Source organism: Ovis canadensis, chromosome 8 (genome assembly GCF_042477335.2).
Source record: "Ovis canadensis isolate MfBH-ARS-UI-01 breed Bighorn chromosome 8, ARS-UI_OviCan_v2, whole genome shotgun sequence".
Taxonomy (NCBI): domain Eukaryota; kingdom Metazoa; phylum Chordata; class Mammalia; order Artiodactyla; family Bovidae; genus Ovis; species Ovis canadensis.
Genome location: NC_091252.1, coordinates 3,733,513 through 3,803,377, shown reverse-complemented (window position 1 = coordinate 3,803,377; position 69,865 = coordinate 3,733,513).

The window sequence follows — 69,865 nt, the reverse complement described above, 5'->3', positions numbered from 1 at the left end:
GGGGATTCCTCTCCCGTCGATGCCGGGGCCTAAGACCTTGTGTGGAGTCGGGGCCGGAACCTGAGGATTCCTCTCCAGTGCTGACATGGATCTTGGGGTACTTCTGGAGTCTCCCCAGGGGAGTCAGTCCTCGTCTCGAATGCGGGCATGCACTTGCGCTTTCCTCCAGAGCGGTAGAAGCAGTGTCACGCAGTCCGCCGCGTGGATCAAAGGATCTATGGTTTTCCCTCGAGTCTTTCCCACGAGGCTTTCCCACGAGGCTTTCCCACAGGGCTGTCCCACGTGCACACGTGGTGGGAGTGGATGCTCGGCTTGAACGTCAAGGCAGTGCAGGGAAAACAGGTTCCTCTGGAATGGACTGACACATCTGAGGGACTCTTGGAATGGTGGCACGACCCTGGAGTTCCTCTCGCCTTTCCTGTGGAGAGCGCCTCCTCTTGAGATGTGACGGGAACGCCGGGAATTCTTTCCCTACGAAACAGTGAAAGGATCCCTCATCTCGAGCTAGGAGGCGGAAACGGGGCTCCCCTGGATGTCTGTGGGACCCCACGTGCTTCCTCTCGAGTGGAGACGGGTATGTCGGGGAACTTCTTGAGTTGCAGCAAGGGTGTGAAGGACCCTTTGGAAGTTCCAGCGGTTAGACGTGATTAGCCTCGAGAAGCCTCAGCGGAAATGGGCCTCATCTCGCCTGGAGGGCAAAACCTCCTGGATTTTCTCGAGTTGCGGCAGGTGCTCTCGACTTACGACGGGGACCTCAGGGACCCGCTCTGGTGGCCTCAGGAAAGGCCAGTCCCCATGCGAGTTCCTCGGGGGCCTCTGGGGATTCCTCTCCCGTCGATGCCGGGGCCTAAGACCTTGTGTGGAGTCGGGGCCGGAACCTGAGGATTCCTCTCCAGTGCTGACATGGATCTTGGGGTACTTCTGAAGTCTCCCCAGGGGAGTCAGTCCTCGTCTCGAATGCGGGCATGCACTTGCGCTTTCCTCCAGAGCGGTAGCAGCAGTGTCACGCAGTCCGCCGCGTGGATCAAAGGATCTATGGTTTTCCCTCGAGTCTTTCCCACGAGGCTTTCCCACGAGGCTTTCCCACAGGGCTGTCCCACGTGCACACGTGGTGGGAGTGGATGCTCGGCTTGAACGTCAAGGCAGTGCAGGGAAAACAGGTTCCTCTGGAATGGACTGACACATCTGGGGGACTCTTGGAATGGTGGCACGACCCTGGAGTTCCTCTCGCCTTTACTGTGGAGAGCGCCTCCTCTTGAGATGTGACGGGAACGCCGGGAATTCTTTCTCTACGAAACAGGGAAAGGATCCCTCATCTCGAGCTAGGAGGCGGAAACGGGGCTCCCCTGGATGTGTGTGGGACCCCACGTGCTTCCTCTCGAGTGGAGACGGGTATGTCGGGGAACTTCTTGAGTTGCAGCAAGGGTGTGAAGGACCCTTTGGAAGTTCCAGCGGTTAGATGTGATTAGCCTCGAGAAGCCTCAGCGGAAATGGGCCTCATCTCGCCTGGAGGGCAAAACCTCCTGGATTTTCTCGAGTTGCGGCAGGTGCTCTCGACTTACGATGGGGACCTCAGGGACCCGCTCTGGTGGCCTCAGGAAAGGCCAGTCCCCATGCGAGTTCCTCGGGGGCGTCTCGGGATTCCTCTCCCGTCGATGCCGGGGCCTAAGACCTTGTGTGGAGTCGGGGCCGGAACCTGAGGATTCCTCTCCAGTGCTGACATGGATCTTGGGGTACTTCTGGAGTCTCCCCAGGGGAGTCAGTCCTCGTCTCGAATGCGGGCATGCACTTGCGCTTTTCTCCAGAGCGGTAGCAGCAGTGTCACGCAGTCCGCCGCGTGGATCAAAGGATCTATGGTTTTCCCTCGAGTCTTTCCCACGAGGCTTTCCCACGAGGCTTTCCCACAGGGCTGTCCCACGTGCACACGTGGTGGGAGTGGATCCTCGGCTTGAACGTCAAGGCAGTGCAGGGAAAACATGTTCCTCTGGAATGGACTGACACATCTGGGGGACTCTTGGAATGGTGGCACGACCCTGGAGTTCCTCTCGCCTTTCCTGTGGAGAGCGCCTCCTCTTGAGATGCGACGGGAACGCCGGGAATTCTTTCCGTACGAAACAGGGAAAGGATCCCTCATCTCGATCTAGGAGGCGGAAACGGGGGCTCCCCTGGATGTGTGCGGGACCCCACGTGCTTCCTCTCGAGTGGAGACGGGTATGTCGGGGAACTTCTTGAGTTGCAGCAAGGGTGTGAAGGTCCCTTTGGAAGTTCCAGTGGTTAGACGTGATTAGCCTCGAGAAGCCTCAGCGGAAATGGGCCTCATCTCGCCTGGAGGGCAAAACCTCCTGGATTTTCTCGAGTTGCGGCAGGTGCTCTCGACTTACGACGGGGACCTCTGGGACCCGCTCTGGTGGCCTCAGGAAAGGCCAGTCCCCATGCGAGTTCCTCGGGGGCCTCTGGGGATTCCTCTCCCGTCGATGCCGGGGCCTAAGACCTTGTGTGGAGTCGGGGCCGGAACCTGAGGATTCCTCTCCAGTGCTGACATGGATCTTGGGGTACTTCTGGAGTCTCCCCAGGGGAGTCAGTCCTCGTCTCGAATGCGGGCATGCACTTGCGCTTTCCTCCAGAGCGGTAGCAGCAGTGTCACGCAGTCCGCCGCGTGGATCAAAGGATCTATGGTTTTCCCTCGAGTCTTTCCCACGAGGCTTTCCCACGAGGCTTTCCCACAGGGCTGTCCCACGTGCACACGTGGTGGGAGTGGATGCTCGGCTTGAACGCCAAGGCAGTGCAGGGAAAACAGGTTCCTCTGGAATGGACTGACACATCTGGGGGACTCTTGGAATGGTGGCACGACCCTGGAGTTCCTCTCGCCTTTCCTGTGGAGAGCGCCTCCTCTTGAGATGCGACGGGAACGCCGGGAATTCTTTCCCTACGAAACAGGGAAAGGATCCCTCATCTCGAGCTAGGAGGCGGAAACGGGGCTCCCCTTGATGTGTGCGGGACCCCACGTGCTTCCTCTCGAGTGGAGACGGGTATGTCGGGGAACTTCTTGAGTTGCAGCAAGGGTGTGAAGGACCCTTTGGAAGTTCCAGTGGTTAGACGTGATTAGCCTCGAGAAGCCTCAGCGGAAATGGGCCTCATCTCGCCTGGAGGGCAAAACCTCCTGGATTTTCTCGAGTTGCGGCAGGTGCTCTCGACTTACGACGGGGACCTCAGGGACCCGCTCTGGTGGCCTCAGGAAAGGCCAGTCCCCATGCGAGTTCCTCGGGGGCCTCTGGGGATTCCTCTCCCGTCGATGCCGGGGCCTAAGACCTTGTGTGGAGTCGGGGCCGGAACCTGAGGATTCCTCTCCAGTGCTGACATGGATCTTGGGGTACTTCTGGAGTCTCCCCAGGGGAGTCAGTCCTCGTCTCGAATGCGGGCATGCACTTGCGCTTTCCTCCAGAGCGGTAGCAGCAGTGTCACGCAGTCCGCCGCGTGGATCAAAGGATCTATGGTTTTCCCTCGAGTCTTTCCCACGAGGCTTTCCCACGAGGCTTTCCCACAGGGCTGTCCCACGTGCACACGTGGTGGGAGTGGATGCTCGGCTTGAACGTCAAGGCAGTGCAGGGAAAACAGGTTCCTCTGGAATGGACTGACACATCTGGGGGACTCTTGGAATGGTGGCACGACCCTGGAGTTCCTCTCGCCTTTCCTGTGGAGAGCGCCTCCTCTTGAGATGTGACGGGAACGCCGGGAATTCTTTCCCTACGAAACAGTGAAAGGATCCCTCATCTCGAGCTAGGAGGCGGAAACGGGGCTCCCCTGGATGTGTGCGGGACCCCCCGTGCTTCCTCTCGAGTGGAGACGGGTATGTCGGGGAACTTCTTGAGTTGCAGCAAGGGTGTGAAGGACCCTTTGGAAGTTCCAGCGGTTAGACGTGATTAGCCTCGAGAAGCCTCAGCGGAAATGGACCTCATCTCGCCTGGAGGGCAAAACCTCCTGGATTTTCTCGAGTTGCGGCAGGTGCTCTCGACTTACGACGGGGACCTCAGGGACCCGCTCTGGTGGCCTCAGGAAAGGCCAGTCCCCATGCGAGTTCCTCGGGGGCCTCTGGGGATTCCTCTCCCGTCGATGCCGGGGCCTAAGACCTTGTGTGGAGTCGGGGCCGGAACCTGAGGATTCCTCTCCAGTGCTGACATGGATCTTGGGGTACTTCTGGAGTCTCCCCAGGGGAGTCAGTCCTCGTCTCGAATGCGGGCATGCACTTGCGCTTTCCTCCAGAGCGGTAGCAGCAGTGTCACGCAGTCCGCCGCGTGGATCAAAGGATCTATGGTTTTCCCTCGAGTCTTTCCCACGAGGCTTTCCCACGAGGCTTTCCCACAGGGCTGTCCCACGTGCACACGTGGTGGGAGTGGATGCTCGGCTTGAACGTCAAGGCAGTGCAGGGAAAACAGGTTCCTCTGGAATGGACTGACACATCTGGGGGACTCTTGGAATGGTGGCACGACCCTGGAGTTCCTCTCGCCTTTCCTGTGGAGAGCGCCTCCTCTTGAGATGTGACGGGAACGCCGGGAATTCTTTCCCTACGAAACAGGGAAAGGATCCCTCATCTCGATCTAGGAGGCGGAAACGGGGCTCCCCTGGATGTGTGTGGGACCCCACGTGCTTCCTCTCGAGTGGAGACGGGTATGTGGGGGAACTTCTTGAGTTGCAGCAAGGGTGTGAAGGACCCTTTGGAAGTTCCAGCGGTTAGATGTGATTAGCCTCGAGAAGCCTCAGCGGAAATGGGCCTCATCTCGCCTGGAGGGCAAAACCTCCTGGATTTTCTCGAGTTGCGGCAGGTGCTCTCGACTTACGATGGGGACCTCAGGGACCCGCTCTGGTGGCCTCAGGAAAGGCCAGTCCCCATGCGAGTTCCTCGGGGGCGTCTCGGGATTCCTCTCCCGTCGATGCCGGGGCCTAAGACCTTGTGTGGAGTCGGGGCCGGAACCTGAGGATTCCTCTCCAGTGCTGACATGGATCTTGGGGTACTTCTGGAGTCTCCCCAGGGGAGTCAGTCCTCGTCTCGAATGCGGGCATGCACTTGCGCTTTCCTCCAGAGCGGTAGCAGCAGTGTCACGCAGTCCGCCGCGTGGATCAAAGGATCTATGGTTTTCCCTCGAGTCTTTCCCACGAGGCTTTCCCACGAGGCTTTCCCACAGGGCTGTCCCACGTGCACACGTGGTGGGAGTGGATGCTCGGCTTGAACGTCAAGGCAGTGCAGGGAAAACAGGTTCCTCTGGAATGGACTGACACATCTGGGGGACTCTTGGAATGGTGGCACGACCCTGGAGTTCCTCTCGCCTTTCCTGTGGAGAGCGCCTCCTCTTGAGATGTGACGGGAACGCCGGGAATTCTTTCCCTACGAAACAGGGAAAGGATCCCTCATCTCGATCTAGGAGGCGGAAACGGGGCTCCCCTGGATGTGTGTGGGACCCCACGTGCTTCCTCTCGAGTGGAGACGGGTATGTCGGGGAACTTCTTGAGTTGCAGCAAGGGTGTGAAGGACCCTTTGGAAGTTCCAGCGGTTAGATGTGATTAGCCTCGAGAAGCCTCAGCGGAAATGGGCCTCATCTCGCCTGGAGGGCAAAACCTCCTGGATTTTCTCGAGTTGCGGCAGGTGCTCTCGACTTACGATGGGGACCTCAGGGACCCGCTCTGGTGGCCTCAGGAAAGGCCAGTCCCCATGCGAGTTCCACGGGGGCGTCTCGGGATTCCTCTCCCGTCGATGCCAGGGCCTAAGACCTTGTGTGGAGTCGGGGCCGGAACCTGAGGATTCCTCTCCAGTGCTGACATGGATCTTGGGGTACTTCTGGAGTCTCCCCAGGGGAGTCAGTCCTCGTCTCGAATGCGGGCATGCACTTGCGCTTTTCTCCAGAGCGGTAGCAGCAGTGTCACGCAGTCCGCCGCGTGGATCAAAGGATCTATGGTTTTCCCTCGAGTCTTTCCCACGAGGCTTTCCCACGAGGCTTTCCCACAGGGCTGTCCCACGTGCACACGTGGTGGGAGTGGATCCTCGGCTTGAACGTCAAGGCAGTGCAGGGAAAACATGTTCCTCTGGAATGGACTGACACATCTGGGGGACTCTTGGAATGGTGGCACGACCCTGGAGTTCCTCTCGCCTTTCCTGTGGAGAGCGCCTCCTCTTGAGTTGCGACGGGAACGCCGGGAATTCTTTCCCTACGAAACAGGGAAAGGATCCCTCATCTCGATCTAGGAGGCGGAAACGGGGCTCCCCTGGATGTGTGCGGGACCCCACGTGCTTCCTCTCGAGTGGAGACGGGTATGTCGGGGAACTTCTTGAGTTGCAGCAAGGGTGTGAAGGACCCTTTGGAAGTTCCAGTGGTTAGACGTGATTAGCCTCGAGAAGCCTCAGCGGAAATGGGCCTCATCTCGCCTGGAGGGCAAAACCTCCTGGATTTTCTCGAGTTGCGGCAGGTGCTCTCGACTTACGACGGGGACCTCAGGGACCCGCTCTGGTGGCCTCAGGAAAGGCCAGTCCCCATGCGAGTTCCTCGGGGGCCTCTGGGGATTCCTCTCCCGTCGATGCCGGGGCCTTAAACCTTGTGTGGAGTCGGGGCCGGAACCTGAGGATTCCTCTCCAGTGCTGACATGGATCTTGGGGTACTTCTGGAGTCTCCCCAGGGGAGTCAGTCCTCGTCTCGAATGCGGGCATGCACTTGCGCTTTCCTCCAGAGCGGTAGCAGCAGTGTCACGCAGTCCGCCGCGTGGATCAAAGATCTATGGTTTTCCCTCGAGTCTTTCCCACGAGGCTTTCCCACGAGGCTTTCCCACAGGGCTGTCCCACGTGCACACGTGGTGGGAGTGGATGCTCGGCTTGAACGTCAAGGCAGTGGAGGGAAAACAGGTTCCTCTGGAATGGACTGACACATCTGGGGGACTCTTGGAATGGTGGCACGACCCTGGAGTTCCTCTCGCCTTTCCTGTGGAGAGCGCCTCCTCTTGAGATGCGACGGGAACGCCGGGAATTCTTTCCCTACGAAACAGGGAAAGGATCCCTCATCTCGAGCTAGGAGGTGGAAACGGGGCTCCCCTGGATGTGTGTGGGACCCCACGTGCTTCCTCTCGAGTGGAGACGGGTATGTCGGGGAACTTCTTGAGTTGCAGCAAGGGTGTGAAGGACCCTTTGGAAGTTCCAGCGGTTAGATGTGATTAGCCTCGAGAAGCCTCAGCGGAAATGGGCCTCATCTCGCCTGGAGGGCAAAACCTCCTGGATTTTCTCGAGTTGCGGCAGGTGCTCTCGACTTACGATGGGGACCTCAGGGACCCGCTCTGGTGGCCTCAGGAAAGGCCAGTCCCCATGCGAGTTCCTCGGGGGCCTCTCGGGATTCCTCTCCCGTCGATGCCGGGGCCTAAGACCTTGTGTGGAGTCGGGGCCGGAACCTGAGGATTCCTCTCCAGTGCTGACATGGATCTTGGGGTACTTCTGGAGTCTCCCCAGGGGAGTCAGTCCTCGTCTCGAATGCGGGCATGCACTTGCGCTTTCCTCCATAGCGGTAGCAGCAGTGTCAGGCAGTCCGCCGCGTGGATCAAAGGATCTATGGTTTTCCCTCGAGTCTTTCCCACGAGGCTTTCCCACGAGGCTTTCCCACAGGGCTGTCCCACGTGCACACGTGGTGGGAGTGGATCCTCGGCTTGAACGTCAAGGCAGTGCAGGGAAAACATGTTCCTCTGGAATGGACTGACACATCTGGGGGACTCTTGGAATGGTGGCACGACCCTGGAGTTCCTCTTGCCTTTCCTGTGGAGAGCGCCTCCTCTTGAGATGCGACGGGAACGCCGGGAATTCTTTCCCTAAGAAACAGGGAAAGGATCCCTCATCTCGAGCTAGGAGGCGGAAACGGGGCACCCCTGGATTTGTGCGGGACCCCACGTGCTTCCTCTCGAGTGGAGACGGGTATGTCGGGGAACTTCTTGAGTTGCAGCAAGGGTGTGAAGGACCCTTTGGAAGTTCCAGTGTTTAGACGTGATTAGCCTCGAGAAGCCTCAGCGGAAATGGGCCTCATCTCGCCTGGAGGGCAAAACCTCCTGGATTTTCTCGAGTTGCGGCAGGTGCTCTCGACTTACGACGGGGACCTCAGGGACCCGCTCTGGTGGCCTCAGGAAAGGCCAGTCCCCATGCGAGTTCCTCGGGGGCCTCTGGGGATTCCTCTCCCGTCGATGCCGGGGCCTAAGACCTTGTGTGGAGTCGGGGCCGAAACCTTAGGATTCCTCTCCAGTGCTGACATGGATCTTGGGGTAATTCTGGAGTCTCCCCAGGGGAGTCAGTCCTCGTCTCGAATGCGGGCATGCACTTGCGCTTTCCTCCAGAGCGGTAGCAGCAGTGTCACGCAGTCCGCCGCGTGGATCAAAGGATCTATGTTTTTCCCTCGAGTCTTTCCCACGAGGCTTTCCCACGAGGCTTTCCCACAGGGCTGTCCCACGTGCACACGTGGTGGGAGTGGATGCTCGGCTTGAACGTCAAGGCAGTGGAGGGAAAACAGGTTCCTCTGGAATGGACTGACACATCTGGGGGACTCTTGGAATGGTGGCACGACCCTGGAGTTCCTCTCGCCTTTCCTGTGGAGAGCGCCTCCTCTTGAGATGCGACGGGAACGCCGGGAATTCTTTCCCTACGAAACAGGGAAAGGATCCCTCATCTCGAGCTAGGAGGTGGAAACGGGGCTCCCCTGGATGTGTGTGGGACCCCACGTGCTTCCTCTCGAGTGGAGACGGGTATGTCGGGGAACTTCTTGAGTTGCAGCAAGGGTGTGAAGGACCCTTTGGAAGTTCCAGCGGTTAGATGTGATTAGCCTCGAGAAGCCTCAGCGGAAATGGGCCTCATCTCGCCTGGAGGGCAAAACCTCCTGGATTTTCTCGAGTTGCGGCAGGTGCTCTCGACTTACGATGGGGACCTCAGGGACCCGCTCTGGTGGCCTCAGGAAAGTCCAGTCCCCATGCGAGTTCCTCGGGGGCCTCTCGGGATTCCTCTCCCGTCGATGCCGGGGCCTAAGACCTTGTGTGGAGTCGGGGCCGGAACCTGAGGATTCCTCTCCAGTGCTGACATGGATCTTGGGGTACTTCTGGAGTCTCCCCAGGGGAGTCAGTCCTCGTCTCGAATGCGGGCATGCACTTGCGCTTTCCTCCATAGCGGTAGCAGCAGTGTCAGGCAGTCCGCCGCGTGGATCAAAGGATCTATGGTTTTCCCTCGAGTCTTTCCCACGAGGCTTTCCCACGAGGCTTTCCCACAGGGCTGTCCCACGTGCACACGTGGTGGGAGTGGATCCTCGGCTTGAACGTCAAGGCAGTGCAGGGAAAACATGTTCCTCTGGAATGGACTGACACATCTGGGGGACTCTTGGAATGGTGGCACGACCCTGGAGTTCCTCTTGCCTTTCCTGTGGAGAGCGCCTCCTCTTGAGATGCGACGGGAACGCCGGGAATTCTTTCCCTAAGAAACAGGGAAAGGATCCCTCATCTCGAGCTAGGAGGCGGAAACGGGGCACCCCTGGATTTGTGCGGGACCCCACGTGCTTCCTCTCGAGTGGAGACGGGTATGTCGGGGAACTTCTTGAGTTGCAGCAAGGGTGTGAAGGACCCTTTGGAAGTTCCAGTGGTTAGACGTGATTAGCCTCGAGAAGCCTCAGCGGAAATGGGCCTCATCTCGCCTGGAGGGCAAAACCTCCTGGATTTTCTCGAGTTGCGGCAGGTGCTCTCGACTTACGACGGGGACCTCAGGGATCCGCTCTGGTGGCCTCAGGAAAGGCCAGTCCCCATGCGAGTTCCTCGGGGGCCTCTGGGGATTCCTCTCCCGTCGATGCCGGGGCCTAAGACCTTGTGTGGAGTCGGGGCCGAAACCTGAGGATTCCTCTCCAGTGCTGACATGGATCTTGGGGTACTTCTGGAGTCTCCCTAGGGGAGTCAGTCCTCGTCTCGAATGCGGGCATGCACTTGCGCTTTCCTCCAGAGCGGTAGCAGCAGTGTCACGCAGTCCGCCGCGTGGATCAAAGGATCTATGGTTTTCCCTCGAGTCTTTCCCACGAGGCTTTCCCACGAGGCTTTCCCACAGGGCTGTCCCACGTGCACACGTGATGGGAGTGGATGCTCGGCTTGAACGTCAAGGCAGTGCAGGGAAAACAGGTTCCTCTGGAATGGACTGACACATCTGGGGGACTCTTGGAATGGTGGCACGACCCTGGAGTTCCTCTCGCCTTTCCTGTGGAGAGCGCCTCCTCTTGAGATGCGACGGGAACGCCGGGAATTCTTTCCCTACGAAACAGGGAAAGGATCCCTCATCTCGAGCTAGGAGGCGGAAACGGGGCTCCCCTGGATGTGTGTGGGACCCCACGTGCTTCCTGTCGAGTGGAGACGGGTATGTCGGGGAACTTCTTGAGTTGCAGCAAGGGTGTGAAGGACCCTTTGGAAGTTCCAGCGGTTAGATGTGATTAGCCTCGAGAAGCCTCAGCGGAAATGGGCCTCATCTCGCCTGGAGGGCAAAACCTCCTGGATTTTCTCGAGTTGCGGCAGGTGCTCTCGACTTACGATTGGGACCTCAGGGACCCGCTCTGGTCGCCTCAGGAAAGGCCAGTCCCCATGCGAGTTCCTCGGGGGCCTCTCAGCATTCCACTCCCGTCGATGACGGGGCCTAAGACCTTGTGTGGAGTCGGGGCCGGAACCTGAGGATTCCTCTCCAGTGCTGACATGGATCTTGGGGTACTTCTGGAGTCTCCCCAGGGGAGTCAGTCCTCGTCTCGAATGCGGGCATGCACTTGCGCTTTCCTCCAGAGCGGTAGCAGCAGTGTCACGCAGTCCGCCGCGTGGATCAAAGGATCTATGTTTTTCCCTCGAGTCTTTCCCACGAGTCTTTCCCACGAGGCTTTCCCACAGGGCTGTCCCACGTGCACACGTGGTGGGAGTGGATGCTCGGCTTGAACGTCAAGGCAGTGCAGGGAAAACAGGTTCCTCTGGAATGGACTGACACATCTGGGGGACTCTTGGAATGGTGGCACGACCCTGGAGTTCCTCTCGCCTTTCCTGTGGAGAGCGCCTCCTCTTGAGATGCGACGGGAATGCCGGGAATTCTTTCCCTACGAAACAGGGAAAGGATCCCTCATCTCGAGCTAGGAGGCGGAAACGGGGCTTCCCTGGATGTGTGCGGGACTCCACGTGCTTCCTCTCGAGTGGAGACGGGTATATCGGGGAACTTCTTGAGTTGCAGCAAGGGTGTGAAGGACCCTTTGGAAGTTCCAGTGGTTAGACGTGATTAGCCTCGAGAAGCCTCAGCGGAAATGGGCCTCATCTCGCCTGGAGGGCAAAACCTCCTGGATTTTCTCGAGTTGCGGCAGGTGCTCTCGACTTGCGACGGGGACCTCAGGGACCCGCTCTGGTGGCCTCAAGAAAGGCCAGTCCCCATGCGAGTTCCTCGGGGGCCTCTCGGGATTCCTCTCCCGTCGATGCCGGGGCCTAAGACCTTGTGTGGTGTCGGGGCCGGAACCTGAGGATTCCTCTCCAGTGCTGACATGGATCTTGGGGTACTTCTGGAGTCTCCCCAGGGGAGTCAGTCCTCGTCTCGAATGCGGGCATGCACTTGCGCTTTCCTCCAGAGCGGTAGCAGCAGTGTCAGGCAGTCCGCCGCGTGGATCAAAGTATCTATGGTTTTCCCTCGAGTCTTTCCCACGAGGCTTTCCCACGAGGCTTTCCCACAGGGCTGTCCCACGTGCACACGTCGTGGGAGTGGATCCTCGGCTTGAAAGTCAAGGCAGTGCAGGGAAAACAGGTTCCTCTGGAATGGAGTGACACATCTGGGGGACTCTTGGAATGGTCGCACGACCCTGGAGTTCCTCTCGCCTTTCCTGTGGAGAGCGCCTCCTCTTGAGATGCGACGGGAACGCCGGGAATTCTTTCCCTACGAAACAGGGAAAGGATCCCTCATCTCGAGCTAGGAGGCGGAAACGGGGCTCCCCTGGATGTGTGCGGGACCCCCCGTGCTTCCTCTCGAGTGGAGACGGGTATGTCGGGGAACTTCTTGAGTTGCAGCAAGGATGTGAAGGTCCCTTTGGAAGTTCCAGTGGTTAGACGTGATTAGCCTCGAGAAGCCTCAGCGGAAATGGGCCTCATCTCGCCTGGAGGGCAAAACCTCCTGGATTTTCTCGAGTTGCGGCAGGTGCTCTCGACTTACGACGGGGACCTCAGGGACCCGCTCTGGTGGCCTCAGGAAAGGCCAGTCCCCATGCGAGTTCCTCGGGGGCCTCTGGGGATTCCTCTCCCGTCGATGCCGGGGCCTAAGACCTTGTGTGGAGTCGGGGCCGGAACCTCTGGATTCCTCTCCAGTGCTGACATTGATCTTGGGGTACTTCTGGAGTCTCCCCAGGGGAGTCAGTCCTCGTCTCGAATGCGGGCATGCACTTGCGCTTTCCTCCAGAGCGTTAGCAGCAGTGTCACGCAGTCCGCCGCGTGGATCAAAGGATCTATGTTTTTCCCTCGAGTCTTTCCCACGAGGCTTTCCCACGAGGCTTTCCCACAGGGCTGTCCCACGTGCACACGTGGTGGGAGTCGATCCTCGGCTTGAACGTCAAGGCAGTGCAGGGAAAACAGGTTCCTCTGGAATGGACTGACACATCTGGGGGACTCTTGGAATGGTGGAACGACCCTGGAGTTCCTCTCGCCTTTCCTGTGGAGAGCGCCTCCTCTTGAGATGCGACGGGAACGCCGGGAATTCTTTCCCTACGAAACAGGGAAAGGATCCCTCATCTCGAGCTAGCAGGCGGAAACGGGGCTCCCCTGGATGTGTGTGGGACCCCACGTGCTTCCTCTCGAGTGGAGACGGGTATGTCGGGGAACTTCTTGAGTTGCAGCAAGGGTGTGAAGGACCCTTTGGAAGTTCCAGCGGTTAGATGTGATTAGCCTCGAGAAGCCTCAGCGGAAATGGGCCTCATCTCGCCTGGAGGGCAAAACCTCCTGGATTTTCTCGAGTTGCGGCAGGTGCTCTCGACTTACGATGGGGACCTCAGGGACCCGCTCTGGTGGCCTCAGGAAAGGCCAGTCCTCATGCGAGTTCCTCGGGGGCGTCTCGGGATTAGTCTCCCGTCGATGCCGGGGCCTAAGACCTTGTGTGGAGTCGGGGCCGGAACCTGAGGATTCCTCTCCAGTGCTGACATGGATCTTGGGGTACTTCTGGAGTCTCCCCAGGGGAGTCAGTCCTCGTCTCGAATGCGGGCATGCACTTGCGCTTTTCTCCAGAGCGGTAGCAGCAGTGTCACGCAGTCCGCCGCGTGGATCAAAGGATCTATGTTTTTCCCTCGAGTCTTTCCCACGAGGCTTTCCCACGAGGCTTTCCCACAGGGCTGTCCCACGTGCACACGTGGTGGGAGTGGATCCTCGGCTTGAACGTCAAGGCAGTGCAGGGAAAACATGTTCCTCTGGAATGGACTGACACATCTGGGGGACTCTTGGAATGGTGGCACTACCCTGGAGTTCCTCTCGCCTTTCCTGTGGAGAGCGCCTCCTCTTGAGATGCGACGGGAACGCCGGGAATTCTTTCCCTACGAAACAGGGAAAGGATCCCTCATCTCGAGCTAGGAGGCGGAAACGGGGCTCCCCTGGATGTGTGCGGGACCCCACGTGCTTCCTCTCGAGTGGAGATGGGTATGTCGGGGAACTTCTTGAGTTGCAGCAAGGGTGTGAAGGACCCTTTGGAAGTTCCAGTGGTTAGACGTGATTAGCCTCGAGAAGCCTCAGCGGAAATGGGCCTCATCTCGCCTGGAGGGCAAAACCTCCTGGATTTTCTCGAGTTGCGGCAGGTGCTCTCGACTTACGACGGGGACCTCAGGGACCCGCTCTGGTGGCCTCAGGAAAGGCCAGTCCCCATGCGAGTTCCTCGGGGTCCTCTCGGGATTCCTCTCCCGTCGATGCCGGGGCGTAAGACCTTGTGTGGAGTCGGGGCCGGAACCTGAGGATTCCTCTCCAGTGCTGACATGGATCTTGGGGTACTTCTGGAGTCTCCCTAGGGGAGTCAGTCCTCGTCTCGAATGCGGGCATGCACTTGCGCTTTCCTCCAGAGCGGTAGCAGCAGTGTCACGCAGTCCGCCGCGTGGATCAAAGGATCTATGGTTTTCCCTCGAGTCTTTCCCACGAGGCTTTCCCACGAGGCTTTCCCACAGGGCTGTCCCACGTGCACACGTGATGGGAGTGGATGCTCGGCTTGAACGTCAAGGCAGTGCAGGGAAAACAGGTTCCTCTGGAATGGACTGACACATCTGGGGGACTCTTGGAATGGTGGCACGACCCTGGAGTTCCTCTCGCCTTTCCTGTGGAGAGCGCCTCCTCTTGAGATGCGACGGGAACGCCGGGAATTCTTTCCCTACGAAACAGGGAAAGGATCCCTCATCTCGAGCTAGGAGGCGCATACGGGGCTCCCCTGGATGTGTGTGGGACCCCACGTGCTTCCTGTCGAGTGGAGACGGGTATGTCGGGGAACTTCTTGAGTTGCAGCAAGGGTGTGAAGGACCCTTTGGAAGTTCCAGCGGTTAGATGTGATTAGCCTCGAGAAGCCTCAGCGGAAATGGGCCTCATCTCGCCTGGAGGGCAAAACCTCCTGGATTTTCTCGAGTTGCGGCAGGTGCTCTCGACTTACGATTGGGACCTCAGGGACCCGCTCTGGTCGCCTCAGGAAAGGCCAGTCCCCATGCGAGTTCCTCGGGGGCCTCTCAGCATTCCACTCCCGTCGATGACGGGGCCTAAGACCTTGTGTGGAGTCGGGGCCGGAACATGAGGATTCCTCTCCAGTGCTGACATGGATCTTGGGGTACTTCTGGAGTCTCCCCAGGGGAGTCAGTCCTCGTCTCGAATGCGGGCATGCACTTGCGCTTTCCTCCAGAGCGGTAGCAGCAGTGTCACGCAGTCCGCCGCGTGGATCAAAGGATCTATGTTTTTCCCTCGAGTCTTTCCCACGAGTCTTTCCCACGAGGCTTTCCCACAGGGCTGTCCCACGTGCACACGTGGTGGGAGTGGATGCTCGGCTTGAACGTCAAGGCAGTGCAGGGAAAACAGGTTCCTCTGGAATGGACTGACACATCTGGGGGACTCTTGGAATGGTGGCACGACCCTGGAGTTCCTCTCGCCTTTCCTGTGGAGAGCGCCTCCTCTTGAGATGCGACGGGAACGCCGGGAATTCTTTCCCTACGAAACAGGGAAAGGATCCCTCATCTCGAGCTAGGAGGCGGAAACGGGGCTTCCCTGGATGTGTGCGGGACTCCACGTGCTTCCTCTCGAGTGGAGACGGGTATATCGGGGAACTTCTTGAGTTGCAGCAAGGGTGTGAAGGACCCTTTGGAAGTTCCAGTGGTTAGACGTGATTAGCCTCGAGAAGCCTCAGCGGAAATGGGCCTCATCTCGCCTGGAGGGCAAAACCTCCTGGATTTTCTCGAGTTGCGGCAGGTGCTCTCGACTTGCGACGGGGACCTCAGGGACCCGCTCTGGTGGCCTCAAGAAAGGCCAGTCCCCATGCGAGTTCCTCGGGGGCCTCTCGGGATTCCTCTCCCGTCGATGCCGGGGCCTAAGACCTTGTGTGGTGTCGGGGCCGGAACCTGAGGATTCCTCTCCAGTGCTGACATGGATCTTGGGGTACTTCTGGAGTCTCCCCAGGGGAGTCAGTCCTCGTCTCGAATGCGGGCATGCACTTGCGCTTTCCTCCAGAGCGGTAGCAGCAGTGTCAGGCAGTCCGCCGCGTGGATCAAAGGATCTATGGTTTTCCCTCGAGTCTTTCCCACGAGGCTTTCCCACGAGGCTTTCCCACAGGGCTGTCCCACGTGCACACGTCGTGGGAGTGGATCCTCGGCTTGAAAGTCAAGGCAGTGCAGGGAAAACAGGTTCCTCTGGAATGGAGTGACACATCTGGGGGACTCTTGGAATGGTCGCACGACCCTGGAGTTCCTCTCGCCTTTCCTGTGGAGAGCGCCTCCTCTTGAGATGCGACGGGAACGCCGGGAATTCTTTCCCTACGAAACAGGGAAAGGATCCCTCATCTCGAGCTAGGAGGCGGAAACGGGGCTCCCCTGGATGTGTGCGGGACCCCCCGTGCTTCCTCTCGAGTGGAGACGGGTATGTCGGGGAACTTCTTGAGTTGCAGCAAGGATGTGAAGGTCCCTTTGGAAGTTCCAGTGGTTAGACGTGATTAGCCTCGAGAAGCCTCAGCGGAAATGGGCCTCATCTCGCCTGGAGGGCAAAACCTCCTGGATTTTCTCGAGTTGCGGCAGGTGCTCTCGACTTACGACGGGGACCTCAGGGACCCGCTCTGGTGGCCTCAGGAAAGGCCAGTCCCCATGCGAGTTCCTCGGGGGCCTCTGGGGATTCCTCTCCCGTCGATGCCGGGGCCTAAGACCTTGTGTGGAGTCGGGGCCGGAACCTCTGGATTCCTCTCCAGTGCTGACATTGATCTTGGGGTACTTCTGGAGTCTCCCCAGGGGAGTCAGTCCTCGTCTCGAATGCGGGCATGCACTTGCGCTTTCCTCCAGAGCGGTAGCAGCAGTGTCACGCAGTCCGCCGCGTGGATCAAAGGATCTATGGTTTTCCCTCGAGTCTTTCCCACGAGGCTTTCCCACGCTGCTTTCCCACAGGGCTGTCCCACGTGCACACGTGGTGGGAGTGGATGCTCGGCTTGAACGTCAAGGCAGTGCAGGGAAAACAGGTTCCTCTGGAATGGACTGACACATCTGGGGGACTCTTGGAATGGTGGAACGACCCTGGAGTTCCTCTCGCCTTTCCTGTGGAGAGCGCCTCCTCTTGAGATGCGACGGGAACGCCGGGAATTCTTTCCCTACGAAACAGGGAAAGGATCCCTCATCTCGAGCTAGGAGGCGGAAACGGGGCTCCCCTGGATGTGTGTGGGACCCCCCGTGCTTCCTCTCGAGTGGAGACGGGTATGTCGGGGAACTTCTTGAGTTGCAGCAAGGGTGTGAAGGACCCTTTGGAAGTTCCAGCGGTTAGATGTGATTAGCCTCGAGAAGCCTCAGCGGAAATGGGCCTCATCTCGCCTGGAGGGCAAAACCTCCTGGATTTTCTCGAGTTGCGGCAGGTGCTCTCGACTTACGATGGGGACCTCAGGGACCCGCTCTGGTGGCCTCAGGAAAGGCCAGTCCTCATGCTAGTTCCTCGGGGGCGTCTCGGGATGCCTCTCCCGTCGATGCCGGGGCCTAAGACCTTGTGTGGAGTCGGGGCCGGAACCTGAGGATTCCTCTCCAGTGCTGACATGGATCTTGGGGTACTTCTGGAGTCTCCCCAGGGGAGTCAGTCCTCGTCTCGAATGCGGGCATGCACTTGCGCTTTCCTCCAGAGCGGTAGCAGCAGTGTCACGCAGTCCGCCGCGTGGATCAAAGGATCTATGGTTTTCCCTCGAGTCTTTCCCACGAGGCTTTCCCACGAGGCTTTCCCACAGGGCTGTCCCACGTGCACACGTGGTGGGAGTGGATCCTCGGCTTGAACGTCAAGGCAGTGCAGGGAAAACAGGTTCCTCTGGAATGGACTGACACATCTGGGGGACTCTTGGAATGGTGGCACGACCCTGGAGTTCCTCTCGCCTTTCCTGTGGAGAGCGCCTCATCTTGAGATGCGACGGGAACGCCGGGAATTCTTTCCCTACGAAACAGGGAAAGGATCCCTCATCTCGAGCTAGGAGGCGGAAACGGGGCTCCCCTGGATGTGTGCGGGACCCCACGTGCTTCCTCTCGAGTGGAGACGGGTATGTCGGGGAACTTCTTGAGTTGCAGCAAGGGTGTGAAGGACCCTTTGGAAGTTCCAGTGGTTAGACGTGATTAGCCTCGAGAAGCCTCAGCGGAAATGGGCCTCATCTCGCCTGGAGGGCAAAACCTCCTGGATTTTCTCGAGTTGCGGCAAGTGCTCTCGACTTACGACGGGGACCTCAGGGACCCGCTCTGGTGGCCTCAGGAAAGGCCAGTCCCCATGCGAGTTCCTCGGGGGCGTCTCGGGATTCCTCTCCCGTCGATGCCGGGGCCTAAGACCTTGTGTGGAGTCGGGGCCGGAACCTGAGGATTCCTCTCCAGTGCTGACATGGATCTTGGGGTACTTCTGGAGTCTCCCCAGGGGAGTCAGTCCTCGTCTCGAATGCGGGCATGCACTTGCGCTTTCCTCCAGAGCGGTAGCAGCAGTGTCACGCAGTCCGCCGCGTGGATCAAAGGATCTATGTTTTTCCCTCGAGTCTTTCCCACGAGGCTTTCCCACGAGGCTTTCCCACAGGGCTGTCCCACGTGCACACGTGGTGGGAGTGGATCCTCGGCTTGAACGTCAAGGCAGTGCAGGGAAAACAGGTTCCTCTGGAATGGACTGACACATCTGGGGGACTCTTGGAATGGTGGCACGACCCTGGAGTTCCTCTCGCCTTTCCTGTGGAGAGCGCCTCCTCTTGAGATGCGACGGGAACGCCGGGAATTCTTTCCCTACGAAACAGGGAAAGGATCCCTCATCTCGAGCTAGGAGGCGGAAACGGGGCTCCCCTGGATGTGTGTAGGACCCCACGTGCTTCCTCTCGAGTGGAGACGGGTATGTCGGGGAACTTCTTGAGTTGCAGCAAGGGTGTGAAGGACCCTTTGGAAGTTCCAGCGGTTAGATGTGATTAGCGTCCAGAAGCCTCAGCGGAAATGGGCCTCATCTCGCCTGGAGGGCAAAACCTCCTGGATTTTCTCGAGTTGCGGCAGGTGCTCTCGACTTACGATGGGGACCTCAGGGACCCGCTCTGGTGGCCTCAGGAAAGGCCAGTCCCCATGCGAGTTCCTCGGGGGCGTCTCGGGATTCCTCTCCCGTCGATGCCGGGGCCTAAGACCTTGTGTGGAGTCGGGGCCGGAACCTGAGGATTCCTCTCCAGTGCTGACATGGATCTTGGGGTACTTCTGGAGTCTCCCCAGGGGAGTCAGTCCTCGTCTTGAATGCGGGCATGCACTTGCGCTTTCCTCCAGAGCGGTAGCAGCAGTGTCACGCAGTCCGCCGCGTGGATCAAAGGATCTATGGTTTTCCCTCGAGTCTTTCCCACGAGGCTTTCCCACGAGGCTTTCCCACAGGGCTGTCCCACGTGCACACGTGGTGGGAGTGGATCCTCGGCTTGAACGTCAAGGCAGTGCAGGGAAAACATGTTCCTCTGGAATGGACTGACACATCTGGGGGACTCTTGGAATGGTGGCACGACCCTGGAGTTCCTCTTGCCTTTCCTGTGGAGAGCGCCTCCTCTTGAGATGCGACGGGAACGCCGGGAATTCTTTCCCTAAGAAACAGGGAAAGGATCCCTCATCTCGAGCTAGGAGGCGGAAACGGGGCTCCCCTGGATTTTTGCGGGACCCCACGTGCTTCCTCTCGAGTGGAGACGGGTATGTCGGGGAACTTCTTGAGTTGCAGCAAGGGTGTGAAGGACCCTTTGGAAGTTCCAGTTTTTAGACGTGATTAGCCTCGAGAAGCCTCAGCGGAAATGGGCCTCATCTCGCCTGGAGGGCAAAACCTCCTGGATTTTCTCGAGTTGCGGCAGGTGCTCTCGACTTACGACGGGGACCTCAGGGACCCGCTCTGGTGGCCTCAGGAAAGGCCAGTCCCCATGCGAGTTCCTCGGGGGCCTCTGGGGATTCCTCTCCCGTCGATGCCGGGGCCTAAGACCTTGTGTGGAGTCGGGGCCGATACCTGAGGATTCCTCTCCAGTGCTGACATGGATCTTGGGGTACTTCTGGAGTCTCCCTAGGGGAGTCAGTCCTCGTCTCGAATGCGGGCATGCACTTGCGCTTTTCTCCAGAGCGGTAGCAGCAGTGTCACGCAGTCCGCCGCGTGGATCAAAGGATCTATGGTTTTCCCTCGAGTCTTTCCCACGAGGCTTTCCCACGAGGCTTTCCCACAGGGCTGTCCCACGTGCACACGTGATGGGAGTGGATGCTCGGCTTGAACGTCAAGGCAGTGCAGGGAAAACAGGTTCCTCTGGAATGGACTGACACATCTGGGGGACTCTTGGAATGGTGGCACGACCCTGGAGTTCCTCTCGCCTTTCCTGTGGAGAGCGCCTCCTCTTGAGATGCGACGGGAACGCCGGGAATTCTTTCCCTACGAAACAGGGAAAGGATCCCTCATCTCGAGCTAGGAGGCGGAAACGGGGCTCCCCTGGATGTGTGTGGGACCCCACGTGCTTCCTGTCGAGTGGAGACGGGTATGTCGGGGAACTTCTTGAGTTGCAGCAAGGGTGTGAAGGACTCTTTGGAAGTTCCAGCGGTTAGATGTGATTAGCCTCGAGAAGCCTCAGCGGAAATGGGCCTCATCTCGCCTGGAGGGCAAAACCTCCTGGATTTTCTCGAGTTGCGGCAGGTGCTCTCGACTTACGATTGGGTCCTCAGGGACCCGCTCTGGTGGCCTCAGGAAAGGCCAGTCCCCATGCGAGTTCCTCGGGGGCGTCTCGGGATTCCTCTCCCGTCGTTGCCGGGGCCTAAGTCCTTGTGTGGAGTCGGGGCCGGAACCTGAGGATTCCTCTCCAGTGCTGACATGGATCTTGGGGTACTTCTGGAGTCTCCCCAGGGGAGTCAGTCCTCGTCTCGAATGCGGGCATGCACTTGCGCTTTCCTCCAGAGCGGTAGCAGCAGTGTCACGCAGTCCGCCGCGTGGATCAAAGGATCTATGGTTTTCCCTCGAGTCTTTCCCACGAGGCTTTCCCACGAGGCTTTCCCACAGGGCTGTCCCACGTGCACACGTGGTGGGAGTGGATCCTCGGCTTGAACGTCAAGGCAGTGCAGGGAAAACATGTTCCTCTGGAATGGACTGACACATCTGGGGGACTCTTGGAATGGTGGCACGACCCTGGAGTTCCTCTTGCCTTTCCTGTGGAGAGCGCCTCCTCTTGAGATGCGACGGGAACGCCGGGAATTCTTTCCCTAAGAAACAGGGAAAGGATCCCTCATCTCGAGCTAGGAGGCGGAAACGGGGCACCCCTGGATTTGTGCGGGACCCCACGTGCTTCCTCTCGAGTGGAGACGGGTATGTCGGGGAACTTCTTGAGTTGCAGCAAGGGTGTGAAGGACCCTTTGGAAGTTCCAGTGGTTAGACGTGATTAGCCTCCAGAAGCCTCAGCGGAAATGGGCCTCATCTCGCCTGGAGGGCAAAACCTCCTGGATTTTCTCGAGTTGCGGCAGGTGCTCTCGACTTACGACGGGGACCTCAGGGACCCGCTCTGGTGGCCTCAGGAAAGGCCAGTCCCCATGCGAGTTCCTCGGGGGCCTCTGGGGATTCCTCTCCCGTCGATGCCGGGGCCTAAGACCTTGTGTGGAGTCGGGGCCGAAACCTGAGGATTCCTCTCCAGTGCTGACATGGATTTTGGGGTTCTTCTGGAGTCTCCCTAGGGGAGTCAGTCCTCGTCTCGAATGCGGGCATGCACTTGCGCTTTTCTCCAGAGCGGTAGCAGCAGTGTCACGCAGTCAGCCGCGTGGATCAAAGGATCTATGGTTTTCCCTCGAGTCTTTCCCACGAGGCTTTCCCACGAGGCTTTCCCACAGGGCTGTCCCACGTGCACACGTGATGGGAGTGGATGCTCGGCTTGAACGTCAAGGCAGTGCAGGGAAAACAGGTTCCTCTGGAATGGACTGACACATCTGGGGGACTCTTGGAATGGTGGCACGACCCTGGAGTTCCTCTCGCCTTTCCTGTGGAGAGCGCCTCCTCTTGAGATGCGACGGGAACGCCGGGAATTCTTTCCCTACGAAACAGGGAAAGGATCCCTCATCTCGAGCTAGGAGGCGGAAACGGGGCTCCCCTGGATGTGTGTGGGACCCCACGTGCTTCCTGTCGAGTGGAGACGGGTATGTCGGGGAACTTCTTGAGTTGCAGCAAGGGTGTGAAGGACTCTTTGGAAGTTCCAGCGGTTAGACGTGATTAGCCTCGAGAAGCCTCAGCGGAAATGGGCCTCATCTCGCCTGGAGGGCAAAACCTCCTGGATTTTCTCGAGTTGCGGCATGTGCTCTCGACTTACGATTGGGACCTCAGGGACCCGCTCTGGTGGCCTCAGGAAAGGCCAGTCCCCATGCGAGTTCCTCGGGGGCCTCTCAGCCTTCCACTCCCGTCGATGCCGGGGCCTAAGACCTTGTGTGGAGTCGGGGCCGGAACCTGAGGATTCCTCTCCAGTGCTGACATGGATCTTGGGGTAATTCTGGAGTCTCCCCAGGGGAGTCAGTCCTCGTCTCGAATGCGGGCATGCACTTGCGCTTTCCTCCAGAGCGGTAGCAGCAGTGTCACGCAGTCCGCCCCGTGGATCAAAGGATCTATGTTTTTCCCTCGAGTCTTTCCCACGAGGCTTTCCCACGAGGCTTTCCCACAGGGCTGTCCCACGTGCACACGTGGTGGGAGTGGATGCTCGGCTTGAACGTCAAGGCAGTGCAGGGAAAACAGGTTCCTCTGGAATGGACTGACACATCTGGGGGACTCTTGGAATGGTGGCACGACCCTGGAGTTCCTCTCGCCTTTCCTGTGGAGAGCGCCTCCTCTTGAGATGCGAAGGGAACGCCGGGAATTCTTTCCCTACGAAACAGGGAAAGGATCCCTCATCTCGAGCTAGGAGGCGGAAACGGGGCTTCCCTGGATGTGTGCGGGACTCCACGTGCTTCCTCTCGAGTGGAGACGGGTATGTCGGGGAACTTCTTGAGTTGCAGCAAGGGTGTGAAGGACCCTTTGGAAGTTCCAGCGGTTAGATGTGATTAGCGTCGAGAAGCCTCAGCGGAAATGGCCTCATCTCGCCTGGAGGGCAAAACCTCCTGGATTTTCTCGAGTTGCGGCAGGTGCTCTCGACTTACGATGGGGACCTCAGGGACCCGCTCTGGTGGCCTCAGGAAAGGCCAGTCCCCATGCGAGTTCCTCGGGGGCGTCTCGGGATTCCTCTCCCGTCGATGCCGGGGCCTAAGACCTTGTGTGGAGTCGGGGCCGGAACCTGAGGATTCCTCTCCAGTGCTGACATGGATCTTGGGGTACTTCTGGAGTCTCCCCAGGGGAGTCAGTCCTCGTCTCGAATGCGGGCATGCACTTGCGCTTTCCTCCAGAGCGGTAGCAGCAGTGTCACGCAGTCGGCCGCGTGGATCAAAGGATCTATGGTTTTCCCTCGAGTCTTTCCCACGAGGCTTTCCCACGAGGCTTTCCCACAGGGCTGTCCCACGTGCACACGTGGTGGGAGTGGATCCTCGGCTTGAACGTCAAGGCAGTGCAGGGAAAACATGTTCCTCTGGAATGGACTGACACATCTGGGGGACACTTGGAATGGTGGCACGACCCTGGAGTTCCTCTTGCCTTTCCTGTGGAGAGCGCCTCCTCTTGAGATGCGACGGGAACGCCGGGAATTCTTTCCCTAAGAAACAGGGAAAGGATCCCTCATCTCGAGCTAGGAGGCGGAAACGGGGCTCCCCTGGATTTTTGCGGGACCCCACGTGCTTCCTCTCGAGTGGAGACGGGTATGTCGGGGAACTTCTTGAGTTGCAGCAAGGGTGTGAAGGACCCTTTGGAAGTTCAAGTGGTTAGACGTGATTAGCCTCGAGAAGCCTCAGCGGAAATGGGCCTCATCTCGCCTGGAGGGCAAAACCTCCTGGATTTTCTCGAGTTGCGGCAGGTGCTCTCGACTTACGACGGGGACCTCAGGGACCCGCTCTGGTGGCCTCAGGAAAGGCCAGTCCCCATGCGAGTTCCTCGGGGGCCTCTGGGGATTCCTCTCCCGTCGATGCCGGGGCCTAAGACCTTGTGTGGAGTCGGGGCCGATACCTGAGGATTCCTCTCCAGTGCTGACATGGATCTTGGGGTACTTCTGGAGTCTCCCTAGGGGAGTCAGTCCTCGTCTCGAATGCGGGCATGCACTTGCGCTTTTCTCCAGAGCGGTAGCAGCAGTGTCACGCAGTCCGCCGCGTGGATCAAAGGATCTATGGTTTTCCCTCGAGTCTTTCCCACGAGGCTTTCCCACGAGGCTTTCCCACAGGGCTGTCCCACGTGCACACGTGATGGGAGTGGATGCTCGGCTTGAACGTCAAGGCAGTGCAGGGAAAACAGGTTCCTCTGGAATGGACTGACACATCTGGGGGACTCTTGGAATGGTGGCACGACCCTGGAGTTCCTCTTGCCTTTCCTGTGGAGAGCGCCTCTCTTGAGATGCGACGGGAACGCCGGGAATTCTTTCCCTAAGAAACAGGGAAAGGATCCCTCATCTCGAGCTAGGAGGCGGAAACGGGGCACCCCTGGATTTGTGCGGGACCCCACGTGCTTCCTCTCGAGTGGAGACGGGTATGTCGGGGAACTTCTTGAGTTGCAGCAAGGGTGTGAAGGACCCTTTGGAAGTTCCAGTGGTTAGACGTGATTAGCCTCGAGAAGCCTCAGCGGAAATGGGCCTCATCTCGCCTGGAGGGCAAAACCTCCTGGATTTTCTCGAGTTGCGGCAGGTGCTCTCGACTTACGACGGGGACCTCAGGGACCCGCTCTGGTGGCCTCAGGAAAGGCCAGTCCCCATGCGAGTTCCTCGGGGGCCTCTGGGGATTCCTCTCCCGTCGATGCCGGGGCCTAAGACCTTGTGTGGAGTCGGGGCCGAAACCTGAGGATTCCTCTCCAGTGCTGACATGGATTTTGGGGTTCTTCTGGAGTCTCCCTAGGGGAGTCAGTCCTCGTCTCGAATGCGGGCATGCACTTGCGCTTTTCTCCAGAGCGGTAGCAGCAGTGTCACGCAGTCAGCCGCGTGGATCAAAGGATCTATGGTTTTCCCTCGAGTCTTTCCCACGAGGCTTTCCCACGAGGCTTTCCCACAGGGCTGTCCCACGTGCACACGTGATGGGAGTGGATGCTCGGCTTGAACGTCAAGGCAGTGCAGGGAAAACAGGTTCCTCTGGAATGGACTGACACATCTGGGGGACTCTTGGAATGGTGGCACGACCCTGGAGTTCCTCTCGCCTTTCCTGTGGAGAGCGCCTCCTCTTGAGATGCGACGGGAACGCCGGGAATTCTTTCCCTACGAAACAGGGAAAGGATCCCTCATCTCGAGCTAGGAGGCGGAAACGGGGCTCCCCTGGATGTGTGTGGGACCCCACGTGCTTCCTGTCGAGTGGAGACGGGTATGTCGGGGAACTTCTTGAGTTGCAGCAAGGGTGTGAAGGACTCTTTGAAGTTCCAGCGGTTAGATGTGATTAGCCTCGAGAAGCCTCAGCGGAAATGGGCCTCATCTCGCCTGGAGGGCAAAACCTCCTGGATTTTCTCGAGTTGCGGCATGTGCTCTCGACTTACGATTGGGACCTCAGGGACCCGCTCTGGTGGCCTCAGGAAAGGCCAGTCCCCATGCGAGTTCCTCGGGGGCCTCTCAGCATTCCACTCCCGTCGATGCCGGGGCCTAAGACCTTGTGTGGAGTCGGGGCCGGAACCTGAGGATTCCTCTCCAGTGCTGACATGGATCTTGGGGTACTTCTGGAGTCTCCCCAGGGGAGTCAGTCCTCGTCTCGAATGCGGGCATGCACTTGCGCTTTCCTCCAGAGCGGTAGCAGCAGTGTCACGCAGTCCGCCGCGTGGATCAAAGGATCTATGTTTTTCCCTCGAGTCTTTCCCACGAGGCTTTCCCACGAGGCTTTCCCACAGGGCTGTCCCACGTGCACACGTGGTGGGAGTGGATGCTCGGCTTGAACGTCAAGGCAGTGCAGGGAAAACAGGTTCCTCTGGAATGGACTGACACATCTGGGGGACTCTTGGAATGGTGGCACGACCCTGGAGTTCCTCTCGCCTTTCCTGTGGAGAGCGCCTCCTCTTGAGATGCGAAGGGAACGCCGGGAATTCTTTCCCTACGAAACAGGGAAAGGATCCCTCATCTCGAGCTAGGAGGCGGAAACGGGGCTTCCCTGGATTTGTGCGGGACTCCACGTGCTTCCTCTCGAGTGGAGACGGGTATGTCGGGGAACTTCTTGAGTTGCAGCAAGGGTGTGAAGGACCCTTTGGAAGTTCCAGTGGTTAGACGTGATTAGCCTCGAGAAGCCTCAGCGGAAATGGGCCTCATCTCGCCTGGAGGGCAAAACCTCCTGGATTTTCTCGAGTTGCGGCAGGTGCTCTCGACTTACGACGGGGACCTCAGGGACCCGCTCTGGTGGCCTCAAGAAAGGCCAGTCCACATGCGAGTTCCTCGGGGGCCTCTCGGGATTCCTCTCCCGTCGATGCCGGGGCCTAAGACCTTGTGTGGAGTCGGGGCCGGAACCTGAGGATTCCTCTCCAGTGCTGACATGGATCTTGGGGTACTTCTGGAGTCTCCCCAGGGGAGTCAGTCCTCGTCTCGAATGCGGGCATGCACTTGCGCTTTCCTCCAGAGCGGTAGCAGCAGTGTCACGCAGTCCGCCGCGTGGATCAAAGGATCTATGTTTTTCCCTCGAGTCTTTCCCACGAGGCTTTCCCACGAGGCTTTCCCACAGGGCTGTCCCACGTGCACACGTGGTGGGAGTGGATGCTCGGCTTGAACGTCAAGGCAGTGCAGGGAAAACAGGTTCCTCTGGAATGGACTGACACATCTGGGGGACTCTTGGAATGGTGGCACGACCCTGGAGTTCCTCTCGCCTTTCCTGTGGAGAGCGCCTCCTCTTGAGATGCGAAGGGAACGCCGGGAATTCTTTCCCTACGAAACAGGGAAAGGATCCCTCATCTCGAGCTAGGAGGCGGAAACGGGGCTTCCCTGGATTTGTGCGGGACTCCACGTGCTTCCTCTCGAGTGGAGACGGGTATGTCGGGGAACTTCTTGAGTTGCAGCAAGGGTGTGAAGGACCCTTTGGAAGTTCCAGTGGTTAGACGTGATTAGCCTCGAGAAGCCTCAGCGGAAATGGGCCTCATCTCGCCTGGAGGGCAAAACCTCCTGGATTTTCTCGAGTTGCGGCAGGTGCTCTCGACTTACGACGGGGACCTCAGGGACCCGCTCTGGTGGCCTCAAGAAAGGCCAGTCCACATGCGAGTTCCTCGGGGGCCTCTCGGGATTCCTCTCCCGTCGATGCCGGGGCCTAAGACCTTGTGTGGAGTCGGGGCCGGAACCTGAGGATTCCTCTCCAGTGCTGACATGGATCTTGGGGTACTTCTGGAGTCTCCCCAGGGGAGTCAGTCCTCGTCTCGAATGCGGGCATGCACTTGTGCTTTCCTCCAGAGCGGTAGCAGCAGTGTCACGCAGTCCGCCGCGTGGATCAAAGGATCTATGGTTTTCCCTCGAGTCTTTCCCACGAGGCTTTCCCACGAGGCTTTCCCACAGGGCTGTCCCACGTGCACACGTGGTGGGAGTGGATCCTCGGCTTGAAAGTCAAGGCAGTACAGGGAAAACAGGTTCCTCTGGAATGGACTGACACATCTGGGGGACTCTTGGAATGGTGGCACGACCCTGGAGTTCCTCTCGCCTTTCCTGTGGAGAGCGCCTCCTCTTGAGATGCGACGGGAACGCCGGGAATTCTTTCCCTACGAAACAGGGAAAGGATCCCTCATCTCGAGCTAGGAGGCGGAAACGGGGCTCCCCTGGATGTGTGCGGGACCCCCCGTGCTTCCTCTCGAGTGGAGACGGGTATGTCGGGGAACTTCTTGAGTTGCAGCAAGGGTGTGAAGGACCCTTTGGAAGTTCCAGTGGTTAGACGTGATTAGCCTCGAGAAGCCTCAGCGGAAATGGGCCTCATCTCGCCTGGAGGGCAAAACCTCCTGGATTTTCTCGAGTTGCGGCAGGTGCTCTCGACTTACGACGGGGACCTCAGGGACCCGCTCTGGTGGCCTCAGGAAAGGCCAGTCCCCATGCGAGTTCCTCGGGGGCCTCTGGGGATTCCTCTCCCGTCGATGCCGGGGCCTAAGACCTTGTGTGGAGTCGGGGCCGGAACCTGAGGATTCCTCTCCAGTGCTGACATGGATCTTGGGGTACTTCTGGAGTCTCCCCAGGGGAGTCAGTCCTCGTCTCGAATGCGGGCATGCACTTGCGCTTTCCTCCAGAGCGGTAGCAGCAGTGTCACGCAGTCCGCCGCGTGGATCAAAGGATCTATGGTTTTCCCTCGAGTCTTTCCCACGAGGCTTTCCCACGAGGCTTTCCCACAGGGCTGTCCCACGTGCACACGTGGTGGGAGTGGATGCTCGGCTTGAACGTCGAGGCAGTGCAGGGAAAACAGGTTCCTCTGGAATGGACTGACACATCTGGGGGACTCTTGGAATGGTGGCACGACCCTGGAGTTCCTCTCGCCTTTCCTGTGGAGAGCGCCTCCTCTTGAGATGCGACGGGAACGCCGGGAATTCTTTCCCTACGAAACAGGGAAAGGATCCCTCATCTCGAGCTAGGAGGCGGAAACGGGGCTCCCCTGGATGTGTGCGGGACGCCCCGTGCTTCCTCTCGAGTGGAGACGGGTATGTCGGGGAACTTCTTGAGTTGCAGCAAGGGTGTGAAGGACCCTTTGGAAGTTCCAGTGGTTAGACGTGATTAGCCTCGAGAAGCCTCAGCGGAAATGGGCCCCATCTCGCCTGGAGGGCAAAACCTCCTGGATTTTCTCGAGTTGCGGCAGGTGCTCTCGACTTACGACGGGGACCTCAGGGACCCGCTCTGGTGGCCTCAGGAAAGGCCAGTCCCCATGCGAGTTCCTCGGGGGCCTCTGGGGATTCCTCTCCCGTCGATGCCGGGGCCTAAGACCTTGTGTGGAGTCGGGGCCGGAACCTGAGGATTCCTCTCCAGTGCTGACATGGATCTTGGGGTACTTCTGGAGTCTCCCCAGGGGAGTCAGTCCTCGTCTCGAATGCGGGCATGCACTTGCGCTTTCCTCCAGAGCGGTAGCAGCAGTGTCACGCAGTCAGCCGCGTGGATCAAAGGATCTATGGTTTTCCCTCGAGTCTTTCCCACGAGGCTTTCCCACGAGGCTTTCCCACAGGGCTGTCCCACGTGCACACGTGTTGGGAGTGGATCCTCGGCTTGAACGTCAAGGCAGTGCAGGGAAAACAGGTTCCTCTGGAATGGACTGACACATCTGGGGGACTCTTGGAATGGTGGCACGACCCTGGAGTTCCTCTCGCCTTTCCTGTGGAGAGCGCCTCCTCTTGAGATGCGACGGGAACGCCGGGAATTCTTTCCTTACGAAACAGGGAAAGGATCCCTCATCTCGAGCTAGGAGGCGGAAACGGGGCTCCCCTGGATGTGTGCGGGACCCCACGTGCTTCCTCTCGAGTGGAGACGGGTATGTCGGGGAACTTCTTGAGTTGCAGCAAGGGTGTGAAGGACCCTTTGGAAGTTCCAGTGGTTAGACGTGATTAGCCTCGAGAAGCCTCAGCGGAAATGGGCCTCATCTCGCCTGGAGGGCCAAACCTCCTGGATTTTCTCGAGTTGCGGCAGGTGCTCTCGACTTACGACGGGGACCTCAGGGACCCGCTCTGGTGGCGTCAGGAAAGGCCAGTCCCCATGCGAGTTCCTCGGGGGCCTCTCGGGATTCGTCTCCCGTCGATTCCGGGGCCTAAGACCTTGTGTGGAGTCGGGGCCGGAACCTGAGGATTCCTCTCCAGTGCTGACATGGATCTTGGGGTACTTCTGGAGTCTCCCCAGGGGAGTCAGTCCTCGTCTCGAATGCGGGCATGCACTTGCGCTTTCCTCCAGAGCGGTAGCAGCAGTGTCACGCAGTCCGCCGCGTGGATCAAAGGATCTATGGTTTTCCCTCGAGTCTTTCCCACGAGGCTTTCCCACGAGGCTTTCCCACAGGGCTGTCCCACGTGCACACGTGGTGGGAGTGGATGCTCGGCTTGAACGTCAAGGCAGTGCAGGGAAAACAGGTTCCTCTGGAATGGACTGACACATCTGGGGGACTCTTGGAATGGTGGCACGACCCTGGAGTTCCTCTCGCCTTTCCTGTGGAGAGCACCTCCTCTTGAGATGCGACGGGAACGCCGGGAATTCTTTCCCTACGAAACAGGGAAAGGATCTCTCATCTCGAGCTTGGAGGCGGAAACGGGGCTCCCCTGGATGTGTGCGGGACCCCACGTGCTTCCTCTCGAGTGGAGACGGGTATGTGGGGGAACTTCTTGAGTTGCAGCAAGGGTGTGAAGGACCCTTTGGAAGTTCCAGTGGTTAGACGTGATTAGCCTCGAGAAGCCTCAGCGGAAATGGGCCTCATCTCGCCTGGAGGGCAAAACTTCCTGGATTTTCTCGAGTTGCGGCAGGTGCTCTCGACTTACGACGAGGACCTCAGGGACCCGCTCTGGTGGCCTCAGGAAAGGCCAGTCCCCATGCGAGTTCCTCGGGGGCCTCTCGGCATTCCTCTCCCGTCGATGCCGGGGCCTAAGACCTTGTGTGGAATCGGGGCCGGTACCTGCGGATTCCTCTCCAGTGCTGACATGGATCTTGGGGTACTTCTGGAGTCTCCCCAGGGGAGTCAGTCCTCGTCTCGAATGCGGGCATGCACTTGCGCTTTCCTCCAGAGCGGTAGCAGCAGTGTCACGCAGTCCGCCGCGTGGATCAAAGGATCTATGGTTTTCCCTCGAGTCTTTCCCACGAGGCTTTCCCACGAGGCTTTCCCACAGGGCTGTCCCACGTGCACACGTGGTGGGAGTGGATGCTCGGCTTGAACGTCAAGGCAGTGCAGGGAAAACAGGTTCCTCTGGAATGGACTGACACATCTGGGGGACTCTTGGAATGGTGGCACGAACCTGGAGTTCCTCTCGCCTTTCCTGTGGAGAGCGCCTCCTCTTGAGATGCGACGGGAACGCCGGGAATTCTTTCCCTACGAAACAGGGAAAGGATCCCTCATCTCGAGCTAGGAGGCGGAAACGGGGCTCCCCTGGATGTGTGCGGGACCCCACGTGCTTCCTCTCGAGTGGAGACGGGTATGTCGGGGAACTTCTTGAGTTGCAGCAAGGGTGTGAAGGACCCTTTGGACGTTCCAGTGGTTAGACGTGATTAGCCTCGAGAAGCCTCAGCGGAAATGGGCCTCATCTCGCCTGGAGGGCAAAACCTCCTGGATTTTCTCGAGTTGCGGCAGGTGCTCTCGACTTACGACGGGGACCTCAGGGACCCGCTCTGGTGGCCTCAGGAAAGGCCAGTCCCCATGCGAGTTCCTCGGGGGCCTCTCGGGATTCCTCTCCCGTCGATGCCGGGGCCTAAGACCTTGTGTGGAGTCGGGGCCGGAACCTGAGGATTTCTCTCCAGTGCTGACATGGATCTTGGGGTACTTCTGGAGTCTCCCCAGGGGAGTCAGTCCTCGTCTCGAATGCGGGCATGCACTTGCGCTTTCCTCCAGAGCGGTAGCAGCAGTGTCACGCAGTCCGCCGCGTGGATCAAAGGATCTATGGTTTTCCCTCGAGTCTTTCCCACGAGGCTTTCCCACGAGGCTTTCCCACAGGGCTGTCCCACGTGCACACGTGATGGGAGTGGATGCTCGGCTTGAACGTCAAGGCAGTGCAGGGAAAACAGGTTCCTCTGGAATGGACTGACACATCTGGGGGACTCTTGGAATGGTGGCACGACCCTGGAGTTCCTCTCGCCTTTCCTGTGGAGAGCGCCTCCTCTTGAGATGCGACGGGAACGCCGGGAATTCTTTCCCTACGAAACAGGGAAAGGATCCCTCATCTCGAGCTAGGAGGCGGAAACGGGGCTCCCCTGGATGTGTGTGGGACCCCACGTGCTTCCTCTCGAGTGGAGACGGTATGTCGGGGAACTTCTTGAGTTGCAGCAAGGGTGTGAAGGACCCTTTGGAAGTTCCAGCGGTTAGATGTGATTAGCCTCGAGAAGCCTCAGCGGAAATGGGCCTCATCTCGCCTGGAGGGCAAAACCTCCTGGATTTTCTCGAGTTGCGGCAGGTGCTCTCGACTTACGACGGGGACCTCAGGGACCCGCTCTGGTGGCCTCAGGAAAGGCCAGTCCCCATGCGAGTTCCTCCGGGGCCTCTCGGGATTCCTCTCCCGTCGATGCCGGGGCCTAAGACCTTGTGTGGAGTCGGGGCCGGAACCTGAGGATTCCTCTCCAGTGCTGACATGGATCTTGGGTTACTTCTGGAGTCCCCCAGGGGAGTCAGTCCTCGTCTCAAATGCGGGCATGAACTTGCGCTTTCCTCCAGAGCGGTAGCAGCAGTGTCACGCAGTCCGCCGCGTGGATCAAAGGATCTATGGTTTTCCCTCGAGTCTTTCCCAGGAGGCTTTCCCACGAGGCTTTCCCACAGGGCTGTCCCACGTGCACACGTGGTGGGAGTGGATCCTCGGCTTGAACGTCAAGGCAGTGCAGGGAAAACAGGTTCCTCTGGAATGGACTGACACATCTGGGGGACTCTTGGAATGGTGGCACGACCCTGGAGTTCCTCTCGCCTTTCCTGTGGAAAGCGCCTCCTCTTGAGATGCGACGGGAACGCCGGGAATTCTTTCCCTACGAAACAGGGAAAGGATCCCTCATCTCGAGCTAGGAGGCGGAAACGGGGCTCCCCTGGATGTGTGCGGGACCCCACGTGCTTCCTCTCGAGTGGAGACGGGTATGTCGGGGAACTTCTTGAGTTGCAGCAAGGGTGTGAAGGACCCTTTGGAAGTTCCAGTGGTTAGACGTGATTAGCCTCGAGAAGCCTCAGCGGAAATGGGCCTCATCTCGCCTGGAGGGCAAAACCTCCTGGATTTTCTCGAGTTGCGGCAGGTGCTCTCGACTTACGACGAGGACCTCAGGGACCCGCTCTGGTGGCCTCAGGAAAGGCCAGTCCCCATGCGAGTTCCTCGGGGGCCTCTCGGGATTCCTCTCCCGTCGATGCCGGGGCCTAAGACCTTGTGTGGAGTCGGGGCCGGAACCTGAGGATTCCTCTCCAGTGCTGACATGGATCTTGGGGTACTTCTGGAGTCTCCCCAGGGGAGTCAGTCCTCGTCTCGAATGCGGGCATGCACTTGCGCTTTCCTCCAGAGCGGTAGCAGCAGTGTCACGCAGTCCGCCGCGTAGATAAAAGGATCTATGGTTTTCCCTGGAGTCTTTCCCACGAGGCTTTCCCACAGGGCTGTCCCACGTGCACACGTGGTGGGAGTGGATCCTCGGCTTGAACGTCAAGGCAGTGCAGGGAAAACAGGTTCCTCTGGAATGGACTGACACATCTGGGGGACTCTGGGAATGGTGTCACGACCCTGGAGTTCCTCACGCCTTTCCTGTGGAGAGCGCCTCCTCTTGAGATGCGACGGGAACGCCGGGAATTCTTTCCCTACGAAACAGGGAAAGGATCCCTCATCTCGAGCTAGGAGGCGGAAACGGGGCTCCCCTGGATGTGTGCGGGACCCACGTGCTTCCTCTCGAGTGGAGACGTGTATGTCGGGGAACTTCTTGAGTTGCAGCAAGGGTGTGAAGGACCCTTTGGAAGTTCCAGTGGTTAGACGTGATTAGCCTCGAGAAGCCTCAGCCGAAATGGGCCTCATCTCGCCTGGAGGGCAAAACCTCCTGGATTTTCTCGAGTTGCGGCAGGTGCTCTCGATTTATGACGGAGACCTCAGGGACCTGCTCTGGTGGCCTCAGGAAAGGCCAGTCCCCATGCGAGTTCCTCGGGGGCCTCTCGGGATGCCTCTCCCGTCGATGCCGGGGCCTAAGACCTTGTGTGGAGTCGGGGCCGGAACCTGAGGATTCCTCTCCAGTGCTGACATGGATCTTGGGGTACTTCTGGAGTCTCCCCAGGGGAGTCAGTCCTCGTCTCGAATGCGGGCATGCACTTGCGCTTTCCTCCAGAGCGGTAGCAGCAGTGTAACGCTTCTGCCGCGTGGATCAAAGGATCTATGGCTTTCCCTCGAGTCTTTCCCACGAGGCTTTCCCACGAGGCTTTCCCACAGGGCTGTCCCACGTGCACACGTGGTGGGAGTCGATCCTCGGCTTGAACGTCAAGGCAGTGCAGGGAAAACAGGTTCCTCTGGAATGGACTGACACATCTGGGGGACTCTTGGAATGGTGGCATGACCCTGGAGTTCCTCTCGCCTTTCCTGTGGAGAGCGCCTCCTCTTGAGATGCGACGGGAACGCCGGGAATTCTTTCCCTACGAAACAGGGAAAGGATCCCTCATCTCGAGCTAGGAGGCGGAAACGGGGCTCCCCTGGATGTGTGCGGGACACCACGTGCTTCCTCTCGAGTGCCGACGGGTATGTCGGGGAACTTCTTGAGTTGCAGCAAGGGTGTGAAGGACCCTTTGGAAGTTCCAGTCGTTAGATGTGATTGGCCTCGAGAAGCCTCAGCGGAAATGGGCCTCATCTCGCCTGGAGGGCAAAACCTCCTGGATTTTCTCAAGTTGCGGCAGGTGCTCTCGACTTACGACGGGGACCTCAGGGACCCGCTCTGGTGGCCTCAGGAAAGGCCAGTCCCCATGCGAGTTCCTCGGGGGCCTCTCGGGATTCCTCTCCCGTCGATGCCTGGGCCTAAGACCTTGTGTGGAGTCGGGGCCGGAACCTGAGGATTCCTCTCCAGTGCTGACATGGATCTTGGGGTACTTCTGGAGTCTCCCCAGGGGAGTCAGTCCTCGTCTCGAATGCGGGCATGCACTTGCGCTTTCCTCAAGAGCGGTAGCAGCAGTGTCACGCAGTCCGCCGCGTGGATCAAAGGATCTATGGTTTTCCCTCGAGTCTTTCCCACGAGGCTTTCCCACGAGGCTTTCCCACAGGGCTGTCCCACGTGCACACGTGGTGGGAGTCGATCCTCGGCTTGAACGTCAAGGCAGTGCAGGGAAAACAGGTTCCTCTGGAATGGACTGACACATCTGGGGGACTCTTGGAATGGTGGCACGACCCTGGAGTTCCTCTCGCCTTTCCTGTGGAGAGCGCCTCCTCTTGAGATGCGACGGGAACGCCGGGAATTCTTTCCCTACGAAACAGGGAAAGGATCCCTCATCTCTAGCTAGGGGGCGGAAACGGAGCTCCTCTGGATGTGTGCGGGACCCCACGTGCTTCCTCTCGAGTGGAGACGGGTATGTCGGGGAACTTCTTGAGTTGCAGCAATGGTGTGAAGGACCCTTTGGAAGTTCCAGTGGTTAGATGTGATTGGCCTCGAGAAGCCTCAGCGGAAATGGGCCTCATCTCGCCTGGAGGGCAAAACCTCCTGGATTTTCTCGAGTTGGGGCAGGTGCTCTCGACTTACGACAGGGACCTCAGGGAACCGCTCTGGTGGCCTCAGGAAATGCCAGTCCCCATGCGAGTTCCACGGGGGCCTCTCGGGATTCCTCTCCCGTCGATGCCGGGGCCTAAGACCTTGTGTGGAGTCGGGGCCGGAACCTGAGGATTCCTCTCCAGTGCTGACATGGATCTTGGGGTACTTCTGGAGTCTCCCCAGGGGAGTCAGTCCTCGTCTCGATTGCGGGCATGCACTTGCGCTTTCCTCCAGAGCGGTAGCAGCAGTGTCACGCAGTCCGCCGCGTGGATCAAAGGATCTATGGTTTTCCCTCGAGTCTTTCCCACGAGGCTTTCCCACGAGGCTTTCCCACAGGGCTATCCCACGTGCACACGTGGTGGGAGTCGATCCCCGGCTTGAACGTCAAGGCAGTGCAGGGAAAACAGGTTCCTCTGGAATGGACTGACAAATCTGGGGGACTCTTGGAATGGTGTCACGACCCTGGAGTTCCTCTCGCCTTTCCTGTGGAGAGCCCCTCCTCTTGAGATGCGACGGGAACGCCGGGAATTCTTTCCCTACGAAACAGGGAAAGGATCCCTCATCTCGAGCTAGGAGGCGGAAACGGGGCTCCCCTGGATGTGTGCGGGACCCACGTGCTTCCTCTCGAGTGGAGACGGGTATGTCGGGGAACTTCTTGAGTTGCAGCAAGGGTGTGAAGGACCCTTTGGAAGTTCCAGTGGTTAGACGTGATTAGCCACGAGAAGCCTCAGCGGAAATGGGCCTCATCTCGCCTGGAGGGCAAAACCTCCTGGATTTTCTCGAGTGCGGCAGGTGCTCTCGACTTACGACGGGGACCTCAGGGACCCGCTCTGTTGGCCTCAGGAAAGGCCAGTCCCCATGCGAGTTCCTCGGGGGCCTGTCAGGATTCCACTCCCGTCGATGCCAGGGCCTAAGACCTTGTGTGGAGTCGGGGCCGGAACCTGAGGATTCCTCTCCAGTGCTGACATGGATCTTGGGGTACTTCTGGAGTCTTCCCAGGGGAGTCAGTCCTTGTCTCGAATGCGGGCATGCACTTGCGCTTTCCTCCAGAGCGGTAGCAGCAGTGTCACGCAGTCCGCCGCATGGATCAAAGGATCTATGGTTTTCCCTCGAGTCTTTCCCACGAGGCTTTCCCACGAGGCTTTCCCACAGGGCTGTCCCACGTGCACACGTGGTGGGAGTCGATCCTCGGCTTGAACGTCAAGGCAGTGCAGGGAAAACAGGTTCCTCTGGAATGGACTGACAAATCTGGGGGACTCTTGGAATGGTGTCACGACCCTGGAGTTCCTCTCCCTTTCCTGTGGAGAGCGCCTCCTCTTGAGATGCGACGGGAACGCCGGGAATTCTTTCCCTACGAAACAGGGAAAGGATCCCTCATCTCGAGCTAGGAGGCGGAAACGGGGCTCCCCTGGATTTGTGCGGGACCCACATGCTTCCTCACGAGTGGAGACGGGTATGTCGGGGAAATTCTTGAGTTGCAGCAAGAGTGTCAAGGACCCTTTGGAAGTTCCAGTGGTTAGACGTGATTAGCCACGAGAAGCCTCAGCGGAAATGGGCCTCATCTCGCCTGGAGGGCAAAACCTCCTGGATTTTCTCGAGTTGCGGCAGGTGCTCTCTACTTACGACGGGGACCTCAGGGACCCGCTCTGGTGGCCTCAGGAAAGGCCAGTCCCCATGCGAGTTCCTCGGGGGCCTCTCAGGATTCCACTCCCGTCGATGCCGGGGCCTAAGACCTTGTGTGGAGTCGGGGCCGGAACCTGAGGATTCCTCTCCAGTGCTGACATGGAACTTGGGGTACTTCTGGAGTCTCCCCAGGGGAGTCAGTCCTCGTCTCGAATGCGGGCATGCACTTGCGCTTTCCTCCAGAGCGGTAGCAGCAGTGTCACGCAGTCCGCCGCGTGGATCAAAGGATCTATGGTTTTCCCTCGAGTCTTTCCCATGAGGCTTTCCCACGAGGCTTTCCCACAGGGCTGTCCGACGTGCACACGTGGTGGGAGTCGATCCTCGGCCTGAACGTCAAGGCAGTGCAGGGAAAACAGGTTCCTCTGGAATGAAATGACACATCTGGGGGACTCTTGGAATGGTGGCACGACCCTGGAGTTCCTCTCGCCTTTCCTGTGGAGAGCGCCTCCTCTTGAGATGCGACGGGAACGCCGGGAATTCTTTCCCTACGAAACAGGGAAAGGATCCCTCATCTCGAGCTAGGAGGCGGAAACGGGGCTCCCCTGGATGTGTGCGGGACACCACGTGCTTCCTCTCGAGTGGAGACGGGTATGTCGGGGAACTTCTTGAGTTGTAGCAAGGGTGTGAAGGACCCTTTGGAAGTTCCAGTGGTTAGATGTGATTGGCCTCGAGAAGCCTCAGCGGAAATGGGCCTCATCTCGCCTGGAGGGCAAAACCTCCTGGATTTTCTCGAGTTGCGGCAGGTGCTCTCGACTTACGACGGGGACCTCAGGGACCCGCTCTGGTGGCCTCAGGAAAGGCCAGTCCCCATGCGAGTTCCTCGGGGGCCTCTCGGGATTCCTCTCCCGTCGATGCCGGGGCCTAAGACCTTGTGTGGAGTCGGGGCCGGAACCTGAGGATTCCTCTCCAGTGCTGACATGGATCTTGGGGTACTTCTGGAGTCTCCCCAGGGGAGTCAGTCCTTGTCTCGAATGCGGGCATGCGCTTGTGCTTTCCTCCAGAGCGGTAGCAGCAGTGTCACGCAGTCCGCCGCGTGGATCAAAGGATCTATGGTTTTCCCTCGAGTCTTTCCCACGAGGCTTTCCCACGAGGCTTTCCCACAGGGCTGTCCCACGTGCACACGGGGTGGGAGTCGATCCTCGGCTTGAACGTCAAGGCAGTGCAGGGAAAACAGGTTCCTCTGGAATGGACTGACAAATCTGGGGGACTCTTGGAATGGTGTCACGACCCTGGAGTTCCTCTCCCTTTCCTGTGGAGAGCGCCTCCTCTTGAGATGCGACGGGAACGCCGGGAATTCTTTCCCTACGAAACAGGGAAAGGATCCCTCATCTCGAGCTAGGAGGCGGAAACGGGGCTCCCCTGGATGTGTGCGGGACACCACGTGCTTCCTCTCGAGTGCAGACGGGTATGTCGGGGAACTTCTTGAGTTGCAGCAAGGGTGTGAAGGACCCTTTGGAAGTTCCAGTGGTTAGATGTGATTGGCCTCGAGAAGCCTCAGCGGAAATGGGCCTCATCTCGCCTGGAGGGCAAAACCTCCTGAATTTTCTCGAGTTGCGGCAGCTGCTCTCGACTTACGACGGGGACCTCAGGGAACCGCTCTGTTGGCCTCAGGAAAAGCCAGTCCCCATGCGGGTTCCTCGGGGGCGTCGCGGGATTCCTCTCCCGTCGATGCCGGGGCCTAAGACCTTGTGTGGAGTCGGGGCCGGAACCTGAGGATTCCTCTCCAGTGCTGACATGGATCTTGGGGTACTTCTGGAGTCTCCCCAGGGGAGTCAGTTCTCGTCTCGAATGCGGGCATGCATTGCGCTTTCCTCCAGAGCGGTAGCAGCAGTGTCACGCAGTCCGCCGCGTGGATCAAAGGATCTATGGTTTTCCCTCGAGTCTTTCCCACGAGGCTTTCCCACAGGGCTGTCCCACGTGCACACGTGGTGGGAGTCGATCCTCGTCTTGAACGTCAAGGCAGTGCAGGGAAAACAGGTTCCTCTGGAATGGACTGACACATCTGGGGGACTCTTGGAATGGTGGCACGACCCTGGAGTTCCTCTCGCCTTTCCTGTGGAGAGCGCCTCCTCTTGAGATGCGACGGGAACGCCGGGAATTCTTTCCCTACGAAACAGGGAAAGGATCACTCATCTCGAGCTAGGAAGCGGAAACGGGGCTCCCCTGGATGTGTGCGGGACACCACGTGCTTCCTCTCGAGTGGAGACGGGTATGTCGGGGAACTTCTTGAGTTGCAGCAAGGGTGTGAAGGACCCTTTGGAAGTTCCAGTGGTTAGATGTGATTAGCCTCGAGAAGCCTCAGCGGAAATGGGCCTCATCTCGCCTCGAGGGCAAAACCTCCTGGATTTTCTCGAGTTGCGGCAGATGCTCTCGACTTATGACGGAGACCTCAGGGACCTGCTCTGGTGGCCTCAGGAAAGGCCAGTCCCCATGCGAGTTCCTCGGGGGCCTCTCGGGATGCCTCTCCCGTCGATGCCGGGGCCTAAGACCTTGTGTGGAGTCGGGGCCGGAACCTGAGGATTCCTCTCCAGTGCTGACATGGATCTTGGGGTACTTCTGGAGTCTCCCCAGGGGAGTCAGTCCTCGTCTCGAATGCGGGCATTCACTTGCGCTTTCCTCCAGAGCGGTAGCAGCAGTGTAACGCTTCTGCCGCGTGGATCAAAGGATCTATGGCTTTCCCTCGAGTCTTTCCCACGAGGCTTTCCCACGAGGCTTTCCCACAGGGCTGTCCCACGTGCACACGTGATGGGAGTCGATCCTCGGCTTGAACGTCAAGGCAGTGCAGGGAAAACAGGTTCCTCTGGAATGGACTGACACATCTGGGGGACTCTTGGAATGGTGGCATGACCCTGGAGTTCCTCTCGCCTTTCCTGTGGAGAGCGCCTCCTCTTGAGATGCGACGGGAACGCCGGGAATTCTTTCCCTACGAAACAGGGAAAGGATCCCTCATCTCGAGCTAGGAGGCGGAAACGGGGCTCCCCTGGATGTGTGCGGGACACCACGTGCTTCCTCTCGAGTGCCGACGGGTATGTCGGGGAACTTCTTGAGTTGCAGCAAGGGTGTGAAGGACCCTTTGGAAGTTCCAGTGGTTAGATGTGATTGGCCTCGAGAAGCCTCAGCGGAAATGGGCCTCATCTCGCCTGGAGGGCAAAACCTCCTGGATTTTCTGGAGTTGCGGCAGGTGCTCTCGACTTACGACGGGGACCTCAGGGACCCGCTCTGGTGGCCTCAGGAAAGGCCAGTCCCCATGCGAGTTCCTCGGAGGCCTCTCGGGATTCCTCTCCCGTCGATGCCGGGGCCTCAGACCTTGTGTGGAGTCGGGGCCGGAACCTGAGGATTCCTCTCCAGTGCTGACATGGATCTTGGGTTACTTCTGGAGTCCCCCAGGGGAGTCAGTCCTCGTCTCAAATGCGGGCATGCACTTGCGCTTTCCTCCAGAGCGGTAGCAGCAGTGTCACGCAGTCCGCCGCGTGGATCAAAGGATCTATGGTTTTCCCTCGAGTCTTTCCCACGAGGCTTTCCCACGAGGCTTTCCCACAGGGCTGTCCCACGTGCACACGTGGTGGGAGTGGATCCTCGGCTTGAACGTCAAGGCAGTGCAGGGAAAACAGGTTCCTCTGGAATGGACTGACACATCTGGGGGACTCTTGGAATGGTGGCACGACCCTGGAGTTCCTCTCGCCTTTCCTGTGGAGAGCGCCTCCTCTTGAGATGCGACGGGAACGCCGGGAATTCTTTCCCTACGAAACAGGGAAAGGATCCCTCATCTCGAGCTAGGAGGCGGAAACGGGGCTCCCCTGGATGTGTGCGGGACCCCACGTGCTTCCTCTCGAGTGGAGACGGGTATGTCGGGGAACTTCTTGAGTTGCAGCAAGGGTGTGAAGGACCCTTTGGAAGTTCCAGTGGTTAGACGTGATTAGCCTCGAGAAGCCTCAGCGGAAATGGGCCTCATCTCGCCTGGAGGGCAAAACCTCCTGGATTTTCTCGAGTTGCGGCAGGTGCTCTCGACTTACGACGAGGACCTCAGGGACCCGCTCTGGTGGCCTCAGGAAAGGCCAGTCCCCATGCGAGTTCCTCGGGGGCCTCTCGGGATTCCTCTCCCGTCGATGCCGGGGCCTAAGACCTTGTGTGGAGTCGGGGCCGGAACCTGAGGATTCCTCTCCAGTGCTGACATGGATCTTGGGGTACTTCTGGAGTCTCCCCAGGGGAGTCAGTCCTCGTCTCGAATGCGGGCATGCACTTGCGCTTTCCTTCAGAGCGGTAGCAGCAGTGTCACGCAGTCCGCCGCGTGGATAAAAGGATCTATGGTTTTCCCTCGAGTCTTTCCCACGAGGCTTTCCCACGAGGCTTTCCCACAGGGCTGTCCCACGTGCACACGTGGTGGGAGTGGATCCTCGGCTTGAACGTCAAGGCAGTGCAGGGAAAACTGGTTCCTCTGGAATGGACTGACACATCTGGGGGACTCTTGGAATGGTGGCACGACCCTGGAGTTCCTCTCGCCTTTCCTGTGGAGAGCGCCTCCTCTTGAGATGCGACGGGAACGCCGGGAATTCTTTCCCTACGAAACAGGGAAAGGATCCCTCATCTCGAGCTAGGAGGCGGAAACGGGGCTCCCCTGGATGTGTGCGGGACCCACGTGCTTCCTCTCGAGTGGAGACGGGTATGTCGGGGAACTTCTTGAGTTGCAGCAAGGGTGTGAAGGACCCTTTGGAAGTTCCAGTGGTTAGACGTGATTAGCCTCGAGAAGCCTCAGCGGAAATGGGCCTCATCTCGCCTGGAGGGCAAAACCTCCTGGATTTTCTCGAGTTGCCGCAGGTGCTCTCTACTTACGACGGGGACCTCAGGGACCCGCTCTGGTGGCCTCAGGAAAGGCCAGTCCCCATGCGAGTTCCTCGGGGGTCTCTCGGGATTCCTCTCCCGTCGATGCCGGGGCCTAAGACCTTGTGTGGAGTCGGGGCCGGAACCTGAGGATTCCTCTCCAGTGCTGACATGGATCTTGGGGTACTTCTGGAGTCTCCCCAGGGGAGTCAGTCCTCGTCTCGAATGCGGGCATGCACTTGCGCTTTCCTCCAGAGCGGTAGCAGCAGTGTCACGCAGTCCGCCGCGTGGATCAAAGGATCTATGGTTTTCCCTCGAGTCTTTCCCACTAGGCTTTCCCACGAGGCTTTCCCACAGGGCTGTTCCACGTGCACACGTGGTGGGAGTCGATCCTCGGCTTGAACGTCAAGGCAGTGCAGGGAAAACCGGTTCCTCTGGAATGGACTGACACATCTGGGGGACTCTTGGAATGGTGGCATGACCCTGGAGTTCCTCTCGCCTTTCCTGTGGAGAGCGCCTCCTCTTGAGATGCGACGGGAACGCCGGGAATTCTTTCCCTACGAAACAGGGAAAGGATCCCTCATCTCGAGCTAGGAGGCGGAAACGGGGCTCCCCTGGATGTGTGCGGGACCCCACGTGCTTTCTCTCGAGTGGAGACGGGTATGTCGGGGAACTTCTTGAGTTGCAGCAAGGGTGTGAAGGACCCTTTGGAAGTTCCAGTGGTTAGACGTGATTGGCCTCGAGAAGCCTCAGCGGAAATGGGCCTCATCTCGCCTGGAGGGCAAAACCTCCTGGATTTTCTCGAGTTGCGGCAGGTGCTCTCGACTTACGACGGGGACCTCAGGGACCCGCTCTGGTGGCCTCAGGAAAGGCCAGTCCCCATGCGTGTTCCTCGAGGTCCTCTCGGGATTCCTCTCCCGTCGATGCCGGGGCCTAAGACCTTGTGTGGAGTCGGGGCCGGAACCTGAGGATTCCTCTCCAGTGCTGACATGGATCTTGGGGTACTTCTGGAGTCTCCCCAGGGGAGTCAGACCTCGTCTCGAATGCGGGCATGCACTTGCGCTTTCCTCCAGAGCGGTAGCAGCAGTGTCACGCATTCCGCCGCGTGGATCAAAGGATCTATGGTTTTCCCTCGAGTCTTTCCCACGAGGCTTTCCCACGAGGCTTTCCCACAGGGCTGTCCCACGTGCACACGTGGTGGGAGTCGATCCTCGGCTTGAACGTCAAGGCAGTGCAGGGAAAACAGGTTCCTCTGGAATGGACTGACACATCTGGGGGACTCTTGGAATGGTGGCACGACCCTGGAGTTCCTCTCGCCTTTCCTGTGGAGAGCGCCTCCTCTTGAGATGCGACCGGAACGCCGGGAATTCTTTCCCTACGAAACAGGGAAAGGATCCCTCATCTCGAGCTAGGAGGCGGAAAAGGGGCTCCCGTGGATGTGTGCCGGACACCACGTGCTTCCTCTCGAGTGGAGACGGGTGTGTCGTGGAACTTCTTGAGTTGCAGCAATGGTGTGAAAGACCCTTTGGAAGTTCCAGTGGTGAGATGTGATTGGCCTCGAGAAGCCTCAGCGGAAATGGGCCTCATCTCGCCTGGAGGGCAAAACCTCCTGGATTTTTTCGAGTTGCGGCAGGTGCTCTCGACTTACGACGGGGAACTCAGGGAACCGCTCTGGTGGCCTCAGGAAAGGCCAGTCCCCATGCGAGTTCCTCGGGGGCCTCTCGGGATTCCTCTCCCGTCGATGCCGGGGCCTAAGACCTTGTGTGGAGTCGGGGCCGGAACCTGAGGATTCCTCTCCAGTGCTGACATGGAACTTGGGGTACTTCTGGAGTCTCCCCAGGGGAGTCAGTCCTCGTCTCGAATGCGGGCATGCACTTGCGCTTTCCTCCAGAGCGGTAGCAGCAGTGTCACGCAGTCCGCCGCGTAGATAAAAGGATCTATGGTTTTCCCTGGAGTCTTTCCCACGAGGCTTTCCCACAGGGCTGTCCCACGTGCACACGTGGTGGGAGTGGATCCTCGGCTTGAACGTCAAGGCAGTGCAGGGAAAACAGGTTCCTCTGGAATGGACTGACACATCTGGGGGACTCTGGGAATGGTGTCACGACCCTGGAGTTCCTCACGCCTTTCCTGTGGAGAGCGCCTCCTCTTGAGATGCGACGGGAACGCCGGGAATTCTTTCCCTACGAAACAGGGAAAGGATCCCTCATCTCGAGCTAGGAGGCGGAAACGGGGCTCCCCTGGATGTGTGCGGGACCCACGTGCTTCCTCTCGAGTGGAGACGTGTATGTCGGGGAACTTCTTGAGTTGCAGCAAGGGTGTGAAGGACCCTTTGGAAGTTCCAGTGGTTAGACGTGATTAGCCTCGAGAAGCCTCAGCCGAAATGGGCCTCATCTCGCCTCGAGGGCAAAACCTCCTGGATTTTCTCGAGTTGCGGCAGGTGCTCTCGATTTATGACGGAGACCTCAGGGACCTGCTCTGGTGGCCTCAGGAAAGGCCAGTCCCGATGCGAGTTCCTCGGGGGCCTCTCAGGATTCCACTCCAGTCGATCCCGGGGCCTAAGACCTTGTGTGGAGTCGGGGCCGGAACCTGAGGATTCCTCTCCAGTGCTGACATGGATCTTGGGGTACCTCTGGAGTCTCCCCAGGGGAGTCAGTCCTCGTCTCGAATGCGGGCATGCACTTGCGCTTTCCTCCAGAGCGGTAGCAGCAGTGTCACGCAGTCCGCCGCGTGGATCAAAGGATCTATGGTTTTCCCTCGAGTCTTTCCCACGAGGCTTTCCCACGAGGCTTTCCCACAGGGCTGTCCCACGTGCACACGTGGTGGGAGTCAATCCTCGGCCTGAACGTCAAGGCAGTGCAGGGAAAAAAGGTTCCTCTGGAATGGACTGACACATCTGGGGGACTCTTGGAATGGTGGCACGACCCTGGAGTTCCTCTCGCCTTTCCTGTGGAGAGCGCCTCCTCTTGAGATGCGACGGGAACGCCGGGAATTCTTTCCCTACGAAACAGGGAAAGGATCCCTCATCTCGAGCTAGGAGGCGGAAACGGGGCTCCCCTGGATGTGTGCGGGACCCACGTGCTTCGTCTCGAGTGGAGACGGTATGACGGGGAACTTCTTGAGTTGCAGCAAGGGTGTGAATGACCCTTTGGAAGTTCAGTGGTTAGACGTGATTAGCCTCGAGAAGCCTCAGCGGAAATGGGCCTCATCTCACCTGGAGGGCAAAACATCCTGGATTTTCTCGAGTTGCGGCAGGTGCTCTCGACTTACGACGTGGACCTCAGGGACCCGCTCTGGTGGCTTCAGGAAAGGCCAGTCCCCAAGCGAGTTCTTCGGGAGCCTCTCGGGATTCCTCTCCCGTCGATGCCGGGGCCTAAGACCTTGTGTGGAGTCGGGGCCGGAACCTGAGGATTCCTCTCCAGTGCTGACATGGATCTTGGGGTACTTCTGGAGTCTCCCCAGGGGAGTCAGTCCTCGTCTCGAATGCGGGCATGCACTTGCGCTTTCCTCCAGAGCGGTAGCAGCAGTGTCACGCAGTCCGCCGCGTGGATCAAAGGATCTATGGTTTTCCCTCGAGTCTTTCCCACGAGGCTTTCCCACGAGGCTTTCCCACAGGGCTGTCCCACGTGCACACGTGGTGGGAGTCGATCCTCGGCTTGAACGTCAAGGCAGTGCAGGGAAAACAGGTTCCTCTGGAATGGACTGACACATCTGGGGGACTCTTGGAATGGTGGCACGACCCTGGAGTTCCTCTCGCCTTTCCTGTGGAGACCGCCTCCTCTTGAGATGCGACGGGAACGCCAGGAATTCTGTCCCTACGAAACAGGGAAAGGATCCCTCATCTCGAGCTAGGAGGCGGAAACGGGGCTCCCCTGGATGTGTGCGGGACCCCACGTGCTTCCTCACGAGTGGAGACGGGTATGTCGGGGAAATTCTTGAGTTGCAGCAAGAGTGTCAAGGACCCTTTGGAAGTTCCAGTGGTTAGACGTGATTAGCCACGAGAAGCCTCAGCGGAAATGGGCCTCATCTCGCCTGGAGGGCAAAACCTCCTGGATTTTCTCGAGTTGCGGCAGGTGCTCTCGACTTACGACCGGGACCTCAGGGACCCGCTCTGGTGGCCTCAGGAAAGGCCAGTCCCCATGCGAGTTCCTCGGGGGCCTCTCAGGATTCCACTCCTGTCGATGCCGGGGCCTAAGGCCTTGTGTGGAGTCGGGCCCGGAACCTGAGGATTCCTCTCCAGTGCTGACATGGAACTTGGGGTACTTCTGGAGTCTCCCCAGGGGAGTCAGTCCTCGTCTCGAATGCGGGCATGCACTTGCGCTTTCCTCCAGAGCGGTAGCAGCAGTGTCACGCAGTCCGCCGCGTGGATCAAAGGATCTATGGTTTTCCCTCGAGTCTTTCCCATGAGGCTTTCCCACGAGGCTTTCCCACAGGGCTGTCCCACGTGCACACGTGGTGGGAGTCGATCCTCCGCCTGAACGTCAAGGCAGTGCAGGGAAAACAGGTTCCTCTGGAATGAAATGACACATCTGGGGGACTCTTGGAATGGTGGCACGACCCTGGAGTTCCTCTCGCCTTTCCTGTGGAGAGCGCCTCCTCTTGAGATGCGACGGGAACGCCGGGAATTCTTTCCCTACGAAACAGGGAAAGGATCCCTCATCTCGAGCTAGGAGGCGGAAACGGGGCTCCCCTGGATGTGTGCGGGACCCCACGTGCTTCCTCTCGAGTGGAGACGGGTATGTCGGGGAACTTCTTGAGTTGCAGCAAGGGTGTGAAGGACCCTTTGGAAGTTCCAGTGGTTACATGTGATTGGCCTCGAGAAGCCTCAGCGGAAATGGGCCTCATCTCGCCTGGAGGGCAAAACCTCCTGGATTTTCTCGAGTTGCGGCAGGTGCTCTCGACTTACGACGGGGACCTCAGGGACCCGCTCTGGTGGCCTCAGGAAAGGCCAGTCCCCATGCGAGTTCCTCGGGGGCCTCTCGGGATTCCTCTCCCGTCGATGCCGGGGCCTAAGACCTTGTGTGGAGTCGGGGCCGGAACCTGAGGATTCCTCTCCAGTGCTGACATGGGTCTTGGGGTACTTCTGGAGTCTCCCCAGGGGAGTCAGTCCTTGTCTCGAATGCGGGCATGCACTTGTGCTTTCCTCCAGAGCGGTAGCAGCAGTGTCACGCAGTCCGCCGCGTGGATCAAAGGATCTATGGTTTTCCCTCGAGTCTTTCCCACGAGGCTTTCCCACGAGGCTTTCCCACAGGGCTGTCCCACGTGCACACGGGGTGGGAGTCGATCCTCGGCTTGAACGTCAAGGCAGTGCAGGGAAACAGGTTCCTCTGGAATGGACTGACAAATCTGGGGGACTCTTGGAATGGTGGCACGACCCTGGAGTTCCTCTCCCTTTCCTGTGGAGAGCGCCTCCTCTTGAGATGCGACGGGAACGCCGGGAATTCTTTCCCTACGAAACAGGGAAAGGATCCCTCATCTCGAGGTAGGAGGCGGAAACGGGGCTCCCCTGGATGTGTGCGGGACCCACGTGCTTCCTCACGAGTGGAGACGGGTATGTCGGGGAACTTCTTGAGTTGCAGCAAGGGTGTCAAGGACCCTTTGGAAGTTCCAGTGGTTAGACATGATTAGCGACGAGAAGCCTCAGCGGAAATGGGCCTCATCTCGCCTCGAGGGCAAAACCTCCTGGATTTTCTCGAGTTGCGGCAGGTGCTCTCGACTTACTACGGGGACCTCAGGGACCCGCTCTGGTGGCCTCAGGAAAGGCCAGTCCCCATGCGAGTTCCACGGGGGCCTCTAGGCATTCCTCTCCCGTCGAGGCCGGGGCCTAAGACCTTGTGTGGAGTCGGGGCCGGAACCTGAGGATTCCTCTCCAGTTCTGACATGGATCTTGGGGTACTTATGGAGTCTCCCCAGGGGAGTCAGTCCTCGTCTCGAATGCGGGCATGCACTTGCGCTTTCCTCCAGAGCGGTAGCAGCAGTGTCAGGCAGTCCGCCGCGTGGATCAAAGGATCTATGGTTTTCCCTCGAGTCTTTCCCACGAGGCTTTCCCACGAGGCTTTCCACAGGGCTGTCCCACGTGCACACGTGGTGGGAGTGGATCCTCGGCTTGAACGTCAAGGCAGTGCAGGGAAAACAGGTTCCTCTGGAATGGACTGACACATCTGGGGGACTCTTGGAATGGTGGCACGACCCTGGAGTTCCTCTCGCCTTTCCTGTGGAGAGAGCCTCCTCTTGAGATGCGACGGGAACGCCGGGAATTCTTTCCCTACGAAACAGGGAAAGGATCCCTCATCTCGAGCTAGGAGGCGGAAACGGGGCTCCCCTGGATGTGTGCGGGACCCCACGTGCTTCCTCTCGAGTGGAGACGGGTATGTCGGGGAACTTCTTGAGTTGCAGCAAGGGTGTGAAGGACCCTTTGGAAGTTTCAGTGGTTAGACGTGATTAGCCTCGAGAAGCCTCAGCGGAAATGGGCCTCATCTCGCCTGGAGGGCAAAACCTCCTGGATTTTCTCGAGTTGCGGCAGGTGCTCTCGACTTACGACGGGGACCTCAGGGACCCGCTCTGGTGGCCTCAGGAAAGGCCAGTCCCCATGCGAGTTCCTCGGGGGCCTCTCGGGATTCCTCTCCCGTCGATGCCGGGGCCTAAGACCTTGTGTGGAGTCGGGCCCGGAACCTGAGGATTCCTCTCCAGTGCTGACATGGATCTTGGGGTACTTCTGGAGTCTCCCCAGGGGAGTCAGTCCTCGTCTCGAATGCGGGCATGCACTTGCGCTTTCCTCCAGAGCGGTAGCAGCAGTGTCACGCAGTCCGCCGCGTGGATCAAAGGATCTATGGTTTTCCCTCGAGTCTTTCCCACGAGGCTTTCCCACGAGGCTTTCCCACAGGGCTGTCCCACGAGCACACGTGGTGGGAGTGGATCCTCGGCTTGAACGTCAAGGCAGTGCAGGGAAAACAGGTTCCTCTGGAATGGACTGACACATCTGGGGGACTCTTGGAATGGTGGCACGACCCTGGAGTTCCTCTCGCCTTTCCTGTGGAGAGCGCCTCCTCTTGAGATGCGACGGGAACGCCGGGAATTCTTTCCCTACGAAACAGGGAAAGGATCCCTCATCTCGAGCTAGGAGGCGGAAACGGGGCTCCCCTGGATGTGTGCGGGACCCCACGTGCTTCCTCTCGAGTGGAGACGGGTATGTCGGGGAACTTCTTGAGTTTCAGCAAGGGTGTGAAGGACCCTTTGGAAGTTCCAGTGGTTAGACGTGATTAGCCTCGAGAAGCCTCAGCGGAAATGGGCCTCATCTCGCCTGGAGGGCAAAACCTCCTGGATTTTCTCGAGTTGCGGCAGGTGCTCTCGACTTACGACGGGGACCTCAGGGACCCGCTCTGGTGGCCTCAGGAAAGGCCAGTCCCCATGCGAGTTCCTCGGGGGCCTCTCGGGATTCCTCTCCCGTCGATGCCGGGGCCTAAGACCTTGTGTGGAGTCGGGGCCGGAACCTGAGGATTCCTCTCCAGTGCTGACATTTATCTTGGGGTACTTCTGGAGTCTCCCCAGGGGAGTCAGTCCTCGTCTCGAATGCGGGCATGCACTTGCGCTTTCCTCCAGAGCGGTAGCAGCAGTGTCACGCAGTCCGCCCCGTGGATCAAAGGATCTATGGTTTTCCCTCGAGTCTTTCCCACGAGGCTTTCCCACGAGGCTTTCCCACAGGGCTGTCCCACGTGCACACGTGGTGGGAGTCGATCCTCGCCTTGAACGTCAAGGCAGTGCAGGGAAAACAGGTTCCTCTGGAATGGACTGACACATCTGGGGGACTCTTGGAATGGTGGCACGACCCTGGAGTTCCTCTCGCCTTTCCTGTAGAGAGCGCCTCCTCTTGAGATGCGACGGGAACGCCGGGAATTCTTTCCCTACGAAACAGGGAAAGGATCCCTCATCTCGAGCTAGGAGGCGGAAACGGGGCTCCCCTGGATGTGTGCGGGACCCCACGTGCTTCCTCTCGAGTGGAGACGGGTTTGTCGGGGAACTTCTTGAGATGCAGCAAGGGTGTGAAGGACCCTTTGGAAGTTCCAGTGGTTAGACGTGATTAGCCTCGAGAAGCCTCAGCGGAAATGGGCCTCATCTCGCCTGGAGGGCAAAACCTCTTGGATTTTCTCGAGTTGCGGCAGGTGCTCTCGACTTACGACGGGGACCTCAGGGACCCGCTCTGGTGGCCTCAGGAAAGGCCAGTCCCCATGCGAGTTCCTCGGGGGCCTCTCGGGATTCCTCTCCCGTCGATGCCGGGGCCTAAGACCTTGTGTGGAGTCGGGGCCGGAACCTGAGGATTCCTCTCCAGTGCTGACATGGATCTTGGGGTACTTCTGGAGTCTCCCCAGGGGAGTCAGTCCTCCTCTCGAATGCGGGCATGCACTTGCGCTTTCCTCCAGAGCGGTAGCAGCAGTGTCACCCAGTCCGCCGCGTGGATCAAAGGATCTATGGTTTTCCCTCGAGTCTTTCCCACGAGGCTTTCCCACGAGGCTTTCCCACAGGGCTTTCCCACGTGCACACGTGGTGGGAGTCGATCCTCGGCTTGAACGTCAAGGCAGTGCAGGGAAAACAGGTTCCTCTGGAATGGACTGACACATCTGGGGGACTCTTGGAATGGTGGCACGACCCTGGAGTTCCTCTCGCCTTTCCTGTGGAGAGCGCCTCCTCTTGAGATGCGACGGGAACGCCGGGAATTCTTTCCCTACGAAACAGGGAAAGGATCCCTCATCTCGAGCTAGGAGGCGGAAACGGGGCTCCCCTGGATGTGTGCGGAACCCCACGTGCTTCCTCTCGAGTGGAGACGGGTATGTCGGGGAACTTCTTGAGTTGCAGCAAGGGTGTGAAGGACCCTTTGGAAGTTCCAGTGGTTAGACGTGATTAGCCTCGAGAAGCCTCAGCCGAAATGGGCCTCATCTCGCCTGGAGGGCAAAACCTCCTGGATTTTCTCGAGTTGCGGCAGGTGCTCTCGACTTACGACGGGGACCTCAGGGACCCGCTCTGGTGGCCTCAGGAAAGGCCAGTCCCCATGCGAGTTCCTCGGGGGCCTCTCGGGATTCCTCTCCCGTCGATGCCGGGGCCTAAGACCTTGTGTGGAGTCGGGGCCGGAACCTGAGGATTCCTCTCCAGTGCTGACATGGATCTTGGGGTACTTCTGGAGTCTCCCCAGGGGAGTCAGTCCTCGTCTCGAATGCGGGCATGCACTTGCGCTTTCCTCCAGAGCGGTAGCAGCAGTGTCACGCAGTCCGCCGCGTGGATCAAAGGATCTATGGTTTTCCCTCGAGTCTTTCCCACGAGGCTTTCCCACGAGGCTTTCCCACAGGGCTGTCCCACGTGCACACGTGGTGGGAGTGGATCCTCGGCTTGAACGTCAAGGCAGTGCAGGGAAAACAGGTTCCTCTGGAATGGACTGACACATCTGGGGGACTCTTGGAATGGTGGCACGACCCTGGAGTTCCTCTCGACTTTCCTGTGGAGAGCGCCTCCTCTTGAGATGCGACGGGAACGCCGGGAATTCTTTCCCTACGAAACAGGGAAAGGATCCCTCATCTCGAGCTAGGAGGCGGAAACGGGGCTCCCCTGGATGTGTGCGGGACCCCACGTGCTTCCTCTCGAGTGGAGACGGGTATGTCGGGGAACTTCTTGAGTTGCAGCAACGGTGTGAAGGACCCTTTGGAAGTTCCAGTGGTTAGACGTGATTAGCCTCGAGAAGCCTAAGCGGAAATGGGCCTCATCTCGCCTGGAGGGCAAAACCTCCTGGATTTTCTCGAGTTGCGGCAGGTGCTCTCGACTTACGATGGGGACCTCAGGGACCCGCTCTGGTGGCCTCAGGAAAGGCCAGTCCCAATGCGAGTTCCTCAGGGGCCTCTCGGCATTCCTCTCCCGTCGATGCCGGGGCCTAAGACCTTGTGTGGAGTCGGGGCCGGAACCTGAGGATTCCTCTCCAGTGCTGACATGGATCTTGGGGTACTTCTGGAGTCTCCCCAGGGGAGTCAGTCCTCGTCTCGAATGCGGGCATGCACTTGCGCTTTCCTCCAGAGCGGTAGCAGCAGTGTCACGCAGTCCGCCGCGTGGATCAAAGGATCTATGGTTTTCCCTCGAGTCTTTCCCACGAGGCTTTCCCACGAGGCTTTCCCACAGGGCTGTCCCACGTGCACACGTGGTGGGAGTCGATCCTCGGCTTGAACGTCAAGGCAGTGCAGGGAAAACAGGTTCCTCTGGAATGGACTGACACATCTGGGGGACTCTTGGAATGGTGGCACGACCCTGGAGTTCCTCTCGCCTTTCCTGTGGAGAGCGCCTCCTCTTGAGATGCGACGGGAACGCCGGGAATTCTTTCCCTACGAAACAGGGAAAGGATCCCTCATCTCGAGCTAGGAGGCGGAAACGGGGCTCCCCTGGATGTGTGCGGGACCCCACGTGCTTCCTCTCGAGTGGAGACGGGTATGTCGGGGAACTTCTTGAGTTGCAGCAACGGTGTGAAGGACCCTTTGGAAGTTCCAGTGGTTAGACGTGATTAGCCTCGAGAAGCCTCAGCGGAAATGGGCCTCATCTCGCCTGGAGGGCAAAACCTCCTGGATTTTCTCGAGTTGCGGCAGGTGCTCTCGACTTACGACGGGGACCTCAGGGACCCGCTCTGGTGGCCTCAGGAAAGGCCAGTCCCCATGCGAGTTCCTCGGGGGCCTCTCGGGAATCCTCTCCCGTCGATGCCGGGTCCTAAGACCTTGTGTGGAGTCGGGGCCGGCACCTGAGGATTCCTCTCCAGTGCTGACATGGATCTTGGGGTACTTCTGGAGCCTCCCCAGGGGAGTCAGTCCTCGTCTCGAATGCGGGCATGCACTTGTGCTTTCCTCCAGAGCGGTAGCAGCAGTGTCACGCAGTCCTCCGCGTGGATCAAAGGATCTATGGTTTTCCCTCGAGTCTTTCCCACGAGGCTTTCCCACGAGGCTTTCCCACAGGGCTGTCCCACGTGCACACGTGGTGGGAGTCGATCCTCGGCTTGAACGTCAAGGCAGTGAAGGGAAAACAGGTTCCTCTGGAATGGACTGACACATCTGGGGGACTCTTGGAATGGTGGCACGACCCTGGAGTTCCTCTCGCCTTTCCTGTGGAGAGCGCCTCCTCTTGAGATGCGACGGGAACGCCGGGAATTCTTTCCCTACGAAACAGGGAAAGGATCCCTCATCTCGAGCTCGGAGGCAGAAACGGGGCTCCCCTGGATGTGTGCGGGACCCCACGTGCTTCCTCTCGAGTGGAGACGGGTATGTCGGGGAACTTCTTGATTTGCAGCAAGGGTGTGAAGGACCCTTTGGAAGTTCCAGTGGTTAGACGTGATTAGCCTCGAGAAGCCTCAGCGGAAATGGGCCTCATCTCGCCTGGAGGGCAAAACCTCCTGGATTTTCTCGAGTTGCGGCAGGTGCTCTCGACTTATGACGGGGACCTCAGGGACCCGCTCTGGTGGCCTCAGGAAAGGCCAGTCCCCATGCGAGTTCCTCGGGGGCCTCTCGAGATGCCTCTCCCGTCGATGCCGGGGCCTAAGACCTTGTGTGGAGTCGGGGCCGGAACCTGAGGATTCCTCTCCAGTGCTGACATGGATCTTGGGGTACTTCTGGAGTCTCCCCAGGGGAGTCAGTCCTCGTCTCGAATGCGGGCATGCACTTGCGCTTTCCTCCAGAGCGGTAGCAGCAGTGTCACGCAGTCCGCCGCGTGGATCAAAGGATCTATGGTTTTCCCTCGAGTCTTTCCCACGAGGCTTTCCCACGAGGCTTTCCCACAGGGCTGTCCCACGTGCACACGTGGTGGGAGTCGATCCTCGGCTTGAACGTCAAGGCAGTGCAGGGAAAACAGGTTCCTCTGGAATGGACTGACACATCTGGGGGACTCTTGGAATGGTGGCATGACCCTGGAGTTCCTCTCGCCTTTCCTGTGGAGAGCGCCTCCTCTTGAGATGCGACGGGAACGCCGGGAATTCTTTCCCTACGAAACAGGGAAAGGATCCCTCATCTCGAGCTAGGAGGCGCAAACGGGGCTCCCCTGGATGTGTGCGGGACACCACGTGCTTCCTCTCGAGTGCCGACGGGTATGTCGGGGAACTTCTTGAGTTGCAGCAAGGGTGTGAAGGACCCTTTGGAAGTTCCAGTGGTTAGATGTGATTGGCCTCGAGAAGCCTCAGCGGAAATGGGCCTCATCTCGCCTGGAGGGCAAAACCTCCTGGATTTTCTCAAGTTGCGGCAGGTGCTCTCGACTTACGACGGGGACCTCAGGGACCCGCTCTGGTGGCCTCAGGAAAGGCCAGTCCCCATGCGAGTTCCTCGGGGGCCTCTCGGGATTCCTCTCCCGTCGATGCCTGGGCCTAAGACCTTGTGTGGAGTCGGGGCCGGAACCTGAGGATTCCTCTCCAGTGCTGACATGGATCTTGGGGTACTTCTGGAGTCTCCCCAGGGGAGTCAGTCCTCGTCTCGAATGCGGGCATGCACTTGCGCTTTCCTCCAGAGCGGTAGCAGCAGTGTCACGCAGTCCGCCGCGTGGATCAAAGGATCTATGGTTTTCCCTCGAGTCTTTCCCACGAGGCTTTCCCACGAGGCTTTCCCACAGGGCTGTCCCACGTGCACACGTGGTGGGAGTGGATCCTCGGCTTGAACGTCAAGGCAGTGCAGGGAAAACAGGTTCCTCTGGAATGGACTGACACATCTGGGGGACTCTTGGAATGGTGGCACGACCCTGGAGTTCCTCTCGCCTTTCCTGTAGAGAGCGCCTCCTCTTGAGATGCGACGGGAACGCCGGGAATTCTTTCCCTACGAAACAGGGAAAGGATCCCTCATCTCGAGCTAGGAGGCGGAAACGGGGCTCCCCTGGATGTGTGCGGGACCCCACGTGCTTCCTCTCGAGTGGAGACGGGTTTGTCGGGGAACTTCTTGAGATGCAGCAAGGGTGTGAAGGACCCTTTGGAAGTTCCAGTGGTTAGACGTGATTAGCCTCGAGAAGCCTCAGCGGAAATGGGCCTCATCTCGCCTGGAGGGCAAAACCTCTTGGATTTTCTCGAGTTGCGGCAGGTGCTCTCGACTTACGACGGGGACCTCAGGGACCCGCTCTGGTGGCCTCAGGAAAGGCCAGTCCCCATGCGAGTTCCTCGGGGGCCTCTCGGCATTCCTCTCCCGTCGATGCCGGGGCCTAAGACCTTGTGTGGAGTCGGGGCCGGAACCTGAGGATTCCTCTCCAGTGCTGACATGGATCTTGGGGTACTTCTGGAGTCTCCCCAGGGGAGTCAGTCCTCGTCTCGAATGCGGGCATGCACTTGCGCTTTCCTCCAGAGCGGTAGCAGCAGTGTCACGCAGTCCGCCGCGTGGATCAAAGGATCTATGGTTTTCTCTCGAGTCTTTCCCACGAGGCTTTCCCACGAGGCTTTCCCACAGGGCTGTCCCACGTGCACACGTGGTGGGAGTGGATCCTCGGCTTGAACGTCAAGGCAGTGCAGGAAAAACAGGTTCCTCTGGAATGGACTGACACATCTGGGGGACTCTTGGAATGGTGGCACGACCCTGGAGTTCCTCTCGCCTTTCCTTTGGAGAGCGCCTCCTCTTGAGATGCGACGGGAACGCCGGGAATTCTTTCCCTACGAAACAGGGAAAGGATCCCTCATCTCGAGCTAGGAGGCGGAAACGGGGCTCCCCTGGATGTGTGCGGGACCCCACGTGCTTCCTCTCGAGTGGAGACGGGTATGTCGGGGAACTTCTTGAGTTGCAGCAAGGGTGTGAAGGACCCTTTGGAAGTTCCAGTGGTTAGACGTGATTAGCCTCGAGAAGCCTCAGCCGAAATGGGCCTCATCTCGCCTGGAGGGCAAAACCTCCTGGATTTTCTCGAGTTGCGGCAGGTGCTCTCGACTTACGACGGGGACCTCAGGGACCCGCTCTGGTGGCCTCAGGAAAGGCCAGTCCCCATGCGAGTTCCTCGGGGGCCTCTCGGGATTCCTCTCCCGTCGATGCCGGGGCCTAAGACCTTGTGTGGAGTCGGGGCCGGAACCTGAGGATTCCTCTCCAGTGCTGACATGGATCTTGGGGTACTTCTGGAGTCTCCCCAGGGGAGTCAGTCCTCGTCTCGAATGCGGGCATGCACTTGCCTTTTCCTCCAGAGCGGTAGCAGCAGTGTCACGCAGTCCGCCGCGTGGATCAAAGGATCTATGGTTTTCCCTCGAGTCTTTCCCACGAGTCTTTCCCACGAGGCTTTCCCACAGGGCTGTCCCACGTGCACACGTGGTGGGAGTGGATCCTCGGCTTGAACGTCAAGGCAGTGCAGGGAAAACAGGTTCCTCTGGAATGGACTGACACATCTGGGGGACACTTGGAATGGTGGCACGACCCTGGAGTTCCTCTCGCCTTTCCTGTGGAGAGCGCCTCCTCTTGAGATGCGACGGGAACGCCGGGAATTGTTTCCCTACGAAACAGGGAAAGGATTCCTCATCTCGAGCTAGGAGGCGGAAACGGGGCTCCCCTGGATGTGTGCGGGACCCCACGTGCTTCCTCTCGAGTGGAGACGGGTATGTCGGGGAACTTCTTGAGTTGCAGCAACGGTGTGAAGGACCCTTTGGAAGTTCCAGTGGTTAGACGTGATTAGCCTGGAGAAGCCTAAGCGGAAATGGGCCTCATCTCGCCTGGAGGGCAAAACCTCCTGGATTTTCTCGAGTTGCGGCAGGTGCTCTCGACTTACGACGGGGACCTCAGGGACCCGCTCTGGTGGCCTCAGGAAAGGCCAGTCCCCATGCGAGTTCCTCGGGGGCCTCTCGGGATTCCTCTCCCGTCGATGCCGGGGCCTAAGACCTTGTGTGGAGTCGGGGCCGGAACCTGAGGATTCCTCTCCAGTGCTGACATGGATCTTGGGGTACTTCTGGAGTCTCCCCAGGGGAGTCAGTCCTCGTCTCGAATGCGGGCATGCACTTGCGCTTTCCACCAGAGCGGTAGCAGCAGTGTCACGCAGTCCGCCGCGTGGATCAAAGGATCTATGGTTTTCCCTCGAGTCTTTCCCACGAGGCTTTCCCACGAGGCTTTCCCACAGGGCTGTCCCACGTGCACACGTGGTGGGAGTGGATCCTCGGCTTGAACGTCAAGGCAGTGAAGGGAAAACAGGTTCCTCTGGAATGGACTGACACATCTGGGGGACTCTTGGAATGGTGGCACGACCCTGGAGTTCCTCTCGCCTTTCCTGTGGAGAGCGCCTCCTCTTGAGATGCGACGGGAACGCCGGGAATTCTTTCCCTACGAAACAGGGAAAGGATCCCTCATCTCGAGCTAGGAGGCGGAATCGGGGCTCCCCTGGATGTGTGCGGGACCCCAGGTGCTTCCTCTCGAGTGGAGACGGGTATGTCGGGGAACTTCTTGAGTTGCAGCAAGGGTGTGAAGGACCCCTTGGAAGTTCCAGTGGTTAGACGTGATTAGCCTCGAGAAGCCTCAGCGGAAATGGGCCTCATCTCGCCTGGAGGGCAAAACCTCCTGGATTTTCTCGAGTTGCGGCAGGTGCTCTCGACTTACGATGGGCACCTCAGGGACCCGCTCTGGTGGCCTCAGGAAAGGCCAGTCCCAATGCGAGTTCCTCAGGGGCCTCTCGGCATTCCTCTCCCGTCGATGCCGGGGCCTAAGACCTTGTGTGGAGTCGGGGCCGGAACCTGAGGATTCCTCTCCAGTGCTGACATGGATCTTGGGGTACTTCTGGAGTCTCCCCAGGGGAGTCAGTCCTCGTCTCGAATGCGGGCATGCACTTGCGCTTTCCTCCAGAGCGGTAGCAGCAGTGTCACGCAGTCCGCCGCGTGGATCAAAGGATCTATGGTTTTCCCTCGAGTCTTTCCCACGAGGCTTTCCCACGAGGCTTTCCCACAGGGCTGTCCCACGTGCACACGTGGTGGGAGTCGATCCTCGGCTTGAACGTCAAGGCAGTGCAGGGAAAACAGGTTCCTCTGGAATGGACTGACACATCTGGGGGACTCTTGGAATGGTGGCACGACCCTGGAGTTCCTCTCGCCTTTCCTGTGGAGAGCGCCTCCTCTTGAGATGCGACGGGAACGCCGGGAATTCTTTCCCTACGAAACAGGGAAAGGATCCCTCATCTCGAGCTAGGAGGCGGAAACGGGGCTCCCCTGGATGTGTGCGGGACCCCACGTGCTTCCTCTCGAGTGGAGACGGGTATGTCGGGGAACTTCTTGAGTTGCAGCAACGGTGTGAAGGACCCTTTGGAAGTTCCAGTGGTTAGACGTGATTAGCCTCGAGAAGCCTCAGCGGAAATGGGCCTCATCTCGCCTGGAGGGCAAAACCTCCTGGATTTTCTCGAGTTGCGGCAGGTGCTCTCGACTTACGACGGGGACCTCAGGGACCCGCTCTGGTGGCCTCAGGAAAGGCCAGTCCCCATGCGAGTTCCTCGGGGGCCTCTCGGGAATCCTCTCCCGTCGATGCCGGATCCTAAGACCTTGTGTGGAGTCGGGGCCGGCACCTGAGGATTCCTCTCCAGTGCTGACATGGATCTTGGGGTACTTCTGGAGCCTCCCCAGGGGAGTCAGTCCTCGTCTCGAATGCGGGCATGCACTTGTGCTTTCCTCCAGAGCGGTAGCAGCAGTGTCACGCAGTCCTCCGCGTGGATCAAAGGATCTATGGTTTTCCCTCGAGTCTTTCCCACGAGGCTTTCCCACGAGGCTTTCCCACAGGGCTGTCCCACGTGCACACGTGGTGGGAGTCGATCCTCGGCTTGAACGTCAAGGCAGTGAAGGGAAAACAGGTTCCTCTGGAATGGACTGACACATCTGGGGGACTCTTGGAATGGTGGCACGACCCTGGAGTTCCTCTCGCCTTTCCTGTGGAGAGCGCCTCCTCTTGAGATGCGACGGGAACGCCGGGAATTCTTTCCCTACGAAACAGGGAAAGGATCCCTCATCTCGAGCTCGGAGGCAGAAACGGGGCTCCCCTGGATGTGTGCGGGACCCCACGTGCTTCCTCTCGAGTGGAGACGGGTATGTCGGGGAACTTCTTGATTTGCAGCAAGGGTGTGAAGGACCCTTTGGAAGTTCCAGTGGTTAGACGTGATTAGCCTCGAGAAGCCTCAGCGGAAATGGGCCTCATCTCGCCTGGAGGGCAAAACCTCCTGGGTTTTCTCGAGTTGCGGCAGGTGCTCTCGACTTATGACGGGGACCTCAGGGACCCGCTCTGGTGGCCTCAGGAAAGGCCAGTCCCCATGCGAGTTCCTCGGGGGCCTCTCGAGATGGCTCTCCCGTCGATGCCGGGGCCTAAGACCTTGTGTGGAGTCGGGGCCGGAACCTGAGGATTCCTCTCCAGTGCTGACATGGATCTTGGGGTACTTCTGGAGTCTCCCCAGGGGAGTCAGTCCTCGTCTCGAATGCGGGCATGCACTTGCGCTTTCCTCCAGAGCGGTAGCAGCAGTGTAACGCTTCTGCCGCGTGGATCAAAGGATCTATGGTTTTCCCTCGAGTCTTTCCCACGAGGCTTTCCCACGAGGCTTTCCCACAGGGCTGTCCCACGTGCACACGTGGTGGGAGTCGATCCTCGGCTTGAACGTCAAGGCAGTGCAGGGAAAACAGGTTCCTCTGGAATGGACTGACACATCTGGGGGACTCTTGGAATGGTGGCATGACCCTGGAGTTCCTCTCGCCTTTCCTGTGGAGAGCGCCTCCTCTTGAGATGCGACGGGAACGCCGGGAATTCTTTCCCTACGAAACAGGGAAAGGATCCCTCATCTCGAGCTAGGAGGCGCAAACGGGGCTCCCCTGGATGTGTGCGGGACACCACGTGCTTCCTATCGAGTGGAGACGGGTATGTCGGGGAACTTCTTGAGTTGCAGCAAGGGTGTGAAGGACCCTTTGGAAGTTCCAGTGGTTAGATGTGATTGGCCTCGAGAAGCCTCAGCGGAAATGGGCCTCATCTCGACTGGAGGGCAAAACCTCCTGGATTTTCTCAAGTTGCGGCAGGTGCTCTCGACTTACGACGGGGACCTCAGGGACCCGCTCTGGTGGCCTCAGGAAAGGCCAGTCCCCATGCGAGTTCCTCGGGGGCCTCTCGGGATTCCTCTCCCGTCGATGCCTGGGCCTAAGACCTTGTGTGGAGTCGGGGCCGGAACCTGAGGATTCCTCTCCAGTGCTGACATGGATCTTGGGGTACTTCTGGAGTCTCCCCAGGGGAGTCAGTCCTCGTCTCGAATGCGGGCATGCACTTGCGCTTTCCTCCAGAGCGGTAGCAGCAGTGTCACGCAGTCCGCCGCGTGGATCAAAGGATCTATGGTTTTCCCTCGAGTCTTTCCCACGAGGCTTTCCCACGAGGCTTTCCCACAGGGCTGTCCCACGTGCACACGTGGTGGGAGTGGATCCTCGGCTTGAACGTCAAGGCAGTGCAGGGAAAACAGGTTCCTCTGGAATGGACTGACACATCTGGGGGACTCTTGGAATGGTGGCACGACCCTGGAGTTCCTCTCGCCTTTCCTGTGGAGAGCGCCTCCTCTTGAGATGCGACGGGAACGCCGGGAATTCTTTCCCTACGAAACAGGGAAAGGATCCCTCATCTCTAGCTAGGGGGCGGAAACTGAGCTCCTCTGGATGTGTGCGGGACCCCACGTGCTTCCTCTCGAGTGGAGACGGGTATGTCGGGGAACTTCTTGAGTTGCAGCAATGGTGTGAAGGACCCTTTGGAAGTTCCAGTGGTTAGATGTGATTGGCCTCGAGAAGCCTCAGCGGAAATGGGCCTCATCTCGCCTGGAGGGCAAAACCTTTTTTCTCTAGTTGCGGCATGTGCTCTCGACTTACGACGAGGACCTCAGGGACCCGCTCTGGTGGCCTCAGGAAAGGCCAGTCCCCATGCGAGTTCCTCTGGGGATTCCTCTCCGGTCGATGCCGGGGCCTAAGACCTTGTGTGGAGTCGGGGCCGGAACCTGAGGATTCCTCTCCAGTGCTGACATGGATCTTGGGGTACTTCTGGAGTCTCCCCAGGGGAGTCAGTCCTCGTCTCGAATGCGGGCATGCACTTGCGCTTTCCTCCAGAGCGGTAGCAGCAGTGTCACGCAGTCCGCCGCATGGATCAAAGGATCTATGGTTTTCCCTCGAGTCTTTCCCACGAGGATTTCCCACGAGGCTTTCCCACAGGGCTGTCCCACGTGCACACGTGGTGGGAGTCGATCCTCGGCTTGAACGTCAAGGCAGTGCAGGGAAAACAGGTTCCTCTGGAATGGACTGACAAATCTGGGGGACTCTTGGAATGGTGTCACGACCCTGGAGTTCCTCTCCCTTTCCTGTGGAGAGCGCCTCCTCTTGAGATGCGACGGGAACGCCGGGAATTCTTTCCCTACGAAACAGGGAAAGGATCCCTCATCTCGAGCTAGGAGGCGGAAACGGGGCTCCCCTGGATTTGTGCGGGACCCACATGCTTCCTCACGAGTGGAGACGGGTATGTCGGGGAAATTCTTGAGTTGCAGCAAGAGTGTCAAGGACCCTTTGGAAGTTCCAGTGGTTAGACGTGATTAGCCACGAGAAGCGTCAGCGGAAATGGGCCTCATCTCGCCTGGAGGGCAAAACCTCCTGGATTTTCTCGAGTTGCGGCAGGTGCTCTCGACTTACGACCGGGACCTCAGGGACCCGCTCTGGTGGCCTCAGGAAAGGCCAGTCCCCATGCGAGTTCCTCGGGGGCCTCTCAGGATTCCACTCTCGTCGATGCCGGGGCCTAAGACCTTGTGTGGAGTCGGGGCCGGAACCTGAGGATTCCTCTCCAGTGCTGACATGGAACTTGGGGTACTTCTGGAGTCTCCCCAGGGGAGTCAGTCCTCGTCTCGAATGCGGGCATGCACTTGCACTTTCCTCCAGAGCGGTAGCAGCAGTGTCACGCAGTCCGCCGCGTGGATCAAAGGATCTATGGTTTTCCCTCGAGTCTTTCCCATGAGGCTTTCCCACGAGGCTTTCCCACAGGGCTGTCCCACGTGCACACGTGGTGGGAGTCGATCCTCGGCCTGAACGTCAAGGCAGTGCAGGGAAAACAGGTTCCTCTGGAATGAAATGACACATCTGGGGGACTCTTGGAATGGTGGCACGACCCTGGAGTTCCTCTCGCCTTTCCTGTGGAGAGCGCCTCCTCTTGAGATGCGACGGGAACGCCGGGAATTCTTTCCCTACGAAACAGGGAAAGGATCCCTCATCTCGAGCTAGGAGGCGGAAACGGGGCTCCCCTGGATGTGTGCGGGACCCACGTGCTTCGTCTCGAGTGGAGACGGTATGTCGGGGAACTTCTTGAGTTGCAGCAAGGGTGTGAATGACCCTTTGGAAGTTCAGTGGTTAGACGTGATTAGCCTCGAGAAGCCTCAGCGGAAATGGGCCTCATCTCACCTGGAGGGCAAAACGTCCTGGATTTTCTCGAGTTGCGGCAGGTGCTCTCGACTTACGACGGGGACCTCAGGGACCCGCTCTGGTGGCCTCAGGAAAGGCCAGTCCCCAAGCGAGTTCTTCGGGAGCCTCTCGGGATTCCTCTCCCGTCGATGCCGGGGCCTAAGACCTTGTGTGGAGTCGGGGCCGGAACCTGAGGATTCCTCTCCAGTGCTGACATGGATCTTGGGGTACTTCTGGAGTCTCCCCAGGGGAGTCAGTCCTCGTCTCGAATGCGGGCATGCACTTGCGCTTTCCTCCAGAGCGGTAGCAGCAGTGTCACGCAGTCCGCCGCGTGGATCAAAGGATCTATGGTTTTCCCTCGAGTCTTTGCCACGAGGCTTTCCCACGAGGCTTTCCCACAGGGCTGTCCCACGTGCACACGTGGTGGGAGTCGATCCTCGGCTTGAACGTCAAGGCAGTGAAGGGAAAACAGGTTCCTCTGGAATGGACTGACACATCTGGGGGACTCTTGGAATGGTGGCACGACCCTGGAGTTCCTCTCGCCTTTCCTGTGGAGAGCGCCTCCTCTTGAGATGCGACGGGAACGCCAGGAATTCTTTCCCTACGAAACAGGGAAAGGATCCCTCATCTCGAGCTAGGAGGCGGAAACGGGGCTCCCCTGGATGTGTGCGGGACCCCACGTGCTTCCTCACGAGTGGAGACGGGTATGTCGGGGAAATTCTTGAGTTGCAGCAAGAGTGTCAAGGACCCTTTGGAAGTTCCAGTGGTTAGACGTGATTAGCCACGAGAAGCCTCAGCGGAAATGGGCCTCATCTCGCCTGGAGGGCAAAACCTCCTGGATTTTCTCGAGTTGCGGCAGGTGCTCTCGACTTACGACCGGGACCTCAGGGACCCGCTCTGGTGGCCTCAGGAAAGGCCAGTCCCCATGCGAGTTCCTCGGGGGCCTCTCAGGATTCCACTCTCGTCGATGCCGGGGCCTAAGACCTTGTGTGGAGTCGGGGCCGGAACCTGAGGATTCCTCTCCAGTGCTGACATGGAACTTGGGGTACTTCTGGAGTCTCCCCAGGGGAGTCAGTCCTCGTCTCGAATGCGGGCATGCACTTGCACTTTCCTCCAGAGCGGTTGCAGCAGTGTCACGCAGTCCGCCGCGTGGATAAAAGGATCTATGGTTTTCCCTCGAGTCTTTCCCATGAGGCTTTCCCACGAGGCTTTCCCACAGGGCTGTCCCACGTGCACACGTGGTGGGAGTCGATCCTCGGCCTGAACGTCAAGGCAGTGCAGGGAAAACAGGTTCCTCTGGAATGAAATGACACATCTGGGGGACTCTTGGAATGGTGGCACGACCCTGGAGTTCCTCTCGCCTTTCCTGTGGAGAGCGCCTCCTCTTGAGATGCGACGGGAACGCCGGGAATTCTTTCCCTACGAAACAGGGAAAGGATCCCTCATCTCGAGCTAGGAGGCGGAAACGGGGCTCCCCTGGATGTGTGCGGGACACCACGTGCTTCCTCTCGAGTGGAGACGGGTATGTCGGGGAACTTCTTGAGTTGCAGCAAGGGTGTGAAGGACCCTTTGGAAGTTCCAGTGGTTAGATGTGATTGGCCTCGAGAAGCCTCAGCGGAAATGGGCCTCATCTCGCCTGGAGGGCAAAACCTCCTGGATTTTCTCGAGTTGCGGCAGGTGCTCTCGACTTACGACGGGGACCTCAGGGACCCGCTCTGGTGGCCTCAGGAAAGGCCAGTCCCCATGCGAGTTCCTCGGGGGCCTCTCGGGATTCCTCTCCCGTCGATGCCGGGGCCTAAGACCTTGTGTGGAGTCGGGGCCGGAACCTGAGGATTCCTCTCCAGTGCTGACATGGATCTTGGGGTACTTCTGGAGTCTCCCCAGGGGAGTCAGTCCTTGTCTCGAATGCGGGCATGCACTTGTGCTTTCCTCCAGAGCGGTAGCAGCAGTGTCACGCAGTCCGCCGCGTGGATCAAAGGATCTATGGTTTTCCCTCGAGTCTTTCCCACGAGGCTTTCCCACGAGGCTTTCCCACAGGGCTGTCCCACGTGCACACGGGGTGGGAGTCGATCGTCGGCTTGAACGTCAAGGCAGTGCAGGGAAAACAGGTTCCTCTGGAATGGACTGACACATCTGGGGGACTCTTGGAATGGTGTCACGACCCTGGAGTTCCTCTCCCTTTCCTGTGGAGAGCGCCTCCTCTTGAGATGCGACGGGAACGCCGGGAATTCTTTCCCTACGAAACAGGGAAAGGATCCCTCATCTCGAGCTAGGAGGCGGAAACGGGGCTCACCTGGATGTGTGCGAGACCCACCTGCTTCCTCACGAGTGGAGACGGGTATGTCGGGGAACTTCTTGAGTTGCAGCAAGGGTGTCAAGGACCCTTTGGAAGTTCCAGTGGTTAGACATGATTAGCGACGAGAAGCCTCAGCGGAAATGGGCCTCATCTCGCCTGGAGGGCAAAACCTCCTGGATTTTCTCGAGTTGCGGCAGGTGCTCTCGACTTACGACGGGGACCTCAGGGACCCGCTCTGGTGGCCTCAGGAAAGGCCAGTCCCGATGCGAGTTCCTCGGGGGCCTCTCAGGATTCCACTCCCGTCGATGCCGGGGCCTAAGACCTTGTGTGGAGTCGGGGCCGGAACCTGAGGATTCCTCTCCAGTGCTGACATGGATCTTGGGGTACTTCTGGAGTCTCCCCAGGGGAGTCAGTCCTCGTCTCGAATGCGGGCATGCACTTGCGCTTTCCTCCAGAGCGGTAGCAGCAGTGTCACGCAGTCCGCCGCGTGGATCAAAGGATCTATGGTTTTCCCTCGAGTCTTTCCCACGAGGCTTTCCCACGAGGCTTTCCCACAGGGCTGTCCCACGTGCACACGTGGTAGGAGTCAATCCTCGGCCTGAACGTCAAGGCAGTGCAGGGAAAAAAGGTTCCTCTGGAATGGACTGACACATCTGGGGGACTCTTGGAATGGTGGCACGACCCTGGAGTTCCTCTCTCCTTTCCTGTGGAGAGCGCCTCCTCTTGAGATGCGACGGGAACGCCGGGAATTCTTTCCCTACGAAACAGGGAAAGGATCACTCATCTCGAGCTAGGAGGCGGAAACGGGGCTCCCCTGGATGTGTGCGGGACCCACGTGCTTCGTCTCGAGTGGAGACGGTATGTCGGGGAACTTCTTGAGTTGCAGCAAGGGTGTGAATGACCCTTTGGAAGTTCAGTGGTTAGACGTGATTAGCCTCGAGAAGCCCCAGCGGAAATGGGCCTCATCTCACCTGGAGGGCAAAACATCCTGGATTTTCTCGAGTTGCGGCAGGTGCTCTCGACTTACGACGGGGACCTCAGGGACCCGCCCTGGTGGCCTCAGGAAAGGCCAGTCCCCAAGCGAGTTCTTCGGGAGCCTCTCGGGATTCCTCTCCCGTCGATGCCGGGGCCTAAGACCTTGTGTGGAGTCGGGGCCGGAATCTGAGGATTCCTCTCCAGTGATGACATGGATCTTGGGGTACTTCTGGAGTCTCCCCAGGGGAGTCAGTCCTCGTCTCGAATGCGGGCATGCACTTGCGCTTTCCTCCAGAGCAGTAGCAGCAGTGTCACGCAGTCCGCCGCGTGGATCAAAGGATCTATGGTTTTCCCTCGAGTCTTTCCCACGAGGCTTTCCCACGAGGCTTTCCCACAGGGCTGTCCCACGTGCACACGTGGTGGGAGTCGATCCTCGGCTTGAACGTCAAGGCAGTGCAGGGAAAACAGGTTCCTCTGGAATGGACTGACACATCTGGGGGACTCTTGGAATGGTGGCACGACCCTGGAGTTCCTCTCGCCTTTCCTGTGGAGAGCGCCTCCTCTTGAGATGCGACGGAAACGCCGGGAATTCTTTCCCTACGAAACAGGGAAAGGATCCCTCATCTCGAGCTAGGAGGCGGAAACGGGGCTCCCCTGTATGTGTGCGGGACCCCACGTGCTTCCTCTTGAGTGGAGACGGGTATGTCGGGGAACTTCTTGAGTTGCAGCAATGGTGTGAATGACCCTTTGGAAGTTCCAGTGGTTAGATGTGATTGGCCTGGAGAAGCCTCAGCGGAAATGGGCCTCATCTCGCCTGGAGGGCAAAACCTCCTGAATTTTCTCGAGTTGCGGCAGCTGCTCTCGACTTACGACGGGGACCTCAGGGAACCGCTCTGTTGGCCTCAGGAAAAGCCAGTCCCCATGCGGGTTCCTCGGGGGCGTCTCGGGATTCCTCTCCCGTCGATGCCGGAGCCTAAGACCTTGTGTGGAGTCGGGGCCGGAACCTGAGGATTCCTCTCCAGTGCTGACATGGATCTTGGGGTACTTCTGGAGTCTCCCCAGGGGAGTCAGTTCTCGTCTCGAATGCGGGCATGCATTGCGCTTTCCTCCAGAGCGGTAGCAGCAGTGTCACGCAGTCCGCCGCGTGGATCAAAGGATCTATGGTTTTCCCTCGAGTCTTTCCCACGAGGCTTTCCCACAGGGCTGTCCCACGTGCACACGTGGTGGGAGTCGATCCTCGGCTTGAACGTCAAGGCAGTGCAGGGAAAACAGGTTCCTCTGGAATGGACTGACACATCTGCGGGACTCTTGGAATGGTGGCACGACCCTGGAGTTCCTCTCGCCTTTCCTGTGGAGAGCGCCTCCTCTTGAGATGCGACGGGAACGCCGGGAATTCTTTCCCTACGAAACAGGGAAAGGATCACTCATCTCGAGCTAGGAGGCGGAAACGAGGCTCCCCTGGATGTGTGCGGGACACCACGTGCTTCCTCTCGAGTGGAGACGGGTATGTCGGGGAACTTCTTGAGTTGCAGCAAGGGTGTGAAGGACCCTTTGGAAGTTCCAGTGGTTAGATGTGATTAGCCTCGAGAAGCCTCAGCGGAAATGGGCCTCATCTCGCCTCGAGGGCAAAACCTCCTGGATTTTCTCGAGTTGCGGCAGGTGCTCTCGACTTACGACGGGGACCTCAGGGACCCGCTCTGGTGGCCTCAGGAAAGGCCAGAACCCATGCGAGTTCCACGGGGGCCTCTCGGCATTCCTCTCCCGTCGAGGCCGGGGCCTAAGACCTTGTGTGGAGTCGGGGCCGGAACCTGAGGATTCCTCTCCAGTTCTGACATGGATCTTGGGGTACTTCTGGAGTCTCCCCAGGGGAGTCAGTCCTCGTATCGAATGCGGGCATGCACTTGCGCTTTCCTCCAGAGCGGTAGCAGCAGTGTCACGCAGTCCGCCGCGTGGATCAAAGGATCTATGGTTTTCCCTCGAGTCTTTCCCACGAGGCTTTCCCACGAGGCTTTCCCACAGGGCTGTCCCACGTGCACACGTGGTGGGAGTGGATCCTCGTCTTGAACGTCAAGGCAGTGCAGGGAAAACAGGTTCCTCTGGAATGGACTGACACATCTGGGGGACTCTTGGAATGGTGGCACGACCCTGGAGTTCCTCTCGCCTTTCCTGTGGAGAGCGCCTCCTCTTGAGATGCGACGGGAACGCCGGGAATTCTTTCCCTACGAAACAGGGAAAGGATCCCTCATCTCGAGCTAGGAGGCGGAAACGGGGCTCCCCTGGATGTGTGCGGGACCCCACGTGCTTCCTCTCGAGTGGAGACAGGTATGTCGGGGAACTTCTTGAGTTGAAGCAAGGGTGTGAAGGACCCTTTGGAAGTTCCAGTGGTTAGATGTGATTGGCCTCGAGAAGCCTCAGCGGAAATGGGCCTCATCTCGCCTGGAGGGCAAAACCTCCTGGATTTTCTCGAGTTGCGGCAGGTGCTCTCGACTTACGACGGGGACCTCAGGGAACCGCTCTGGTGGCCTCAGGAAAGGCCAGTCCCCATGCGAGTTCCACGGGGGCCTCTCGGGATTCCTCTCCCGTCGATGCCGGGGCCTAAGACCTTGTGTGGAGTCGGGGCTGGAACCTGAGGATTCCTCTCCAGTGTTGACATGGATCTTGGGGTACTTCTGGAGTCTCCCCAGGGGAGTCAGTCCTCGTCTCGAATGCGGGCATGCACTTGCGCTTTCCTCCAGAGCAGTAGCAGCAGTGTCACGCAGTCTGCCGCGAGGATCAAAGGATCTATGGTTTTCCCTCAAGTCTTTCCCACGAGGCTTTCCCACGAGGCTTTCCCACAGAGCTGTCCCACGTGCACACGTGGTGGGAGTCGATCCTCGGCTTGAACGTCAAGGCAGTGCAGGGAAAACAGCTTCCTCTGGAATGGACTGACATATCTGGGGGACTCTTGGAATGGTGTCACGACCCTGGAGTTCCTCTCCCTTTCCTGTGGAGAGCGCCTCCTCTTGAGATGCGACGGGAACGCCGGGAATTCTTTCCCTACGAAACAGGGAAAGGATCCCTCATCTCGAGCTAGGAGGCGGAAACGGGGCTCCCCTGGATGTGTGCGGGACCCACGTGCTTCCTCACGAGTGGAGACGGGTATGTCGGGGAACTTCTTCAGTTGCAGCAAGGGTGTCAAGGACCCTTTGGAAGTTCCAGTGGTTAGACATGATTAGCCACGAGAAGCCTCAGCGGAAATGGGCCTCATCTCGCCTGGAGGGCAAACCTCCTGGATTTTCTCGAGTTGCGGCAGGTGCTCTCGACTTACGACGGGGACCTCAGGGACCCGCTCTGGTGGCCTCAGGAAAGGCCAGCCCCATGCGAGTTCCTCGGGGGCCTCTCAGGATTCCACTCCCGACGATGCCGGGGCCTAAGACCTTGTGTGGAGTCGGGGCCGGAACCTGAGGATTCCTCTCCAGTGCTGACATGGATCTTGGGGTACTTCTGGAGTCTCCCCAGGGGAGTCAGTCCTCGTCTCGAATGCGGGCATGCACTTGCGCTTTCCTCCAGAGCGGTAGCAGCAGTGTCACGCAGTCCGCCGCGTGGATCAAAGGATCTATGGTTTTCCCTCGAGTCTTTCCCACGAGGCTTTCCCACGAGGCTTTCCCACAGGGCTGTCCCACGTGCACACGTGGTGGGAGTCGATCCTCGGCTTGAACGTCAAGGCAGTGCAGGGAAAACAGGTTCCTCTGGAATGGACTGACACATCTGGGGGACTCTTGGAATGGTGTCACGACCCTGGAGTTCCTCTCGCCTTTCCTGTGGAGAGCGCCTCCTCTTGAGATGCGACGGGAACGCCGGGAATTCTTTCCCTTCGAAACAGAGAAAGGATCCCTCATCTCGAGCTAGGAGGCGGAAACGGGGCTCCCCTGGATGTGTGTGGGACACCACGTGCTTCCTCTCGAGTGGAGACGGGTATGTCGGGGAACTTCTTGAGTTGCAGCAAGCGTGTGAAGGACACTTTGGAAGTTCCAGTGGTTAGATGTGATTGGCCTCGAGAAGCCTCAGCGGAAATGGGCCTCATCTCGCGTGGAGGGCAAAACCTCCTGGATTTTCTCGAGTTGCGGCAGGTGCTCTCGACTTACGACGGGGACCTCAGGGAACCGCTCTGGTGGCCTCAGGAAAGGCCAGTCCCCATGCGAGTTCCACGGGGGCCTCTCGGGATTCCTCTCCCGTCGTTGCCGGGGCCTAAGACCTTGTGTGGAGTCGGGGCCGGAACCTGAGGATTCCTCTCCAGTGCTGACATGGATCTTGGGGTACTTCTGGAGTCTCCCCAGGGGAGTCAGTCCTTGTCTCGAATGCGGGCATGCACTTGTGCTTTCCTCCAGAGCGGTAGCAGCAGTGTCACGCAGTCCGCCGCGTGGATCAAAGGATCTATGGTTTTCCCTCGAGTCTTTCCCACGAGGCTTTCCCACGAGGCTTTCCCACAGGGCTGTCCCACGTGCACACGGGGTGGGAGTCGATCCTCGGCTTGAACGTCAAGGCAGTGCAGGGAAAACAGGTTCCTCTGGAATGGACTGACAAATCTGGGGGATTCTTGGAATGGTGTCACGACCCTGGAGTTCCTCTCCCTTTCCTGTGGAGAGCGCCTCCTCTTGAG